Source organism: Labeo rohita, chromosome 25 (genome assembly GCF_022985175.1).
Source record: "Labeo rohita strain BAU-BD-2019 chromosome 25, IGBB_LRoh.1.0, whole genome shotgun sequence".
Lineage (NCBI taxonomy): Eukaryota > Metazoa > Chordata > Actinopteri > Cypriniformes > Cyprinidae > Labeo > Labeo rohita.
Genome location: NC_066893.1, coordinates 16,866,349 through 16,938,437, shown reverse-complemented (window position 1 = coordinate 16,938,437; position 72,089 = coordinate 16,866,349). Strand labels below are relative to the sequence as shown.

At 34.6% G+C, this 72,089-nt stretch overlaps 1 protein-coding gene across 1 annotated transcript; it reads left to right on the top strand.

Annotated features, from left to right (window-relative positions):
• Positions 1-34,208: 34,208 nt before the first annotated feature.
• mpped2 (metallophosphoesterase domain containing 2b) lies at positions 34,209-60,573 on the top strand. Its single transcript, XM_051100286.1, has 7 exons — positions 34,209-34,459; positions 36,893-37,105; positions 40,507-40,688; positions 41,742-41,967; positions 58,864-58,979; positions 59,120-59,233; positions 59,445-60,573. The coding sequence occupies exons 2-7, from the start codon at positions 36,978-36,980 to the stop codon at positions 59,561-59,563; spliced, it is 885 nt and encodes a 294-aa protein (XP_050956243.1). The 5' UTR covers positions 34,209-34,459; positions 36,893-36,977; the 3' UTR covers positions 59,564-60,573.
• The last annotated feature ends 11,516 nt before the right edge of the window (positions 60,574-72,089 follow it).

The following is a 72,089-nucleotide window of genomic DNA, read 5'->3' as shown; positions in this document are numbered from 1 at the left end:
AGCTACTGAGCAAGCTTGTTACGTCTGGAAAGCAAAACATGGAGCTGTAATCATAACTGTGTACAAAAACGATTACAAATATTCACTGTTTTACGGCCTCTAGTGTTTATTTCTGTTGGAAACAGGTGATATGTACTTATTGGTAAGTATTTTGTGTCTTGCAAAAAAGTTCCCACAGATACATTTTTGTCATGAGATCAGGTAGCAATAGAAGACGGAAGCGTTTTTGTCAACAAAACTTTGCTGGATTTTTGCAAATGTGACCAAAAGTGAAGTATTGTGAACAAAACCTTCTGGACAGCTATGATACCTCAAAAAAGCCTCTGTAAGCAGCTCACTAGGTTGCGAAACAGCAAATGATCATATTTTCTCTTTAAGACCAGAGAAAGTCAGTGCACACAGCAGGGGGTCATCTGATGCAGACTGTCCAGTTGATTAACAACTCTTTCACCAAAGTTAGCTTTAAACAGAGCCCAAGAGGATCAGCTTATTCCATATGGCCATATGGTTGTGAGTGGACATCTGCTCACTTCACTCTCAATATGTTGCGTTGGACAGAGCATGCCAGGTTACTTCTTCACAGTTACCTTAAACGGTAAGGACAGGTCAACATAACGCTGGTCTCTTGATGGAAAATTAACCTGCTGAATGTTGTTCCAAACCCGTAAGATCTGTGTTCACCTTCGGAACACAAATTAAGATATTTTTGAGGAAATCCGATAGCTTTCTTACCCTGCAAGAAAGGTAGTAAGGACATTGTTAAAATAATCCATGTGACATCAGTGGTTCAACCTTAATTTTATGAAGCTATGAGAATTTCTTTTATGCCCAAAGAATATAAAAATAATGACTTTATTTAACAATTCTTTCCATGTCAGAATTTGCAGTGCATTCATACCAGTACCGCAACGCATGTGTGAGCATTGCTGTCTTTGCAAACAAGCCACTGTGATTCCAGGTTTTACATGAGAACTACTGATGTCCTTACTACCTTCCTGGGTCTTGAACATGGTAGCTGCATTGCTGTCTATGCAGGGTCAGAAAGCACTTGGATTTCATCAAAAATATCTTAACTTGTGTTCCGAAGATGAACAAACATCTTACAGGTTTGGAATGACATGAGGGTGAGTAATTAATGACAGAATTTTCATTTTTGGGTCAACTATCCCTTTAGACAACAACTTCAAAGTAGTCAGTTATATCACCAAGTGAGCAGCTTGAACCAGAGGGCATCAATGGACCATATCAGACAAACGTGTGTGCAGGATGTGAAACAGACTCTCCACTTCAGCAAATATCTGCAGTGCTGGACAGTCACAGGGGATCGACACCTCGGACTATCAGCTGACTGAAACATAATCATGTCCAGATCTAAAACCAACTTTGAGGTACACGTTTATGCACACACTCTCATTCCTATTCCTGATAGTAATACAGACCAAAAAGTAGCTAATTCTGTTTTATTACATTTACTGCTGCCCACTACTTATAAACACAAAACAGCATATTCAGGCACATTCTGCAACACATTAAAGGAGAACTCCACTTCCAGAACAACAATTTACAAATAATTTACTCACCCCCTTGTCATCCAAGATGTTTTCATGTCTTTCTGTTTTCAGTCGTAAGAAATTATGGTTTTTGAGGAAAGCATTTCAGGATTTTTCTGCAAATAATGGAGTTCATTGGTGCCCTGATTTTGAACTTCCAAAATGCAGTTTAAATGCGGTTTCAAAGGTCTCTAAACGATCCCAGCCATCTTATCTAGCGAAACGATCTGTCATTTTTTTCAAAAAATAAAAATTTGTATACTTTTTAGGCACAAAAGCTCATGCAGCACAGGCTCTGGGATGCACGTCCACGATGCTACAAATTGGTAATAGGTCGTGAACGATTCTTTCATTTTGAACAAATCTTAAATGTGACTCGAGAAGAACGAGTCGTCTGAACGTGATTCGTTCAGTCACGCATGCGCAACATCCTATTAGGTTCTGTGCTGGAATTAGTTCACCTGTTTCGAGTCGTCAGGTTTTTCAAGTCGTTCGTTCATCTTATGGGGCTGTCATATGATGAACGAACGACTCAAACCCGAAAACTTGTCCGATAAGAAGTAAGCTAATCATAGACTAAAGACCCAGGTAAACAATTAATAAATCTTTTCTGTTTCTTATAGCATTATAGTTTTGTCTTGTTTGTAGTGTGATCAACGTTTGTGTAAGCAGTAGATGCGTTAGGGGAGTAACACGTAACAATTTAATTATATTTTGCTAAAATGAACGAAATGACTCGAAAAAAGATTCGATAATTTTGCTGAACGAGACTCAAAGGTCCGAGTCTGTAAAATGATCTGAACTTCCCATCACTACTATGAATCATGTCTAAGTTCATTGTCTGTGTACTGAGTATGGTGAAAAACTCCATCTTATTTTCCCCTAAAACTTGAGAGGAGGACATCGTTGTACCTTTTTGTTTTCATTTACAAACTTACTTGCACTTTCTTAGCATTTGTGCGTTCGCTTTGTAAACACTGGGTCTGTAGTTCCGCGTGACCTTTCGACTTGATTCAATAGTACGTAGCGTCGTGAACGCGCATCCCAGAGCCTGTGCTACATGAGCTTTTGTGCTTAAAAAGTAAGTATAAAAAATATTATTTTCCAAAAAAAAAATGACAGATTGTTTCGCTAGATAAGACCCTTCTTCCTCGGCTGGGATCATTTAGAGCCCTTAGAAGCTGCATTTAAACTACATTTTGGAAGTTCAAAATCGGGGCACCAATGAAGTCCATTATATGGAGAAAGATCTTGAAATGCTTTCCTCAAAAACCATAATTTCTTCATGACTGAAGACAGAAAGACACGAACATCTTGGATGACAAGTGGGTGAGTAAATTATTTGTGAATTGTTGTTCTGGAAGTGGACTTCTCCTTTAAACAGAGTGTACGGCCAAATCTGCACATGGACAGTGGCAAGCTTCTGCTGAACAGGATGCAGACCCACAGATAGCGATACACTATCAGCATGACACCTGATTGATGCCAAAAGAAAAGATCTGGACTGTTTTTTTTTAAAACCTACTAAGAGATGTGTGATCTGCTAGGGAAAAAACACTACAATGAAAATGGAAAATTTGTACCGAAACAAATGGTAGTAACAATTTAGCAACTGAACACAATTGTTATGAACTGACGAAACGACATACCGCAATAATGCCATGTTATTTCAGAAATCCATAAAAATAACATATTTCCATTCACAAGATTGAGGTCAGTAAAAACTTTTTAAAAGAAATTAATACTGTACCTTTAATTGGCAAAGGCGCATTAAAGGGATAGTTCACCCAAAAATGAAAATTCTGTCATTAATTACTCACCCTCATGTTGTTCCATACCCGTAAGATCTTTGTTCATCTTTATTCATTCCTCTGCTTATAATAAACAAGGTGCAGCATATGGGTGTTCCCTTCGTCATACGATAATGATGGAGGACATGACTTTTGGGTGACCTATCCCTTTATATTCATCAAATACGATAGTAAACACATTTACACCGTTATTTTTCAAATAAACTCTGCTCTTTTGAACTTTCTATAGGAGTATGCTGGAAAAACAATAAAAAAAAAAAACAAATAACAAAGATACAAGTCATTCAAAATTATGGTAATAAAGGTATTCACACCTTCCCCATTTGAAAGTATGTAAATTAACTGGACTTTAAAGATCTGCCCAATGTAGTGATCACCAACAAAATAGGATTAGATGGAGTTTGACCTAGTAAACTCTGGGTCATCACGGAGGTCTATTCCACTCCACGCATTTCCTTTCACAAGCTCAGTGAGAGGCAGCAGACGGAGTCTTGGCACTGCAATTTATGTCACTTTTCCAAGCCAATGAGTAGATTACGGTGTGCATGCCCAGTCAGCAAACAATCTTGTTACTGGCTTAGATGTTGGGCTCAGGGTCAGATCACACCTTCTGAGGGATCACAGCTAAACACGCTGCCATTCATGCCAAATGTCAACAGTGCTGATATGCTCTTCTAAAGTTCATATAATTAGCTTTTTAAGCAATACGTATCTTTTAAATGACCAAATGAGGGTGAGTAAAAGATAATATTGTTTTTTTTTTATGAACTTTCACTTTAAATTTGGGCTCTCATTAAGCAGGAGCCTCCCAAACCGATTTGACTATCCCTTTGCAAACATACATTTCAACAAAACAGTTCAAATGGAGACTGTGAAAAAGAACAGAGGAGGAGTCATAGCTGTAACAAGGTGTTTCGTGAGTAAAAGAAAGCGTCGTCTCGCTCAGAATCAAACACAGAAGGTCACACCAAACACCACCTGCTTCTGAATCCTCTTACCACACCACACATCTCCTGTCCTTAACCTGCAGTCAACAGTGGATTTCAGTGGTGAGCAACATTCACAAACTGCTGCTAGCATAAGGGCTTTAGTGACTTTTAACACAAGATTAGCATCTTAGCCTAATGCTTATCAGTCTGTTAGCATGTACACCCAAGCCACACTACCAGCTGGAGGCTGAATCTGTCAAAACACTGCTGGCTTTAAAACAAACACGAGAAAACAACTTTGAAAAACATAATATTCATTATGATTATTATTATTAAACAATTGCTATTCAACTGTATTAATTATAATAAAATGAATGTATTAATGCAATACATTATTATTAGTAGTAGTATTATTAGCATCATCATCATCATTATCATTATTATTAATAGTAATTTAGTAGATTTATAATATTGTAATTTGTAATCAAACAGAAAGGAATTCTTAATGTATATTATTATTACTACTACTGTTATTAAATATGTTATTTATAATTTAATATTTATTGCTATTGTAAACAATACATTATTATGATTATTATTATATAAAACAACTTAAAATAATTCTTATTGTTCCTTTTATTTAAAATATTTATAAATAATTTTATTATTGTTGTTACTATGATTATCAGACTGTCTACTTTGAAAAACTATAATATTAATTTTGAATATATTATTATTATTATTATTATTATTATAAACAATTGTTATTAAACTATATTAGTTATAATGAAACAACTATTTATTAGTGTAAATAAAATATTATTATTATTACTATTATTATTATCAATAAATTATTGAAAAAGCTTAATCTTAAATCGCAATTTGTAATAATAATAATCATTATTATTATTATTAAATGTTATTTATAATTATAACTATAAATTACTAGTGTAAACAATACATTATCATCATCATTATTATTATTATAAACAATTGCTATTAATATTATAATTACATTTTACAAAAAATATTATTATTAAAATAATTCTTATTATCATTTGAAACATTTATTATTATTATTATTATTAATATAATTTATTATTGTTGTTATTATTTTGTATTGTTGATGTTGTTGATGTTGTTATCGTTGTTACTACGATATTATATACTACTGCTATTCAACTATATTAGTCATAATGAAAACTATTACTTAATAATTTATTAATTAGTTATTAATAATTCTAAATTAGTCATAATAATAACAATTAATTTGTAATAAGTTATTATTAATAGTATTATTGAAATGGATTAATATTAAATACTATTGTAATTTGTAATTACAAACAAAACTATTTCTTATTAATGTGTATTATTATTATTTTTATTACTGTTACTATTATATAGCAACAGCTATTAATATTGTTAGAATTAGAAATAACTATTTATGATTAATTTAAAAAATCAAATTATTATTAGATAATATTATAAAATGTTATATAAAATAATTATTTTATTTTTAAATGCTTACTATTATTATTATTATTATTATTATTATTATTATTGAAGGTATTGTTGTTCTATAGTACATATACGATTATTAGTCTGTCTCTAATGAACAAACAACCAAGTAAAATAGCAAAATATCAGCAAAATAGCAAAATATCAGGATAATTTCTTTAATTAAATCTTTCTACACTTTTGTAATGTTGAATGTTTAAATACATTTTTTAAAAATCAAATTAATATCCAAATAAGTAATAAAATACATTTTAATTAATCAAATGAATTACATTAATTTACATACAAATAATAATGACGATAAATAATAATAATAATAATAATAATAATAAATAGAATTTAATAAAACAAATTTTGATGATAAATAATTTATAAAAATAGAAGAATAAAGTTAGTAGCCAATACATAATATATCTTATACAACTGCATATTCTATTTAATTTCAAACTAGAAGTCCTCATCTATACACTGCACCATTTAAAAAACATTGGACTAAACTGAAATCAGTCTTTACGGTTTACGGCACATCTACATTTGCTGAATGGCCTTCCCTCCAAGGCTAGGAGGTCAAAGCCATATCCAGGGCTTCTTGTATAGAGAGAACATAGAGAGGAGGTATAAATAGAAGGAGATAGAGAAGAGAATCGCAGTGGCACACGGGACACAGTTGGCCTGAAGGAAGCAAACGTGTGAAACGGGAACACACACGGAACAATGCCTCCGTCAAAGAGATAAGACAAGTGGCCAGTAAGGGACCAGAGATTGTGCTCCGCTCCTTCCCATCGGAGAGATACAACACGAGCGAACTGCAATGAGATGCTGAAAGCTTAAAGCTTCTCTGAAACTTCTAGAAAGGAATATGCCTCTTAAAAACTCTCCAAATTGTCTCAATTAGGGGGTTTGAAAAGGTTTGAATTAGCAGAAAGGAAGAACACATGTTAAATCAATTGCCGACCGCGCCAGATAGAAATAAAAACAAACCATCCGATTAATGTCATTTTTGGGGCTGTTCAATTGTAGACTCCTTCACTGCCAAATCCCCATGACTTTGATATTTGGTTAAACACACACCCGTTTCTAGACTCTGCACTCCAACTTAATGCTAATTGCAGGAAACACACAAAAACCCGAAAACACGTCAACCTACATGTGATGTCACTCATGCCCAGAAACTTCTGAGCTCATGGCAAAATAAACCAGAATATACCAGCCTACACGCAACCACTGGGACAAATCAAGTCAGGAACTACTTTAGAAAGTATGTTTACAACCTTTTTGTGAGGTAGCAGCGGGATTAGCGCATAAATGTGGTAATGATTCCAGAATATTCAGCAAGTAGTAAGTACTTACTACTAATAGTAAGGAAATAGTATTTCTGTTTTTACACTGCAAAACTAACAGTGCCTTTTCCAAATGAAATATATATATATATATATATTTTAAGTAATATTTAAATATCAAAGAAAGAAAGAAAGAAAGAAAGACCCTGGGCCACTACCACAAATTTCCACACTAAAAATGGCAAATCTTCAAAAATAAATAAGACAGTAAATAAATAAATAAATCATACAAAGTATGTAATATTTAAATATTAAATGGGATCTATCTATCTATCTATCTATATATATATATATATATATATCCTTTTAAAATCCAGGTGGAAATTGAAAGTTTGCACACTTAATATTTAAATTTCTTAATTTAATTTTTTTTTTTTTTTTGTAGCCTATTTTAAATATTTCAATTAATAAATGAATGAATGACATACATAGTTTTGTTCCCTTTTTCAACATCTATGGGGTATTTTTGGACTACTTTAAAATCCATGCAAAAACTGTAGGTTTACTTAGTTCAACATTAAATAAGCAAATATTTGAAAATATTAAAATGAATGACTGACTGACTGAATGAAGGATCATTTTAAAATCATTTTCTTTAATACATAATGTTTACTTATTTCAACATTAAATAAATATTTTAAAATATTAAAAAAAATAAACAAATAGCTATTTATTTATTTATTTGGAATCATTTTAAAATTATTTTCTTTATTTAACACATAATGTTTACTTATTTCAACATTAAGTAAATATTTGTAAATATTTGAAAATATTAAAATAAATAAATATTTGAAAATAAATAAATATTTGTTGACCATTTTAAAATTTAGGTGGAAACTGTAAGTTTGCACACTTAATACTTAAATTTTATACTTCATTTTTACCCAATTCAACAATAGATAAACAAATATTTCAAAATATTAAAATAAATCATTTTAAATAAATAAATAAATAAATAGCTATTTATTTATTTATTTTTGGACCATTTTAAAATCCATTATTTTATTTAATACTTAATGTTTATTTATTTCAACATTATATAAACAAACACTTAAAAATATTTGTAAAATATATCTATCTATCTATCTATTTTTATATATATATATATATATATATATATATATCTATACACATACACACACACACACACACACACACACACACATATATATATATATATATTTTTTTTTTTTAATTTTACACCATTTTACAATTCAAGTGAAAATTGTATGTTTGCACACCTATTTTTTTTTTTATTTCATACTTAATGCACACTAGTTTTTATTTCATACTTAATTTTTTAGATTAAAAAAAATACAAAATATTCAAACAAATAAATTCAAATAAATCTCAAATCTAAATAAATAGATAGCTATTTATTTTTGGACCATTTTAAAGTTATTTAATACTTATCGTTGTCTTATTTCAACATTAAATAAACAAACATTAAAAAGAGATATATATAAGATTTAACTATATGATCCAAACCCTAAGTGTAAATATTAAACAGTTTCTGCAGCCCATAAAATCAGAAAATATTCTTAAATGACACTTGAATCAAACAGTATTTGAAATCAGTCACAGAAAATCATCATTTGCTCAGCAGTGAGTGTTTCTGGCTTAAGCCTTGCAATTTGCAGCTGTGCTGCCACCTTCTGTTAGACTGACTGCATTACAGCAAAGTGAAGCAACATGCACAACATGCTGTTGTTAAAATATTTATAAAAACAGTGTTCAGATACTATATGAGACTGGAAGACTCACAATATGACATCAGTATGTCACTTCATCAAGGGAAAATACTTTGGATTTGTACCACAAGCACTTCACTTCACCGAAAATTCAAATGTGTAAATACAAAACTGAATAAAAACAAGTTCTTATATGTTTCTCATAAAAGTACACAGTGATTAAACAGGTTACACTAAACACACTGATGTACATCACCTATTCCCTCATTGTGAAACTATTCAACTGAATCCATCTGGGGGTCTTTGAGAGGCTTGTGTTCAGCAGCCCCTTACTCTGATTGTGAGGCATTTCTGAGACTTCATCTATTATTTAGAGAAGCAAAGCCATGGATGGGGGAAGGTTTGCCCTTTGAAAACGCACCAGTGCCGTGAGGTGGTCTTCACACCCAGTCCCAGTCACTTACTTATTGAAAAGCCACATTCTCGCTTCTCCACAAGGAAAAATGGAGGACGAATGGATGAAACAGGGTTCAAATTCAGCACCCAAACACTTCTCATGCCTACCACACAAACCACCATTTCAATAAAACCCTGTCAGACAGACAGACAGATAGATAGATACATAGACAGACAGACTGATAGATAGATAGATAGATAGATAGATAGATAGATAGATAGATAGATATCAAATAAAAACTGAACACTACTGTGTATTAGTTATGTAGTTTGAAAACTTATTCTCTGTTCATTTCTTTGCATTTACAGTGAATTCAGGTTAATCTGGCCACTTCTGATATGACAAAAAATGGCCAAATTCACCTGAATTTACATTATATTTATACACATACAGCTAACATGTTATCCAGTGAGCTTCTGTATAATTAAAAAAAAAAATCAGGCTAAAAAACAATAGTAAAGCCAAAGGCAGAGTTAAAAGGAAATGAAACTCAGAAGTCTATCAGTCATCTCCCATCACATCACTGGGGCCATTTACAGTGCACTGTGCCACTGAGCTTCCAGCTCAAAGGAAGGACAAGAAATAGAACGGAAAAAGACAAGGGAAGGATATCTGCTAAGAAAGACTTGGAATTTCCTTATCATAAAATGTTTACGACTCTTAAATTCCAATGGGTTCCACACAGACATAACATGTCTATCATAAAAATGATAAAGAGAAAAAAATGTTGTGCGAAGGTGCAACGATGCACTGATAAGTAAAGCATAGTATGTATCTCATTCTGCTTTTTAAAAATTCCAGACAACTTTTATGTATTCGATACATAACTGACTCTTTTTCAAATGAAGTACAGATAGATTTTTGCTAGTCAATGTTCCAGATAATACATCATGAAGAATACAATTAAAGAAAGTGCACCCAAAAAACAAAAATTGCCCTGAAATTTACTCACCAGTTTACTGTACAACACCATAATATTGCTTTCTCCAGTGGAAAAAGTCATCTTGTCTAAATCAGTAAAGAAATATGCACAGATCAAACACTGATTACAAGCAAAAACAAAACAAATATTGATTTTAATCCAAGAAGACAACAGGGAATGGACTTTTTTACTGGAGAAAGCTTAGTGTGGTTTTTGGATTAGTTTTTTTGGTCAGAAGTGATGGTTTAAGGTTAAAAATTGCGAGAAATAGTCAAGATATAAACTCACAATTGCGAGTTATAAGTCGAAATTGTGTGATATAAACTCAATTGCGAGAAATAGCAAACTCGCAATTCTGACTTTTTCTCAGAATTGCATGATATAAACTCACAACTGCGAGAAATAGTCAGGATTGCTAAATAAATTCACAATTACAAGAAATACTTTTTTTTTTTCCAGAATTGCAAAATATAAACTCGCAATTATGAGAAATATCCAGAATTGTGATATAAACTCACAATTCTGACTTGTTCTCAGAATTGCTTGATATAAACTCGCAACAGTGAGAAATAAGCAGAATTGTGATAAACTCACAATTTTGACTTTTTTCTCAGAATTGCGTCATACAAACTCGCAATTCTGACTTATTCTCAGAAATGCATGATATAAACTCGTAATTGCGCGAAATAGTCAAAATTGCAATATAAACTCACAATTCTGAGATTTTTTTTGTACAGAATTGCATCATATAAACTCCCAATTAAATTTTTTTTTCAGAATTGCATAATATAAACTCACAATTATGAGAAATGTGAGATATAATGAACGAAAAGTGTGAGATATAAACTCACAATTCAGACATTTTTTTGTACAGAATTGCATCATATAAACTCCCAATTAAATTTTTTTTCCAGAATTGCATAATATAAACTCACAATTATGAGAAATGTGAGATATACTGAACGAAAAGTGAGATATAAACTCACAATTCAGACTTTTTTTCTCAGAATTGCGTGATATAAATTCGCAATTGCGAGAAATAGTTAGAATTGTGAGATATAAACTCACAATTCTGACTTTTTCTTAGAATTGCATGATATAAACTCACAATTGTGAGAAATAGTCAGAATTGCAATAAACTCACAAATTGTCACAATTACAAGAAATATTCAGAATTGTGAGATATAAACTCGCAATTGCGAGAAATAGTCAGAACTGCGATATAAAACTCACAATTCAGACTTTTTCTCAGAATTACATCATACAAACTCGCAATTCTGATTTTTTTTTCCAGAATTGCATAATATAAACGCACAATTACAAGAAATGTAAGATATAATGAACGAAATGTGTGAGATATAAACTCACAATTCAGACTTTTTTCTTAGAATTGCATGATATAAACTCACAATTGCGAGAAAAAGTCAGAATTGTGAGATAAAAATTCTGAATTCTGACTTTTTTCGTCACAATTGCGAGTTTGCATCTCGCAATTCTGACTTTTTTTTTCGCAATGGCGAGAACATGTCAGAATTGTGAGATAGAAGTCGCAATTACCTTTGTTATGTTTTATTCAGTTGCGGAAACAACCTTCCATACAAACATGCCTCTTTTCATCTCACAAAACATTAATTGTTGTGCTGGAGTCGTGTGGATTACTTGTGGTTCACTGCCACATTTTTATCAGCTGTTTAGACATTCATTCTGATGGCACCCATTCACTACAGAGGATCCATTGTTGAGCAAGTGATGCGATAACACATTTCTCCAAATATGTTCCAATGACGAAACAAACTCCTCTATATCTTAGATGGCCTATGAGGGATTTTTGGGTGAACTATTTCTTTAACACAATTAAATTTGATAAAACTGTAAAACAATTCAAACACTCCTGAGACTTAAAAAAAAAAAAAGATCCCATATTTGTGTAAGTTTTGCTAGTCACTCACCTAATTTAACCCAAACCACAGCTGTTTATACTAGAGAAGAAAAAAGGGGAATTAGCATTACAAGAGGTAAATGGAGAGGTCACAAAAGTGTCCTACAGAGAGTGTTTTCCAATGGCACATCAAGAGAGAACAATATTCAACCATAAATATTTAAAACAAGCGGTTCAGCCAAAAATTCAAATAGTCACTTGTATAGTGTTTCTGTATTCATTTTTTAAGCATTTGAAGCTTCACTATCTCTATTAAACTGGACAGTAAATGCACGGAAAAGGCAACTACTTTTTTAGTTTCCACAAAACAAATGAAGTCATACAGTTTTGAAACAACGTGATGACAGCAGTTATATTTTTGGGTGAACTTTTCCATTAATTTCATTAACTTAAAACACCATCGTAAACTGTAACAAATAGAAACTCTATTAAACGTCTGTTATTTAGATTCAAACCTGACCAAAATTGTTCAGCAGCCATCTATTGTACTAAAGATCAGTGATGAATGTAGCATCGTATAATAAGGCAGCACATGACCCTGGAGACCAAGTCTCTGCTTTTAGCAAACACCAGCGCGCCTCAAGTCTTGACAGTGGGACAATACTGGGAGCTTCTTTTGAACAAAGACTGAGAAAAAGCAAAAAATTACACACCCTCAGCCTTTCTGAGGCGTCCAACATTTAAATTGAAAGGGCAAAGGATAGCCATCTCTTTGATTTGTTGAGATGTGGCGTGACACAGGAAGAGTTGGAACTTTACCATCAAATGGTGTCCTAGTGGCAGAGCCATTTTAGCTCTGCTACCAGTTCATGCTTTTAATGAATTATGCATTTAGGACAGTCATGATGTCTGTTTACAATCCAAAGACATTTTTCTTATTTAAAAAAATAAAATACACAAATAAATGAATAAATAAAATAAAACACATATTCTTAAAAGGCCATCTTATCTTGCAATAAAATTCTGCAAACATTTTTAAACCAATATAAATTCACCTGAAAAGGAATACTGTGACATGAAGGCTAATTTTTTGTTTGTTTTAAACAGAATTCAAATATCTGACAGTGTCACAAAGCAACAAAGTACACTTATATTCAAGAGACCCTTTTATTAAAATACACCTTTTTGGCTTATCAAATTAATTTTAAGGATATTTAAATTTCATATTTTCACTTAAAAACAAAAAAATGTGTGTATGTTCTTACTACAAAGTGTTGCTCTATCCCATGAGGCCATAGGAACCGAGGAGCTGTCAGATTTGGCTGCAGGTACCAAGAAAATTATTCTTTGTTGTTAAAATGTACATATTTAACACCACCTGAGTAAATTATTTTCATGGTTATTGTATGTCAAAGGTCAAAGAACATAGGGGTCAAAAAACAATTCCAACATGGAGAATGTAATGGAATGTACAACACAATTTCTTACTTAAAGGAGCTGTTCGCTTCCAGAGCAAAAATGTACAGATAATTTAACTCACCCCCTTGTCATCCAAAATGTTCATGTCTTTCTTTCTTCAGTCATAAAAAAATGTTTTTTGTTTTTTTTTGAGGAAAACTTTTCAGGAATTATCTTCATATAGTAGTGCCCATGAGTTTGAACTTCCAAAATGCAGTTTAAATGCAGGTTCAAAGGGCTCTAAATGATCACAGCTGAGGAAGAAGGGTCATATCTAGTGAAACAATCAGTTATTTTTTAAAAAGAATTTACAATTTATATACTTTTTAATCTCAAATGCTTATCTTCTCTAGCTCTGTGCATTCCGGTTCATGATAGTTAGGGTATGTCTCCTCCAACTTCAAAATTGTCCTACATCACTATTTTATCGCGTTTGATCTTCTTTGCACGTTCACTTTGTAAACACTAGGTCGGTACTTTTGCAGCAATGTAGGGCGATTTTAAATTTGGAGGAGAAAATGAGATGGGAGTTTTTGGACATACCCTAACTGTCTTGAACCGGAATGCACAGAGTTCACGCAGAGCTAGACAAGACCAGTATTTGAGGTTAAAACGTATATAAATTGTACTTTTTTTTTCCGAAAATAACGTTTCACTAGATAAGACCCTTCTTCCTCGGCTGGGATCGTTTAGAGCCCTTTGAAGCTGCATTTAAACTGCATTTTGGAAGTTCAAACTCACGGCCACCATAGAAGTCCACTATATGGAGATAATTCCTGAAATGTTTTCCTCAAAAAACATAATTTCTTTACAACTGAATAACGAAAGACATTAACATGGGGGTAAGTAAACTATCTGTAAATTTTCATTCTAGAACAAAATTGAGTAGATACTCTAAAACTACATTATAAGTAAATATGATTTTTTTGCAATGTATTCAACTGATTTCATACGCAACAGATTATAAATAAAAAGTACTGTACGTAAACTTTCCAATGTGCTATAAAAATCCAGCACAAAATGGGAACAAACCTGATTGTGCTACAAAACAAATCTCTATTGTGGAATATTACTGAAGGCTATTGATATTAGCTTAGCATCTCAATAGCTTGAATCAACTTGGGCTAACAAGCATATTTATCTCAATATCACAGATTTATCTGTCTGGTCTCATTTGGGAGTGATAATTAATGCTCTTTACTTACTCCAAGTTAGCAATATGATGAAAGACTATTCTAACATTAGGCAATTCTGATTATGTAATGCTGCTAATTTTCTTCCAATGCTACTTTCCTCAAGGAGTCTTTCACACACGAAATAGAATCATAAAACTTGACAAAGGAACCGTCTCAACAGAACAGTAAATTCATCTTTGCCTTGTAACGCTGTTGTTTACACAACACAACCTAACCCAATACATATTAACTCAACGGCAGTTAGTGTTGTTTAAACAACAATTTAGCAAACAAATAATGAATATTGAGTGACTTACATTTTTGCCACAATATATTTCCAGTTACTTTTCCTGAGTAGCTCCAAACAACACCACACCAGAACCGTCCGTTGCTGAATGAATAGTGATAAACGAATCGAGTAAATGATTCAATGACTCGCTCATAAAAACAGGCAATGCTGCATGATTCGTTCCTAAATGTTTCTGAGCGAATCAGTTGACTAAATGATTCAATGAATCACCCATTTGTTTTGTTCCTGAATCAATCAGTGTTTTTGAAGGGGTGAATGAATTATTCAAAGACAGACATTTATCGCCACCTACTGGCGAACTGTTGTATAAATGGATCATTCTATAATGAGGAGGTACATTTAGAATTTGAAAATGTTAAGAAAAAAAGTTTTCAATTTTCCCGAAAACCCAAAAATCGCTTTACCTAACTGCTTTGAAACAATCTATATTGTATAAAGTGCTACATAAATACAGGTGATCTGTAGGAATATACATAAAATACCATCAATGTTTGCTACTGTCCACCATGTTACCTTTACTGCACTGTAAAAAATAAAAAACACAATTTGTTGAGTCAGCTTAAAATAATTTGTTACCCTGCTGCCTTAAAATGTTAAGTTTAGTCAACTAAAATAAGTTTAGTCAACTTGAAATGTTAAATTGTACTAAGTAACAACTTAGATATTTGTGTTTGCTAAACTGAATAGATGGGTAAGTAACCCAGCTGCCTTAAAATTTTAAGTTGATTCAAATCAAATATCTAAGTTGTCACTTAGTATAATTTAATATTTCAAGTTGAATAACCTTTTTTTTTTTGAGTTGACTGAACTTAAAATTTTAAGGCACTCAGGTTACAAATTATTTTAAGTTGACTCAACAAATTGTTTTTTTACAGTGTGGGTAACACAGTTGACAGGTAACTTAGTTGACATTTTTAGTGTTTTGGGCCTATGCTCAACATGGAAGCCTAGAACTACTGAGCACATGGTATGTATAGAAATATATTTTCATAAACAAAACATAAGTTTTAGTTAAACTGTCTTGTTAAAATTGGCAGCAATAATACTTGTGTAACACTGTTGACAGTCAATTAATCCACTCTTGACACAGGTTTGCTAGTTTAACCAATATTAGGGGAAAGAGAGAGAACATACATTCTAGTGTTTCTTCCACGTGCTTCTAGAGGAAATATAATCACTGTGCAAATTATGAAAGAATGGGAAAAATCATTCCTTTTTGAGGGTTTTTTTTTTCTAGTGGGTAGTTGACAATGGTTTTTCGGACACAAATAAAACAAGTTATATCACAACAAACACTTATTATTTTTGAAGCGCACACCCAAATGTCTTGATAACCTAATCTAACTAAAAGCAAAACTATGAAATTAATTTACATTTGAGGTCATTTTCATGCTTAAATACAGAGTAGAATGAGCAACTTTACAAAATCGGACTGCTGAATACCAGGGTTGTATGTGATATGAACATCATTTTTGAACAAAAGATAAGGCTTTTTCAACAAACAGTAGTGTGACTGGGAAAAATATACTTCACGGACATGAGATGTACCCACAGTTATTGAATGACCCAAATAATACTTCACAGGTTGTGCTGCAATTACGTATTTTCTGTCAAACCCTTCAAAAATACAATAAAATAAATATTTGTAAAATTTGTAGCTATTCAGACAGTGGCTCACTGCATAGGGTCGACAAGGTCATTTGGAAACTTTTCAACTCTCACTTAGCTACTGGTTTGTTATTGCCAATGATTAATAGTGGGAATGTGTCAGAATTGAATATGAACACGTACACTGGACCATGCTTGCTGTTTCTAAACACAGGTGAACCAACAACTGAAAAACTGCATTGAAAAACTCAAAAGACTTGAAAGCAAACCACAAACTTCAAAACGTTGATCTTCAGCCCAGGTTGGGCAAGTGCCTGGAACATGAAGCTAAATCAGAACCACTCACGTGTGCGTCTGACACACTCACGGCAAAGTTTAGCGAGAAGAACTTTAGCTTTGCTAGTCAGTCAAACCGGTAGAGCCTAATGTCTACTGGCAAGCTCGTCTTCATTGAGAAGGAGGACTCTGGACAATTCCCCATTCCTCACGGCCCCTATAAAGTGATTAGGTTCCGTGTCAGTGGAACCAGTTAATGGTGATGACAGGGCTAACAGTGAATTAATACAGAAGTCCACAGGCCGAGCTCAACTCGGTCGTGAAAGAAAAGCATTCAGAGGGGGGTGATCGAGAGGGCTTCAACATTTTAATCTGGATTTATGTTGCAGACCTCAGTGGAAATTTTGCTGGGAAACCACACACACACAGACAAACGGTTGCTGGAGAAGACCTGCATAAATAAAATCAACATCTCGTCTTAATTCAGAGAAATGGGGTATGCCAAGGGTTGGTGAGAACAACCTGTTCTTTGTTGAACTGTCAAGCCGTGACACCCTTATAATCATAATGAATGTGCAGCTGCACTGCAGGTGAACTGAGCAAACACTCGTTCTTTATTGGCTACAGAAGGAGAGAAAAAAACTGATGTCGGATATTTCATAGAAACGTTTTACAAGGAACAAGAACAGTACGTAGAAGCTGTAAAAAGTGTTCATGTAGGCCAGGCTTAATAATATTAGTATTTCATTAGGTATTAAAATATTTATTAGATATACACTACCGTTCAAAAGTTTTTGAACAGTAAACTTTTTAATGTTTTTTAAAGAATTCTCTTCTGCTCACGAAGCCTGCATTTATTTATTTGATCCAAAATACAGCAAAAGGAATATTGTGAAATATTTTTTACTATTTAAAATAACTGTTTTCTATTTAAATATATTTTAAAATGTAATTTTCTGTTCAAGAAACATTTGTATTATTATTATTATCAATATTTAAAACAGTTGAATACATATGCTTTTACACTAAAAATAACTGTATTCAGCAAGGACACTTTAAATTGATCAAAAGTGATAATAAAGACATTTATAATGTTACAAATAATTTTTATTTCAGACTTTCTATACATCAAAGAAACCTGAAAAATTCTACAAATTCTACGGTTTTCATTATGATAATAATAATAATAATAATAATAATAATAAATGTTTTTTGAGCAGCAAATCAGAATATTAGAATGATTTCTGGAGGATCAAGTGACTGGAGTAATGATGCTAAAAATGCTTTAAAATCACAGGAATAAATTAAATTTTTAAATATATTCAAAAAGAAAACAGTCATTTTAAATCGTAAATACATTTCAGATTTTTACTGTTTTTGTTGTACTTTGGCTCAAATAAATGCAGGCTTGGTGAGCAAAAGAGACTTCTTTTAAAAAAAACATTAAAAATCGTAAAAAACTGGTAGTGTAAAATATCACTTTTGAGCAAGTTTTCATGACTTTAGAATAAATGGTCTTTTTTAATCAATGATGTGATGTTTATCTAATAATTTATTCATGAATAATACATTAAAATACATTAAAAATACATGACTACACCTCTGAGCATATTTTTAATTTATGAAATAAAATTAATTGTGATATTTCTGAAAAACTCAGACATAAGCAATTATAATTAAGAAGAGCACATTTAAAGCATCTAAAGCCAGACATTCATACACTTCACGTATGCAAACTTTTTGAGGCCACAATATGCATGTCACTTTCAAGAAAACCACAGAAACAACTCAATCTAAATATTTTTGGTACCATTTTTGAAGTAACACAAAAACTATGATCATGCTTTGGCTAATCATAAGTCTGCTTCATCCAAACAATTAGCCTGGCATACGTCAGGTGGGATTTGAGGCTGATTCTTTATGATGTTTAAGTTCCTACAAGGGCCTCTAGGCCTGTCTAACACCCAGCAAATCATTAGACATAATCACTTTCACTTATCATGACAAATTAACTAATGGATTTGACAGTTAACATGGAATGAGGATTCTTCAAAGCACTAGCATGGATGGCACCCCAGCTGTTGGAATATGGACATCTGGGGTACCAGCGTCAAACACTCCATGATCTTAAGATGAAGACCATATGGATGACGTGCAGCTCGAACATCAGCTTTAATTTATTCTAAGCACATGACTCTTGGAATATTCAATAAACGAATGCTTGGAAATTGCCATTAATGTGGAAAAACTGAATTCTAGTTCTGTGAATAATAGGTATTTTATGTAGTTCACCCAAAAAGGACAATTCTGTTATCATATTCACTCTCATGTTGTTCCAAACCTGCACTAGTTGAAGATGTTTTGAAAAATGTGTTTTGGACCCCATTTACTTCATCATACACTTTTAAAAATAAAGACTCCAAAGGGGTGTTTTTGCAGTGATGCCATAGAAGAACCATTTTTGGTTCCCCAAAGAACCTTTCGGTGAACAGTTCTTAAAAGAGCCATTTTAAAGAACATTTTAAAAATCTAAAGAACCCTTTTCCACTATAAAGAACATTTTTTGCATTTAAAAGGTTCCATGAATGTTCAAGGTTCTTCATGGAACCGTCGATGCCAATAAACAACCTTTATTTTTAAGAGTGTATAGGCAAAAACATTCTTCAGAATATCTTCTGAAAAAAGAGAAAAGGTCATATGGGTTTGGAACGAGAATAAGAGTAAATTACGACAGAATTTTAATTTTTTGGGTGAACAATTCTTTAAAAATTTTCAAGCATTCTTGAATGAGACAAAAGTGTGAATCAAAAAAGAGTGTGGTCTAAAATAAACAACCTGGCACAAATGCAGAAGAGACTGAACAAATATGTAAAAAAGCTGTAAATTTATCCATAAAGTGTAACAAATATGCCAAACTTACTTTTTTCTGGTCCTCGAGAGCATGGGTGACAGTCTTCCTCTTCTGTTGAAGCTGCTGTTGCTGGTGAAGCTGGTGATGAGGACAGAGATGCTGGCATGTCTCCGAACCTACCTCCATTATATTGGAAACCCCTGGGCTTCCAACCAAATCTACACTCCGAAATATATGGGACCCTTCCTCGATCAAGGTGTTCCTTCTGATCAGACGTTAAATTTGGTCATTAAAGCTACAATCGAACGATTGCTAACCTTCGTTTGGCTTCTCGACTGCTCAGTGGATCCGTCCACCACAACCATATCTGGAGGATCAGGAGACACAGATCTTTGGTTCATGATCCCAAGCTCAAAGTAATGTAAGTTGCTGAGGGTGGCTCAGTCCTAGAAGGTCCGTTTTTTTCCAGTGATGCACGAGTGAGCATCTAAAGTCACGTTTCATATTAGCCATAGAGCTGTCATGTTAGAGATCCTCTGCCACCTAGAGTCACGCATGGATTGAGAAATGTGTGATGGAGAGAGAGGAAAAAAGAGAAAGTTAAGGTGCAAGTGTCAAACTGGTTCACTGTACATCTTAACATCTCAGAGAACAACTTTTGAACCCTGTTTCACATTCAGGATAAGTTTTGAACTTCAGTTTCACTTATCTGAATTTCGAATTAAGTAATGCAAATGCACTAAATGCAGTCCATTTGCATTAAATTCGCTAATTGCACTAATTTAATTGCACTGGCTGACTTGACTTTAATCGTTTGCACTTAATTACACTTTCTTACATTGTCTAGACAGTTTTAGATTTTGCATTCCCTTGCAATATCGTAACTCAGCAGACTAAAACTAATTTTACAGCAGAAAGCCAGTAGAAGTAGAAAAGAAATTACCGTGGTGTCTTATATCCTTCTTCCATTCGGTTTACAAAATCAGTGCAACTCTTCTTTCGGGTATTGCACGCGGAGCCGGCTGGGAAAGTAGCGGTGTTGTTCATGACGTCATGAGCAGACCGACAGAACACCCCCCAACCCCCACCCCGACGGATTTTCCGCCGGAGCAAGTGAGGTCTTTCAGCAGCGTTTATCGTTACCATGGGAACTTTGTTCGTGAAGGATATGTCCGCCATCTAGAGGAGCAAATCCAGATCGACTAACTGAGGCTATACATTGACTAGAGAGAAGTGGTAGGCTTGTACTGACTACAAAAACATACTTAACTTTTACAGTTAAGATACTGTTAATTAACCACACGTTTTTACTTTTGTGACAGCATGTCCCAAAAGTGTTACACTATTCACCTTGGGTGCGACTTCCAGGCTTTTTATTGCTAAAGGACAGTGGAGAGATGGGAAGAGAGAGGGGATCAGCAAAGGATCTCGAAACGGGAATCGAACTCGGGCCGCCATGAGCGCAACTGCACTGTTTGTCGACGCACTATTGGCGCTAACATTATTAATATATAAAAGAATGTTTTTATATGAACTGACTAAACTGACAAACGCCTGCCCATGTCTTGATAACATGATTTCTAAACTTTTGGTTGGTTAAAATACACCTTCACTGTATAATTTAGACATTAGAATTTAAAAATACGATTATATATACTCAAATTAACATACACTTGATTCTTAACAGTGTTGTTACCTCAATGATCCAGAGCTGTTTTTTGTTTGTTTGTTTTTTGTGTGTATTGATAGTTGTTCATGAGTCCCTTGTTTGTCCTGAACAGTTAAACTGTCCACTGTTCTTCAGAAAAATCCTTCAGGTCTCACAAATTCTTTGGTTTTTCAGCATTTTTGTGTATTTGAACCCCTTCCAACAATGACGGTATGATTTTGAGATCCATCTTTTCACTATAATGCGTTAACAGCCAGGGGTGTAAACTTTTGAACAGAATGAAGATGTGTACATTTTTCTTATTTTACCTAAATATCATAATTTCATTTAGTACTGCCCTTCAGAAGCTACTTGCATGTTTCTCAGCAGGGTTGGGGTCAATTCAGGAATGAACTCAACAATTCCAATTCAAAGAAGAAAATGGAATTGGAATTGGAATTCAACAACAATTACAGGAAACAGAGTTGGAATTGAATTGGAATTACAGGAAGTGGAATTCAATTCAGGGAAATTTCACTGAATTCCGTTTATTGCTGTTTCTGAGCATTTATTTGTGATTGCATTTAGAGACATACATTTGAACTTTATTTATGATGCTTTACAAATACCAAGTAATGTATGAAATAGAGTTGATCAAATGCAAGTAAATAAAAATGAGAACTTTACATTATGGATTAATAATTGAATGACAGTGGTGATAAGTTTCTGGATGTACTATACATTCAATATATGATTACCACATAATATATGTCTCAACTCACAAAAAAAATGAGTCATGTTCATTCATGTATTTCATTCACTTTTTATTGCATCGAATTATCATCATTTCCTGAAATTTGGCATCGCTAAGACTGCATCTCTCAGGCCTAAATATCTCAAGTGGAATTTAGTGGAATTTATTTGATTTCAATTCTGTTTCCTGACATTCCAATTCAATTCCAATTCCATTCCATTTCCTGTCAGCTGCATGCAATTCCAATTCGATTCCAGGAAGTGAATTGGAATTTACCATTCATTCTCAATTCAATTCATGAATGGCCCCAACCCTGTTTCTCAGAAGATAAAATAAGTTCAATTTACCCTGATCTTCATATTCAAAAAAGTTTTCACCCCCGGCTCTTAATGCATCATGTTTCCTTCTGAAGCATCAGTGAGCGTTTGACCTTTCTGTAATAGTTGCATATGAGTCCCTCAGTGTGAAAGTGTGAAATGCTGAAAAACCACAGAATTTGTGGGACCTGAAGGATTTTTCTGAAGAACAGCGGGCATTTAGTTGTTCAGGACAAACAAGGGACTTATGAACAATCATCACTAAACAAAACAAACAGCTGTGGATCATTCATAACAACACAGTATTAAGAATGTAAGTGTATGTAAACTTTTGACGGGGTCAATTTTTATACATTCAATTTATAATTTATTACAATTTATATTATTTTCTCTTGTGGATTATATGTAAATGTCTCATGTTGTTGTTATATCTTATTCAGGTCAAAAAAAAAACGTGCATTTTGTATGATCCCTCTTATTAAAATTATTTTGCAGAAAACATTTTGCAGAATCTGCAAGGTGTATATAAACTTGACTTCTAATATATATATATATATATATATATATATATATATATATATATATATATATAACTTTTTTGTTGTTGTTTTGTAATGAATTGTGTTGTATTCATGATATAACAACAAGGGGCGCCAGAGAGCTATATAACAGACATCATAATAGAGTAAAACGCCTATAAGTCAGAGAACACACACACACACACACACACACAACAGTTGATCTGAGTCTTTACTGTCTTTAAATGTATAGAGCAAAACAATAACTTATAATTGCTTTATTACAAAAAAATAAATAAATAGAACAGAATTACTTAATGGATACAAATCTCTTTAATAAAGGTCCTTTAATATCACGTTTAGTTATCTCATTTAGAGGGCGTTAATTAGACGGTGAGATCTGAGTAAACTTTATTTTTAATTAAGCTCCGCAACAGCCGCTTTCAGGGCTGTTAATGGGATTTGGGTCATCGTCACTCTGATTAAGGGTTTAATTTGTGGATTACAGTTTGAAGACAAAGAGGAGGTGTCATGTTTACTTGTGGCTTTCTGAAGATCCGTCATCTGTGATCTTGAACATGACTCCTCTATTCAAATCTGCCTGAATTCTACAGAATTAGTCTGACTGTGTGATCAGATGGCCTGAAATCCCACATAATAAATATTCCCATCTTTCTCCTTACTTCTAGGCCTACGGGATTTCATGATTAATGGGGTTATGAATTTTGAAACCTTAAAGGAACAAATCAGCCAGTAATTAAAATTCTGTCCGCATTTGCTCATCGTCGTGTCATTCCAAACCAGTGTTATTTTCTTCTGTAGAATGCCAAAATGTTAGACAAGATGGTCTGGCTGTTCATAGTGTTCCATTCCATTCATAGTCTTCTTTAACATTTGCCTAAAATTAAAATTTAGCATGTCTTCATCGTAATGTATGTTTTCAGACCACAGACCATGTTTAACTGAATTAATAAGGATCAACAAGGATTTATTGCTATTTTTTGGCTCATTTTGTCTAATTTGTCTTCTCATCTTAAAGCCCTGAACAAAAACACCTAAAACACCCACCTATAGACTCATAAACTAATGAAACGCGTTATTGTTTCTATGTAACAGTTCAATAAACAATACACTGGTGCTGACTAACTTAGTATTGCAGTTACATTGTCTGTTTTTGCTGTACTAACGAAATAAGTTGTAAACAAAGCTACGCGTTTTTGAATGAATCGGTTTTGAACGGAGGGAATGATATTTGAGAAAATAGATAATCAGACAAAGGCTAATAAATGCTAATATGATAATTAAAATGATTTTAGGTAAACATTTGAGTGGATTTACTTACTCATAAAGTCATTTGATCCACTCCCAAATGAATCATTGTTCTGAAAGAATCGTTTGGGCGATTGACTCAATGACTCGCTCACAGACAGTCGCTTGTTTCATTGATTAAATGAATTAATTAATGACTTACTCATAAAGACTCCTATTGGTGTAACGATGTAAACTGCAGAACGATAAAGTTGGTCTTTATGAAACAAGCAATAGGGAAAGTACTGTTGGAATATATTTTTCCATAAAAATAGGCGCGGCCATTTGTAAATTTTATGGGTCAGGCTTCTGGTCTCATCCGCGTCCAGCTATTTTTAGCTGTACAAACAGCTAGTTTTGCTGCTTGATAATGCAAATTGACGTCTTACCACGTTATTTTAATGTATTATCTTAATTATGAACACAGTGGTTTGTAGTGCAAACGGTTCTATAATTTACTGCACATTGTTATTCTTCTCGTTATATCCCTATAACGGATAATGAAGTTTCACCCATATGTTTACTTCAGCGTTGAAGAAAAAGGTAGACATACAGGCTACTTTTAGAATGCTAATCAGACTGGAGAACCAGAATTGTTGTATAATAAGTAATAGAGGCTATAGATGCTTTGTTATTGCTTGAAGCACATCTGCTTATGACCGCCACCAAACTGTATTCCTATTTCGCAGGCGGAACACAAAAGCATCCTTTGCTTTGTCTCATTCCATCCAAATTCATGAGGCCATTTTGAGCGACGGCCGCAGAGGGGCACGGCCATAAAATCTGTCCCGTTATCGTTGTTTTTATGACACAGAAAGAGAGTTTGTCACTGATGTGAAATTGAATACCATAATTCCTCAAACAAAGCTTCCGTCTGCGCTGTCAGCGAGTCACGGCGAGGCAGTTCATTCGCTGCTTCGCCAATGCGAGCACATAATAACCCGACAGTTGTCAGCAGCGGCCGGAAATTTATGACACAAAAAGATGCATATCATTGCAGTAATCTCTACTGCTTCGCAAGCTCCCCACTTGAAACACATATTAGCAGTGAGGCATTAAAATTCATGAAGGTTCTCGGTGGTCCTAAACGCATGCGGTCTGGAGGAATTTACATGTGCGACACGTCATGGAAAGGACTGATAGTGTTTAATAGAATTCAGTTCTTTAATTTTAGCAAATAGTAAATACGTCTGTCCTTTGCGGGAGAACTGTAACCTTTGATAAACCTGCTTTGGCAACATCAGTGATTGATGACAGAAGAATTAATTGAATCGGAGATTGAGGGAGACAGAGGTCTTGAGATGACAGAAAGGGGGGGAACGAGGTTGAGGTCTAAATAAGCTCTTTACCGAGACACACTCTCGCTCTCTAGCCTATAGAAACAAGTCAGTGTATCACAGCATTGAGGACAAGGTGATAGCAAGGCCAGAGAGACACAAATCAATACTTCATTTGCTGGGCAAGATTTACTTTCCGCTGCCATATCAAACCCATCAGATGTGGGAAAAGGCGTGAAAATTTGGAATTGGTGAAAAACTTCTTTTAAGACCTTTCAAATTCCCAAGATGCGATAAATGTCAGAGAGGGCGCAGGCCTATTATAAGTCAGGACACATTTGCGAGGTCAGGCCCTGTATATGTTTAAACTCTGTTTCAACATCTCAGCAAACAATATCTCTTTGGAGAAGAACATTTACTGCAATTCACATAAAAGCTGTTTTTGCTAATTGCTTTCTTTAATCGAGGAAAGGAAGAGGAACCAAAAAAGCCTCTGAAGAGTGTCCTACTTAATTTTAATCCATTCGTTTTATGTGTTGTTTTCTAGTGAATAACTGACAACCAACTACAATGCTAAAATTTTGTAGGTTGTTGCCAGGGCGTTGCTATGCAGTTGCCAGGGTGTTTTATGTGGTTGATAGGGAAATGCTTTGCACTCTGGGATCTTATGTGTGGTTAATTCTGAAGTAACTGTAAATAGTGTTTGTTAGCATTAAAGCCAGCACTGTGCTAAGCTATAGTGAGTGGTTGCTAGGGTGTTGCTATGCAGTTGCTAGGGTGTTCTGGGTTGTTGCTAGGGCATTATTTGCAGTTGCTATGGTGTTGCTATGCAGTTGGTAGGGTCTTCTTTGTGGTTGCTTTACATTTTCTGAAGAAATTGTGAGCGGTGCTTGTCAGCGCCAAAGCAGTCACTATGTTAGGGAGTTAGCTGTTGCCAGGGTGTTGCTATGCAGTTTCTAGGGTGTTCTGAGTTGTTGCAAGATAGTTTGTGAAGCAATTGTGAGTGGTGCTTGCCAGTGAAGAAGCCAGCACCATGCTAGGGGTTTTGTAAAGGTTGCTAAGTTGCTCTATGTGGTTGTTAGGGCATTACTTTGCAGTTGTTTGGGTGTTGCTATGCAGTTGCTAGGGTGTTGCTATTCAGTTGCTAGGGTCTTCTTTGTGGTTGTTTTACATTTTCTAAAGAAACTGTGAGTGGTGCTTGTCAGCACCAAAGCCGGCACTGTGCTAGGCTATTGTGATAGTTGCCAGGGTGTTGCTATACAGTTGCTAGGGTGTTCTGGGTTGTTGCTAGGTAGTTTCTTTACACTTTGTGAAAAAAAGTGTGAGTGGTGCTGGCACTATGCTAGGGTGTTGTGTGTGGTTGCTAAGGTGTTGCTATTTAGTTGCTATGGCATACTGGGTAGTTGCTAGGCATTTCTTGGTGGTTCTTTGGGCGTTTTAGGTTGAAGCTGGGTGGGGGTGCTAAGTGGTTGCTTTACACTTTCTGAAGAAATTGTTAGCTGTGCTTGTCTGTGGAAAGCCAGCATTATGCTAGAGTGTTGTGAATTGTTGCTAGGGTGTTGCCATGCAGTTGCTATGGGGTTGCTAGTCAATGCTACGTTGTTTGCTTGTATGTTGAAGGCTGAAGCTAAGGCGTTGCTAATAGTTGCTTTACACTTTCTGAAGAAATTGTGAATGGTGCCTGTCTGTGGAAAGCTGGCACTATGCTAGGGTGTTGTGAGTGGTTGCTAGGGTGTTGCTATGCAGTTGCTAGGGAGTTCTGGGTGGTTGCTAGGTGATTTATTTACAGTTTCTGAAACAATCGTGAGCGATGCTTGTCAGTGCAAAAGCAGGCACCATGCTAGAGTGTTCTTATGTAGTTGCTAAGCTTTTTAGGTGGTTGCCAGGGCATTACTTTGCAGTTGCTGTGGTGTTTAGTGTGGTTGCTAATGTGTTTCTATGCAGTTGCTAGGGACTTCTATATGGTTGCTTACACTTTCTGAAGAAACTGTGAGAGGAACTTGGCTTTGTAGGCTGAAGCTAAGGCATTGCTAAGTACTTCCTTTACACTTTCTGAAGAAATTGCCTGTGGAGGTGCTTGTCTGTGGAAAGCTGCCACTATGCTAGGGTGTTGTGAGTAGTTGCTAGGGTGTTGCTATGGGGTTGCTAGCCATTTCTAGGTGGTGGCTTGGGGCTTTTAGGTTTCAGCTAGGGCATTGCTAGGTGGTTGCTTTACACTTTTTGAAGAAATTGTGAGTGGTGCTTAGCTGTGCATAGCTGCCATTATGCAAAGGTGTTATGAGTGGTTGCTTGGGTGTTGCTATGGGGTTGCTAGCCATTTCTAGATGGTTGCTTGTGTGTTTTAGATTGAAGCTACAGGTTGCTTTACACTCTCTGAAGAAATTGTGAGTGGTGCTTGTCTGTGGAAAACTGGCACAATGTTAGTGTTTTGCTATACAGTTGGTAGAGTGTTCTAGGTGGTTACTAGGGTATCACTAGGCAGTTATTAGGGTTTTTCTGATATCATTCACATTCAATAGTAAGACTAGAGACAGTATGAGCATAATAGTTTTCGAAATAGTTATCATTAGCAACCCAAGTGGCACAGTGGATGTGTCTGGTTTCAGAAAGCAGCATCAGTAATTTCAGAATAGCTTGAGGGAATCTTTTCTAATGATTAGCTAACTTCAAAATCAATTTGCAATCTACACAGCCAAAGTAAACAGAACCTACTGTACATTCTACTTCGATCGGTGATTGGTGTATGTTCTTGATCAATAACTGTACATCTCAGCTTGATCAGTGTAGTTGTTATAGCCCCCATTCATCCGGTACAGTCCCCTTGATAATACAGTACACATCCTGTTGTTTGACTTATATGCTGAAAATGCACATTTACTATTGACTACATGTCGTTTGCAATGACTGACAGCTGCGCTGGAGAAAAGCCCCCTCTATCCTTATTCATTGGTGTAGTCGAGTGCCCCATTATTATACTCCTCAGACCTCCAGTAATTATTGAAAAGGTCAAAGGGCACCAGGCCTTCCTCCTCCAAGGGGGTTAAACTGTGTACTGGAGTTTCAAAGGCCCAGGAAGTGACAGCGTCATGTCACCTTTGACATATTGACAAATATTCATGTTCATGAAAGACGCATAAACTGGGTTAGCTGGGTTGCCCAATCAATATCAAACTCTACAGCAGGCACTGACAGACAAACAATCTCAATTCATATTCAGCATTAGTTTATTGTGGTATAAAGCCAAATAAAACCAGACATGCAGCTTTCGGTGTGATTTACCCATAAATGTATTACTGTCTCATATTACAACATCTTTAGAAGGCCTTAACCCTCTAAATCTTGAATCAGCAGCTGTTTTATTGTGAAATGAATGTGTCAGAAAAGAGGGTCCAAGGAAGTGTGGACTTGCGCCGCTCTTTACTAATTACCCCAGCCTCCCTAGAGTCAATTCATTTGATAAGGGGGGACTCCTGGCAAGCTGCTGCAATTGTGAGGACTCTGCAGGGGACAGCAAATGCCCGATGACTACTGCTGAGGACCCAAACCCCACTGCATTATGTGGAATTAGTGTGTATTGATTCATCCTTTTTAGATTATGGATTTAGTCCCTTATTCATTACTTTGGAGGTCAGTTAGCGGTCATGTTTTAAATAGGGGTCAGTTTTAGTGTACTGTACTTTGTGTGTGGTTTTTAACATTATAATTAAATGATAAATAATTTAATAAGAAGGGTTATATTGACCTATTAAGATTTTGCTTACATCTTCCTTGTATATATAGTTTTGCTATTTTAAGTTTTGTTAAGTTTTCAAAAGTAAATCAATAACAATTACAATTTTAACAATATTTCAAGTGCGATTTGTGAGATTTGTTGTATTTTGAATTGTAAAATGCAAAAAGTTGATCAAACTGTCTTTAAAATTAAGGATTCATTAGTTTGGATTTACATTGAACCAAACGCTATCATACATCTTAGCTGATAATTCAGTATACTTCATTTTTGAAAAAACGTCCCATGTTTTGTTAGTGACTGCACATTTTTGGTAGCGACAACATCGCATTACAGACTTTTTTACCCTAAATACTAAATATTTGCATAACTGTACTAAAATTTTGTTTATTTTGTTTATTTCCCCCAAATAAAGGATTATGTCGGTAGTGACAATTTTATAGGATAACGCTTAAAAAAACATAGATGTCACTACCGAAAATTCACTGAATGTTTCGTGATGACTGTTTCTGTAGTGACAATTTTATGGGATAACACCCAGAAAAACAAAGATGTCACTACCGAAACTTCACCAAATGTTTCAGTCGCGACTGTTTCGGTAGTGACAATTTTAAGGGATAACACCCGAAAAACAAAAATGTCATTACCGAAACCTCACCAAATGTTTCGGTCGTGACTGTTTTGGTAGTGACAATTTTATGGGATAACGCTTTAAAAAAACCCAAAAATGTCACTACCGAAACTTCACCAAATGTTTCAGTCGTGACTGTTTCGGTAGTGACAATTTTAAGGGATAACACCCGAAAAACAAAGATGTCACTACCGAAACTTCACCAAATGTTTTGGTCGTGACTGTTTCTGTGGTGACAATTTTATGGGATAACGCTTAAAAAAAAGTGTTTTTTTTTTTTTAAGATGTCACTACTGAAACTTCACCAAATGTTTCAGTCGTGACTGTTTCGGTAGCAACAATTTAATGGGATAACGCTTTAAAAAAAAAAAGCGTTTTTTTTTTTTTAAGATGTCACTACTGAAACTTCACCAAATGTTTCAGTCGTGACTGTTTCGGTAGTGACAATTTTATGGGATAACACCCGAAAAAAACAAAGATGTCGCTAATCAAAACTTCACCAAATGTCTTGGTCGTGACTGTTTCAGTGGTGACAATTTTATGGGATAACAACCAAAAAACAAAGATGTCACTACCGAAACTTCACCAAATATTTCAGTCATGACTTTCTGTAGTGACAATTTTATGGCATAACACTTAAAAAAACAAAGATGTCACTACTGAAACTTCACCAAATGTTTTGGTTGTGACTGTTACGGTAGTGACAATTTCATGGCATAACGCTTAAAAAAACATAGACGTCACTACCAAAACCTCATCAAATGTTTCGGTTGTGACTGTTACGGTAGTGACAATTTTATGGGATAACACCCAAAAAACAAAGACGTCCCTACCGAAACTTCACCAAATGCTGGTAGTGACAACAACAAGGCGGCGGTTGTGTTTACAACTGTGACAATGAACGCTTATCAGGAACTAAACAGTGGATTTTCAAAAGTATGTGAAATATTTTAAGTTCGCGGCACAACATCTTTAAAATACATTCAAGTGTTTTAAACTCTAAATATGACGTGCCACAAAACGAAACATGATTGGTTGCTTTACCTGTCTGATATATAGTGTCTTGGGCAGGCCTTGGCCATTCAAAAGCAAACATGATTCCCATACCTTCTGCCATCAGTCTGAGGGTCTGGCTACATGAGACTAGTAGTGACATTCTTTAATGTTACACACAGATTTTTCAGACTTTTGAACACATTTACCTCAAAATGATGGGGCCTACCTATCCACCATGTAGCAGAGATAGAGGGACACATATTTACATATATTTCCTGATCATAAATGTAGAGGAATAGTTAAAATCAGGACTAAAACATACACTATTTCGGTATTGATATGAAAATGAGAGACACATAGAATCTGAGCAGCACAACAATGCAGGATGCTGTATATGGTACATCTCCTGAGGTAGAATCATTCTAATATGAGAGGATTTGATCTCAATCCATCCTTTGAGAACATTCATCACATATTTTATCCCCCCAAAAAGGCTCAGGGATGAATATACACAACAAAGGCACATAATATTGCTATAGAAGCAACCAAAACACCCACCCACCAGCACATCCACAATCCCACATACACCAATACAACTGGGCTCTGAATGGAAAACAGCAGTAATGATCTGACGCTCGCTCTCCTGTGCAGAACAGACAAGAGAGCAGTGCTGGTGATGCCAGGCTCTGTCAGTATAGAACTGGATGACAGAAGGCACGGAAGCCTGAACAGCCTGGTTGCCATGGAAGTGAAATTCTCTTTCAGCTTGCTTTCCCTGCCTCCCTCACCCTCTGTTCTTCAAAGAATGCCTCTTCTCTCTCACACACACACACGCATACACACAACCTCAGTCAGTAATGACAACGTGCCAACACAAGAACAAAATCAAGGGTTCGGTGTGCACGTGCAAGTGTGTAGGTTCAGTCTCTTTCACTGCATTATTTAATGTTTAATTTATATACAGTACATTTTATAGAGATAAAAGTCAAGTTGAGCATTTTTAAGAACATAAATGTGAGTACAAATTCAAATTTGTTAAAAAAAGAAAAAGGAAAAAGTATAAAGTGAAACAAAATAATGTAGTGCAATAATATATGAGCAGGATCCAGCTGTAGGTTGCATAAGAGGTGTGTTATGTTTATATTCCAAAAGCATAACCGCAGTGATTTATAAACAGGCAAACTTTAAAATCAATTTTAAATGTGACTGGAAGTCTAAGGCTGAGGTGATAAGCTCAGTTTATTTGGTTCTGTATGAATCATTCTGTATGAGCTGCAGCTGTCTAATGTTTGACTTACAGTAATTGACTTACAGTAGAGCATCTTACTTCGAATGAAAAATGAATTGAATGATTTGTAATGTTGACACAGCCGCTGTCCTTATCAACCAGATGCCACGTCTGCTTTTATGAACAAATAAAAAAATTATTTGATCCAAAATACAGCAAAAGCAGTAATATTGTGAAATATTACTTTTACTATTTAAAATAGCTGTTTTCTATTTAAATATATTTTAAATTGTAATTTATTTCTGTGATGCAATGCTGAATTTTCAGCATTATTACTCCAGTCTTCAGTGTCACATAATCCTTCAGAAATCATTTTGATATGCTGATTTGCTGTTCAAGAATCATTTATTATTATTATTATTATTATTATTATTATTACCAATATTTAAAACAGCTGAGTACATTTTTTTTTTACGATTCTTTGATGAATTAATACTTTTATTCAACAAGGATGCTTTAAATTGATCAAAAGTGATTATACAGACAGTTATTTCTATTCAGATAAATGCTGGTCTTCTGAATATTCTTTTCATCAAATAAACTTGAAAAAATTCTACCCAGCTGTTTTCAACATAATAAAAATAATAAATGTTTTTTGAGCAGCAAATCTGAATATTAGAATGATTTCTGAAGGGTCATGTGACTGGAGTAATGATACAAAAAATTCAAACAACTACTTTAGGTAAAAAAACTAAGAATGAACAATACTTCTGCAGCATTTATTAATCTTAGGTAATGTTAATTACAACATTTACTAATGCATTATTAAAATCAAAAGTTGTGCTATTTAACATTAGTTAATGCACTATGAATTAACATGAACTAACAGTGAACGACTGCATTTTCTTTAACTAACATTAACAACAATTAATAAGTATTGTAATGAATGTATTGCTCTTTGTTCATTCATGTTAATACATTAACTTACATTAACTAATGTAAACTTATTGTAAAGTATTACCAAACATGTGAAAATCATTATATGGATATATAATGATATGATATAATTATTATAGCTGCCTATATGTGACCCTGGACCACAAAACCAGTCTTAAGTAGCACAGGTATATTTGTAGCAATAGCCAACAAATTATCAATTTTTCTTTTATGCCAAAAATCATTAAGATATTAAGTAAAGGTCATGTTCCATTAAGATATTTTGCAAATATCCTACCATAAATATATCAAAATTTAATCTTTGACTAGTAATATGCATTGCGAAGAACTTAATTTGGTCAACTTTGGCGATTTTATTAATATTTAGATTTTTTTGCACCCTCAGATTCCAGATTTTCAAATAGTTGTATCTCGGCCAAATATTAAAAGCTTATTTATTCAGCTTTCAGATGATGTATAAATACCCATTTCCAAAAATTGACTGGTTTTGTGGTCCAGGATCACACATGGTAAATTGGGACACTGTTTGTCATTGAGATGATAAGGAAAATCTTCACACACACACATACACACATTCAGACATACATTGAGTTATAGGGACATTCCATAGGCGTAATGATTTTTATACTGTACAAACTGTATTTTCTATCCCCTAAACATAAACCTACTCCTCACAGGAAACTTTCTGCATTTTTAGGTTTCATTCTGTATGATTTATAAGCTTGTTTCCTCATGGGGACCAAAAAATGTCCCCACAAGGACAAGGAGGGTGTTTCATCATATGTGGATGTATTCAGCATTAAAAAGTATGAAACCCCCTGTTCTGGCCCATAAAGCCAAACTGACATATGGACCAGCTGTAGCTTATAAACACAGACAATATCCAACCCAAACACAAACCTACTCTAGTGACAGTCTATTTGCATTCTAAAATGTATGCAAAAAAAGCTGCCAAATTCATTGGCTGTCTGACCTATCGCGTGCGTTTCCGGTGAAAGGTGCCACCCAATGGCCGTCCGTCTTTTTACCCCTAGACTCGACTGCTGTGCTCTCTGACCCCAGTGGCAGCGCTCGCTCATTGCACTCGTCTCTCTCGGGCTCTCCCTCTTCCCACATCGAGGCTGTTCTCTCTCTCCTGTCTCCCTCCTTCCTCGTCTGTCGCATTTCAGTGAGAGTGCTAGTGGAGAGAGACCCCGGGGGTCGAAGGTTCTGCCCTGCCCGCCGCGACCTCAACCCCTCACGGCTTCCGAAATATCCGATGACCGTCGTCTTTGACACATCAGCGGACAACCCCCGAGCGGTTCTGGGCCAAAAGAGAAGGTACACACTCAAGTCGCTTTTGAAGAAGCTCGCTGGGGGAAAAAATAGCGAGGCACAAAGCGGTAATGGGTTAGAGGTGGCTGGTTGTCATGTTCGAGGGAAACCGTTTAGAACGTTGCCTCTGATACACTGGAACGTTTTTACCTCAGCGCAGCGGATACATTGTAACATTTTCGCAGCAATACGTTACATTTTCGTGCCGTCAAGTTTCTTTCACGTTCATAGCTCGGCGTCTGAATAAAAGAATTATGTGGAGAGCGCTAATATCTGTCGGGGTTTATGTGCTCCTACCTTGCTTTGTGCACAAATTCTGCGTTATTTGTGCTATTTGAATGAGCATTTTTGATTTAGCTGCCTCATAGTAAGCAGAACAGATTTTGCATTACCCGTACAATGAAATGTAGACTTTCCCCGTGCAGTCTGACGCCAGTTTGGAAGCTTGGCTTTTGTTGACAGATAATTATGGAGTCAGAGGCTGCCAGCTCATCGCGAGCTGTTGGTCATAAGTGTTATTAATGTGACCGGTCTGAAGTCGTCCAGGGAGGGTGCGAAAAGTTCAAGTTTATGGCAAAAGGTTAGCCCGCCAGAGACTGTGTGAGGCGGCGCAGCTGAACAAAATAAATGCATGCAGGTAACAATGAGGGACGTTTGTTTTTAAAACAATCTTGTGTATGTGTTTATTTAGCTGGAGAACGTATTAACACGACTTGAGATGGATAAAAAGACATTCATTTTTTAAACAATGAATTGAGCTTTCTTTGTTGTTACTGGGAGAAGGATGTGTTATGGGAAAGCTGCATTTGACAGTTGGAAATCCGTGTTGAAAGATCAAACAGGAAGCAGAGTATATTTTTTCGACCTTAGAAAGTATTATGAAGAATAAGTTATGTATGAAATAATGTACAATTTGATGGTCATTATCACAAAAATATATTCTGACAGAGAAGCACAACACAAAGAATCTAAAATGTTAATTATTCTATAACTGTTACTCTGAAGTCCATGTTACTTCTTTTATGGTCTAGTTAGCAGTTATATTTAGCTACAGTTTAAGATATTTTGTTTTATTTTAAGTTGTCTGCTATTCACCTCTTTTTTTCTCTCTCTCTCTTTTCGGTTCTTTGTTCTTCTGAGCTTTTTTTTTTGGCGACTTAAAACTTCTAGCCCTCTATAAAAAGGATTCATGCTCATAAAATGAATATTTGTGACCTGGAACCACAAAACCAGTCATAAGGGTCAATTTTCTTTAAATAAATAAGCTTTCCATTGATGTATGGTTTGTTAGGATAGGACAATATTTGGGTGAGATTCAACTATTTGAATCTGAACTATCTGAAATATGAGGGTGCAAAAAAAATCAAAGTATTGAAAATCGCATTTAAAGTTTAAAGCAATGCATACTACTAATCAAAAATTACATTTTGATATATTTATGGTAGGAAATGTACAAAAATATCTTTATGGAACATGATCTTTACTTAATATGCTAATAATTTTGACCCATACAGTGTATTTTTGCCTACTGCTACAAATATACCCGTGCTACTTGAGACTGGTTTTGTGGTCCAGGGTGACATCTGAGTAAAAATCATGCTTGCATTGGTATGAAAAGAACTTAATCCTACGTAATAAATTTAAAAATACCAAAAACTACTTAAATATTACCTTTCAAACCGACATGGTGATGGGGAAAAATTCTATGCAATAAAAAACTATATTTCAGTGTTTTTGCCCCTTCTTGCAAAACTTCTGTTTTCTCACAAAAGGTTTGCGTTTCCCTGAGAAATGTTACATTCAGTTGCAAAAGAAATGAAATATATTTTCTTCCCAAAGTTTCTCAAGGCAAAAAAAAGCAAAAATTTGTGAACAGGTAACATTTGTGAAGAAACGTAAAAGCATTAAAATAATTTTTTCCTCCCATTAGTGTATTTTTTTCAGTAACGCTTTACAATATAGGTTATTAGTTAACATTAACTAATTACATAACATGAAATAAGAATGAACAATACTTCTACAGCATTAGTGATAATTTTAACATTTACTAATGCGTTATTAAAATCAAAAGTTGTGCCTGTTAACTTTAGTCAGTTCACTGTGAATTAACATGAACTAACAATGAACGACTGTATTTTCAGATTAATAAAAAACAATATATTCTTCATTGTTCATTCATGTTAGTTAATATATAGTTTAAAATTAAATAATGGAATCTTATTGTAAAGTGTTATTATTTTTCATCACTTTGTTCCTCTAAAATGTAATGCTGAATTAGCATATATTGGACAATGTCTAACAGAAATGCATGGATGAGACTGTCTTGTGGTCAGATTATCAGAATGTATTGTTTATACTGTCTCGGTATCATCTTGTTTAACTCTATTTGGATTTGCATTAATGTTTTGCATCTTGGCGTCTCTGTATGTGGTGACTCAGATCCAAGCCTTGGGAATAAATGATGCTTGTTCACCGGATCTGCACTGTACCGTTGTGACCTGCTCATGCCCCATCCAGAGGTGCCATGGCTCGAAGAATATCCTCCCAGGGGAAGGTCACCATCTCCGTGGATGAGTACAGCTCCAACCCGACCCAGGCCTTCACCCACTACAACATTAACCAAAGCCGCTTCCAGCCCCCTCACGTCCACATGTGAGTGTCTGTGTACAGTGTTCCTGTAACTGAAACATTGATTTAATTGATTGATTGAGGACAGAGCAGAATGCTGACAGAGAGGACATCTGGCGGCTTTTGTCTCATCTCGCCCGACAGGTGATCCGGAGGCTCCTGCGGCTTCACTTCTGTTGTAATGAATTATATTGACCTTTTTAACTTGATATTGTTGCAGTGTTTGCATATTAAGCATTTTAATGAGATTTATTTGACAGCATAACAGGGTTTAATAATGCTCTCATGTCTGAGATAATGGCACTGTGTAAATCTAGTTCAGTTTCAAACTGGCTATTTATTAATTCTTTTCTTATGTTCAGTCTTTTAGACACAAGGTCATGTACATTTCCGGTTATAGATATTAGTAAATATTTTGAAATATTATCATTTTAAAGTACTATTTTCTATTGCAATATATTTTAAAATCTAATTTACTCCTGTGTTGACAAAGCTGAATTTTCAGAAGTCCTCAGTGTCACATGATTCTTCAATATCATTCCAGTATGCTTAATAATTTTAATTATTCCAAACTTTAAACCTGCAGTGTAATCAATTCAGCATTAAAGCATTTGTACCCACATTTCTTTGTTATTGTAATAGAGACGTTAGGACTAAAACTGTAAGACGTGCCTCATGTTCTTGTACTTATTAACTAGAGGGAGGTCAAAGGTTAGTTGAGTTGATTAGCTCTTTAACAATGGATCTTTGACCCCAGGGTCAGAGCTCACCTCTAAAGAAACCTGATTATTGACTGATGCTGATGATGGCATAATGAGGCCCAGTGCAAATACTAAAGAACGGACCAACCTGATTAGCCAAGCCTTTGCTGCTTTAATGGTACCATGCAATTAAGGCACATCAGCACAAGCACAAGGGATCGACCAGGATGCATGTGCCATCGAATTGCTTTTAGCTTAAGTGTGGAAGAAACAGCGATTTGTCATTACATTGTATTATGTAACCCAATGCAATGTGCTTCGGGCAACAAATGCACAGAGCAGAGCGATTTATCAGTTTTATCAGTGCAATATATAGCAATAATGCTGGAAAAATGGGTAGGACTATAACATGATTCAAATTGGAGGCTCGGAAAGGGGTTGTTTCTCCTTCCACTTTCAATTCACACAAATTTTGTTGTAAACCTGTATGATTTCTTTTGCAGAACACAAAAGACATTTTTGTCCAAACAATGAAAGTCAGTGGAGTGCAAAGTTGTTTTGTACCCCACTGACAAAAACAGTTCTTAAAAAAAATGTTTTTAAAGGTTGTTGACTTTTTGGGGGGTATCTTTAAAGGAACATTTTATCCAAAAATTGAGATTTGCTGAAAATGCACCCCTTTAGGCCATCCAAAATGTAGATGAGTTTGTTTCTTCATCAGAACAGATTTGGAGAAATTTAGCTTTACATCATTTGCTCTCCACTGGATCATCTGCAGTGAATGGGTGGTGTCAGAATGAGAGTCCAAACAGCTGATTAAAAACACCACAAGAATTCACAAGTAATCCACACAACTCCAGTCCATCAGTTAACGAGGGTTCATACAGATACTGTAAAATGAAATTCCAGGACTTTTCAAGCACTACTTTTTTGATTTTCAAGGAATTCAATCAGAGATCTCGCTTATCAAACAATGTTGTATCTTTAAAATTCTAAAAAAAAGATAAATAGCAGGGCTCAACACTAAGGATTTTTTCTACTGGCCTGGTCGGGCCAGGAGTTCGAATTTTTACTTGCCCTGTAAAAATTTTCACTGGCCCTACCACAAAAAAAATTAAACAGTTGCTGTAAATCAAATGATTTGTGATCTGTGCTCCGAGGTTCCGATCTGAAGCAAAAGAATCCCAAATCCACTCCAAAGTTCTGATCTCGAATGATTCGCACTCCAAAGGTCCGATTTGAAGCAAAAGATTCCCGAATCCACTCTGAAGTTCAGATCTAAATCAAATGATTTGCGATCCGCACTCCGATGTTCCGATCTGAAGCAAAAGATTCACGAACCCGCTCCAAAATCCTGATCTAAATCAAATGATTCATGTTCTGTGCTCCGAAGTTCCGATCTGAAGAAAAAAATTTTCACAAACCTGCTCCGAAGTTTCAATCTAAATCAAATGATTCACGCTCCGTGCTTCGAAGTTTTGATCTGAAGCAAAAGATTCAAGAACCCACTCCAATATCCAGATTTAAATCAAATGATATGTGATCCGCACTCCGAGGTTCCGATCTGAAGCAAAAGATTTACTAATTCGCTCTGAAGTTCCAGTCTAAATCAAATGATTTGCGATCCGTGCTCTGAAGTTACGATCTGAAGCAAAAGATTCACAAACCCGCTCCAAAATCCTGATCTAAATAAAATGACACTCCAAAGTACGGAGCTGAATAATGACTCGCGAACCATCATTTCAGATCAGGACTCGGAGCACGGATCGCAAATCATTTATTTGCGGAATGATTTATGAACCCCCGATGAAGTCCTGATCTGAATCAAATGATTCACGATATGTGGTCCGATTGGAGCGCTTCGAAACAGTGAATCATTTTGTGACGCAATGGTTTAACTTATTCAGAGTTTCAGAAAGCTCAGTTTCTCCCATAACTGTAAGTGCTTTTTTAAAAGCATTAAAAAGTGATGTTGTAAAATCGAAAATGAATGGCTCTTTTAATTTGATCTGGTTTTGGTTAGTGAATCACTTGAAATGAATGATCAAAGTCAAAGCGGTTCCAGCGTAAATGACTCACTTAAATGATTCTGTTCATCTGTTTGTCTTTTCGCATCTTCAGCAATGTGTACACGACACTGTCAGTACTACTACTGGCTTAGCTTGCTAGTTTAATAACATTAACTGAAATAAGTGGAAAAAAGTATGATGTTGTGTGAATTTTGCATGAAAGTATATGTGCTTATTGAAAAAATTAAGCACATCATAGATACATTGCGTTTCAACAATTAAAGGACTTCTCAAGTACCTCTTCAGGAATATTGCTATTTTCAAGGGCTTTCCAGGCCTTAAATTTCAAAGTCAAATTCCAGTACTTCAAGCATTTTAAGCACCTTGTACAAAGCCTGGTTCATAACTTCTGAAGTGAAAAGCATTAAGATATTTTTAATTTCAAATGAGGCCTCTATCTGTATTTTGGCTCCACTGGTGAGCAAGCAATGTAATGCTAAATTTCTCCAAATCTGTTCTAAATCTGTTTTGTTCTGAAGAAACAACCTCATCTACATCTTGAATGGCTTGAGGGTAAACACATTTTCAGCATATTTTCATTTTTTGGTGAACTGTTGCTTTAACCTTTCCCTAATTCACTAATATAATTACATATAAAAATATAATAAAATAATAATATTCCCTCAAAAAAATAACACGCTCCTAATTTCCACAGGGTAGAGCCACTTCCCTACGATGCGCCGAAGCCCGTGGGCCATACACGTTTCGTCTGCGTTTCAGACACGCACTCGAGGACAGATGGAATCCAGATGCCTTTCGGCGATGTGTTGCTTCACACGGGTGACTTCACTGAACTCGGCCTACCGTCTGAAGTCAAGAAGTTTAATGACTGGTTAGGTAAGTGTGCAAAACCAGTCCTGTTACCTTTGCTGACAACTGCTTCCCCTGTTGTCACAACATAAACTTCTTTCCCTTTTCTTTTTTTCACTCAAAAATGAAAATTCTGTCATTAATTACTCACCCTCATGTCGTTCAAAACCCGTAAGACCTTCGTTCATCCTCGGAACACAAATTAAGTTATTTTTGATAAAACCTCAGAGCTTTCTGATCCTGCATAGACAGCAATGCAACTGACACGTTCAAGACCCCAAAAAGCTAGTAAGGACATTGTTAAAATAATCCATGTGACATCTGGGGTTCAACCTTAATTATATGAAGCTACGAGAATACTTTTTGTGCGCAATTATGTCACATTGACTATTTTAATGATAACCTCACTACCTTTCTGGGTCTTGAAAGTCTTAGGGATTTGGAACAACATGAGAGTGAGTAATTAATGACAGAATTTTCATTTTTGAGTAAGCTATCCCTTTATGGCTGTGTTCTTTTAGGTTTCGTGTCGAATCTAGTGACCTACTTTAAGAATGTTGCAGATCAATGTTTATTGTAATTTCAAAGCAAAAACCGACGTTATTGTTACATAATTTTACTGAATTTAATAAGCTGCAATGTGCACAGCATTTCTAGCAAGTAGGAAGGCCTTTGTTATTGCTGGAGGTGAAAGAGGTCAGATTGGAAATTGAAAAATGCCCAGCTGTTGGCGTTAATAGGTGCCCCTCAGTCTGGTCTCATTGGCCTCGGCAGCAATTCACTTTGATGAAATCAAGGTTCTTTAAGGTTACAGAGGTCAAAACGATTGTTTATCTGGTGGAATCAAAGTCAGGCTTCCGCCTACAATTGGCAGCCACAGTGAGCTGTAAATTGTCTCTGGTCTGTCAAAACTGTTGAAATTTCTCTATTTCATTTTATTTCAGATGCAGGTCACTAAAGAATGTGGTCTTAAATGTCACTTTTTCAACATCTGAATAGTCATTTGGCTGTAGAGTGCATGATACTGTGAAATATTGTTTCCCAAAATCTGCCATTCTCATTATCTGTCTCCTCTTACAGGCAGTCTTCCCTACGAGTACAAAGTTGTCATCGCTGGAAATCACGAACTTACCTTCGATAAAGATTTTATGTCAGAACTCATAAAGCAGGATTACTACCGTTTCCCCTCAGTGTCCAAACTGAGGACTGAGGACTTTGACGACGTTCAGTCCCTCCTTACAAACTGTGTGTACTTACAGGACTCTGAGGTCACCATTAAAGGATTCAGGATATACGGGACACCATGGTAAGCTTTTCTAAATGTTTGTTACTTCTTGTTTGCTACATCTGTCATGCAGAATAATAAGTGGGTTATTGAACAATTGAAGCAGATATCCTCAAGCAAAGACATAACTAGGCTTAGTTATGAAGTGAAGTGAAGTGAATTATGAAAAGCATGCTCTTGATTACCCACTTTTCACAATCCAGTCAATTCCAGATGGATAATAACGAGTCCTACATGTTTTTTCTTGTTGAATATTCTGTTTCACTCTTAAAGACAGAAGTAAAATGGGTTTCAAATGTCATTTTATGTTGACTTTGGATCTTGAGATCATTGGACTGGGAATTTTTATATTTTACACTACCAGTAAGATTTTTAATGTTGTTGTTGTTGTTGTTGTTGTTGTTGTTGTTTTTTAAGAATTCTCTTTTGCTCACCAAGCCTGCATTTAATTGATCCAAAATACATCAAAAGCAGTAGTGAAATATTTTTACTATTTCAAATAACTGATTTTTTATTAATATATATTTTAAAATGTAATTTATTCCTACAAATTTAAAGCTAAATTTTTTGCATCTTGATTCCAGACTTCAGTGTCACATGATCCTTCAGAAATCATTCTAATATGTTGTTCAAAAGAACATTTATTATTATTATTATTATTATTATTATTATTATTATTATTAATTATTATTATTATAACATTTATACACTATACCATTCAAAAGCTTGGAGTCAATATATTTTGTATTTTGGGGAAAAAAAATTATTTTGGGAAAAATATTATAGAAATTAATACTTTTACTTAGCAAGGATGCTTTAAAATGATCAAAAGTGATGATAAAGACATTTATAATATTAATGTTATAATATTATAATATTATAATATAATATTAATATTGAATGCTGTTCTTTTGAACTTTCTATTCATCAAAGGAACCTAAAAAATCTACTCAGCTGTTTTCAACATATTAATATTATTAATAATAATAATAATAAATGTTTTTAAACAAATCAGAATATTAGAATAATTTCTCAGGGATCATGTGACTGGAGTAATGATGCTAAAATTCAGCTTTGAAATCACAGGAATAAATTACATTTTTAAAATAATCAAATAGAAAACAGTTATTTTAAATAGTAAAAATATTTTAAAATTTTACTGTTCTTTACATTAAATAATTGCAGGCTTGGTGAGCAGAAGAGACTTCTTTAAAAACATTAAAAATCTTACTGTTCAAAAACTTTTGACTGGTAGTGTGTATAATAAAAATAAATAAATTAATTAATTAATTAAAAAATGTCATATTTAATATTTTAATATTTAAATATGTCATATTTAAATTATTTTAGAAATAGAAAAGTAACTTATTAAACTTTTTACGTTTATTTGACTTCTTACATTAGTAGTTAGGGGCACAAATAGGCTACAAATGTTACTAAGTGGTCTCTGAATAATCTGATTTGATTAGACATGGTGTTCTGAAAAGATTATGAACCACTTCTCTAAAATATTAAAAAAAATAATTTGGGGGGGTGATTAATATTGAATCAGTAGCTGCTGTGTGTTTAGATAAAGCTCCATAAATCACAATCAGTGCTATGTATACACAAACCATATGCAACATATGTCAAGTTCATTAGTTAAGTAACAGATGGTTGAATGACCTACATAAAGTTTGCATTTGATTTATTAGAACTGAACAAGGTTTATGTCTCTTGTATTTCTCATGGCTGTCTTATACCTTCAACTGATTCTTTTTAGCCGTGGACAGAAAGACCTTTGTAGACCTAGGTTATGTTAGACGCTGTTGTATTCTCTGCTCCGCAGGACATGAGACGTGTTCTCACTCGCTACAGATAGTGTTACATACACACACACACACACACACACACACACACATACGAACATTCACTCACTCTCTCTCTTTCATTCCATCTCTGTTTCTCTGTTGCTCTTTATGCACACACAGCCGTCATCACACATTGGCATGTTTCATGGGAAGACCTCATCATCTGATAAGCAGAGCATTATCTCAGTTAACCCCTCACCCACTAGGCTGCCCCCTCTCTCCCACGGGACGCCAACAGAGCTGTGTTAGATTTCAGGTGTGAATAGATGCCTAGCAGTGTTTGGCACTGAGAGCATTCTGGCAGTGTGACACAATGGTCGACAGCTACTAGAAGCAGTTTATCACCTGGAGACGCCACTGAAGAGTCAGTTGAATGATGATGATAGCTGCTTATTTTATTTTGTAGTTAATTTTATCATCTTTTCGCCATTTCCAGTTAGTGACGTTAATTAAATTTAACGTCATCTATTTCAAATATGATTCACATATAAACATAATTGTTTTCCAACCCTCATTCTAATGCTAATGAATCCAGATGATTCAAAATTAATATTTTAAATATTCTGAATCTCATTTCCATATAACATGCATAAACAGGCTACATTTTGTAATTTATTTATTGTTAGTTATTTTTAATATTTCATATAAAATCAAGGTAGTACTATGGCATTGACTATATTAAAATGTCTAAATCTGTTTCTACTACTACTACTACTACTACTACTACTACTACTAATAAAATTATTAAAATTAATTGGTAATGGTAATAATTTTTTTTGCGTAAATGTTAAACATTTTGTAATTTGTATTTTATTATATAAATATATTAGTGCTGTCAAATTGATTAATCACGTCCAAAATAAAAGTTAGTTTACATAATGTGTGTGTACTGTTTATAAATACAAACACATATATGTATATTTACATGTATATATTCATATTTATAAATGATGTATATATAAATATATATTACATATATTTCTTAAACATATACATGTGTATACACATTACACACAGTACACACATTATGTAAACAACATTATTTTGGATGCGATTAATTGATTTGACAGCGCTATCTATCTATCTATCTATCTATATATATATATATATATATATATGATTTTGTTATATACAATTTATTTAGTACTTTTGTAGAGTAATTTAGGTATTCCATTTGTAGGAATAATAAATAAAATATATTTATTTATTTATTAGCATTTTAACCTTTTATATATTGTTTTTATTTACTTATTTTGGTATCGGTAATTATAATAAAGTAAATATTATTTGCATATACGTCAAACAGACTGCATTTTGCAATTTGTATTTTATTAGTATATAATAGTATATAAGTGCTGTCAAAGAATAAGAATAAGAATAATAAATTATATATTAATATATTTATTACCATTTTAAATTTTGTATATATATATATATATATATATATATATATTTTTTTTTTATGGCATCTGTAATAGTAATAAAAAAGTAAATATCATAAATGTCAAACAGGCTGCATTTTTTTTTTTTTTATATTTTATTATATAAATATATTAGTCCGGTCAAAACTATTAATCAAGATTAATCACATCCGAAATAAAAGTTTGTGTTTACAAAATGTGTGTGTACTGTTTTTAAATACACTGATACATGTATATATTAAAGCAAAAAAAAAAAAAAAATATATATATATAATCTGTTTGTAAGAATAATAATGTATAATAATACATTTATTACCATTTTAAATTTTGTATATTGTTTTTATTTATTTTGGTAGGTAGATCTCATTTGCATAAACGTCAAACAGGCTGCATTTTGTAATTTGTATTTTATTAAATAAATATATTAGTGCTATTAAAATGATTAATCATGATCAGTATAAATGTTTGTATTTACATAATATGTGTGTGTACTGTCTGTAAATACCTCAAACATACATGTATATATTTAAGAAAAATGTACATGTGTATAATCATATTTATATATGATGTGTACATAAATACAGTACATATTACATATTTCCTAAATACATGTGTATATACGTATACACACACATGCACAACACGCATATTATGTAAACAAACTTATTTTGGATGCGATTAATCGCGGCAGCACTAAAATATATGTAATATATTTTGTTATATACAATATAGTTAGTACTTTTGTAGAGTAATACATAATGTAAGAATAATACATATTTATTAATAGATTTATTAGCAATTTAAATCTTGTGTATTTTTTTTTATTTTTTAATTTGATTAATTAGTGCTAATTTATTGATGATTTAGATTTCTGTGACAAACGTTAGGCTTGTAGAGGACAACGTCCAAACACAAAACTATCTAGTCTATCTGAAATATCCTAAGGTTTTCAAGCCCGCCAGAATTAGAATGCTAATTTTGGTAAGAAGTGGGAAAACCAGACATCTGCGATGGGTGGTCTTGGTGGGGGTGCTCTTTGGTCATAGTTTTCCCAGCCTCTCCTGCAGGAAGTGCTTTTTGTCCCAACACATCCTGGTGCTTTGTTGAGAGCCAGGATCAAAACGCGAGGCTGACCCCGGTGCGCCCCTCCAAGTGCACGCTCGCAGTGGGCCTTCCTGACCTTCCTGACCCTAGGCCTCAACTATCAAGAAGGTCATTTACACGGCTCCATTCTTCTTCCCTACAAAGTGCTCAGTCAGGCTTGACTCCCGTCTGGCCCAAGGTAGAACACGGGCCTGTTTTATGTCCATATATTCACCGTTAGTTCCTTTCATGGCGGCACTCCCGTCAACACATTGACCTTGACTCGATTACTCCCTATCAATATCCAATATGCCTTTGTATGCCTAACCAGAACATCTATTGGAAGCAAGGCTATCTTGCATAGCTTGGCAACCACTATCCTGATAACGCCACATTTGGTAATCCTGTTTACGATACGCCAGATATGCTTACCGATATGTGTTGCGTATATATTCCAGCTTGGTTTGATTAACATGTAAGCTGGTTGTGCTAGATGTTGCTTTGGCTTTTGAAAATCAAAGGCTTTTTAATCCTCTTAGGCAAGGCAGACGCAAGTCATGTGACCCGAGTTCATCTTGGGTGAGTGTTTGCAAGGCCAGGCTACAATAGATAGTGGGGGTGTGTCTTTCTTGCTGCCATAGAAACCGTATCACTGCTTCATCCATATCATGTCTTATAATTATGATGTGTTTGTGAATGAATGATTAGGGATATGACATTCGCTTGGGTTTTTTTAGGACACACAACAAAGCTGTTTATCTGCTTTAGTATGGATACTAGATATGAAGCGTGAGGTTTTCTCTCAGTGTGCGGTCAGATCAATGTGAAGCTGATAGCGCTAATTACTTTGATAGTATTGGTAGCGTTATTTAAGGTGAGGACAGTTTGTCCGCTTTACTTTATGCTTATTGCCCCCACCATTTTATAAGCTTACATTACACTTATGTCCTGTGTCTTACGGCCTACCGCTGGAACGCCACTCTCTCGTGAAAACGTGCAATAGTAAGTGGAAGCTAGAGATCATGGTTAATAAGTTTTAAATATGGATGTTTTTCTTAGACAAATACATCAGTTTGCTTTAGAAAGCCTTTATTAATGCCCTGGAGCCATGTGGAGTACTTTTTATAATGGGTGGATGCACTTTTTTGGGCTTCAAAATTCAAAAGACCACAATTCCAAGAAATAAAGTCTAGACTTTTTTTCTCAGAATTGCAAGTTTGTCTCACAATTGTGACTTTTCTTTTTTTGTCAAAATTGTGAGTCAAAATCTCGCAAATCTCACTTCATAACACACAATAGCAAGTTGTTGAGTCTGAATTCTGAGAACATATCAGTCGCTTTTCCTCTTAAAGTTTGACGTATAACTCGTAAGACCAAAAAAAAAGTCAGAATTGCGAGATACAAACTTGCATTTGCAAGAAAAAAGTTCGAATCAGTAAGAAAAGGTAAGAATAGAAAAGGTAAGAAAAAATGGGAATTACGAGTTTTTATCTTATAATTCTATCTTTTTTTCTCACGGGTGCGTGTTTTTTTTTTTTTTTTTTTTAACTTGCTATTGCGAGTCATAAAGTCAAAATTACGAGATATAAACTTGCTATTCTGAGTTCTTTTTATCAGAATTGCATGATATAAACTTGGAATTGTGGTTTCGCAATTCTGAGAAATTAGGTCTTGACTTTTTTTTTCTCAGAATTGTGAGATATAAACTTTATAACACACAATAGCAAGTTGTTGAGTAAGAATTCTGAGAAGCCTCTTTTCCCCTGAGAACATACCAGTCTCTTTTGAAGTTTTACTACGTAACTCATGAAAAAAGTCAGAATCGCAAGATACACAGTCACATTTGCCAGAAAAGTCAGAATTGCGAGATACAAACTTGCCTTTGCCAGAAAAAAGTAGGAATTGCGAGTTTAAATCTTTTTTTCCCTCACGATTGTTTTTTTTTTTTTTCTTTGAATTGTATTATGCAATTCTGAGGAAAAAAAGCCTGAATTATGAGATTAAATAGTTGCAATAACTTTTTTTTTTTTTTTTTTATTCAGTGGCGGAACAGGCTTCCATAAGAAACAAACATTACTTTTAGAAAAGTTTGGGGTTAGTAACTTATTTAAATTTATTTGTTTTTAAACAGATGAACACTCCTGTTCAGCAAGGATGCACAGTGACTGTATTTTATAACAGACATTTTGTTATAAGAGTTCTATTTTAAATAAGTGCTGTTCTTTTTAACTTTTTGAATACAGGTATGACAGTTACCGGAAGCTAGAGATTACGGTTTATTAAGTTTTAAACATGGATATTTTCTTACACAAATGCATCGATTTGCTTCAGAAGGCCTTTATTAACCCCTGGAGCTGTGTGGAGTACTTTTTATGATGGATGGATGCACTTTTTTAGGCTTCAAAATCACAACACCCATTCACTGGCATTATAAAGCTCGAATGAGCCAAGACATTTTTTTTTTATGTAACTCCGATTGCATTCATCTGAAAGAAGAAAGTCTTATAAACCTACAGTAGGATAGTTTGGGGGTGAGTAAATCGTGGGGTAATTTTAATTTTTGGGTGAACTGTCACTTTAAAAGTACAGAAACCAGGGCCAGGGACATTTTACAAATAGCTGTTGATTTCATTGGGTTTCCTCTGTAAATTGAGGATTTCATTCTCATTGGGGAAGGTTGAGAGAAATCCTAAACATTTTGTGACGTGGTAAATCATGCAATGCACTGATTTTAGTACACATGTAGACACACTCTGGCTTGTTAAAACATCTTGACAGCTTAATGTGCGTTAACGTGCTGTACCTCGGTAGCGTTGGCTCTTGAAGGCCTGCTGATGAATATTAATAGTCTCATCTGAATGAAAGTGTTGACAAGTATCTATAACAGTCTGATGCTTTTCATCTCTCTTCTGATTTCACATTCATCTATCCAAATGTGATGGCTTTCACATGTTCCCCGGGCATCGATCTCATGGCCTTGTTGTTGTTAGCGTCACACTTTTCCAGTTGAGTCATATGCTTGTTGTTCCTTAGCCCGCCCTTGTTTTCATTCCTTTTTTCTCATTCATCATTGACCTTCATGGAAAAAACGCATAACTCTCGTACTGTGCGTAAATGTAATTACCCCGTCCATCCGGGCTTCTCAGCTATCAACAGAAGCCTCTATAGAACAACAGTTTTCTCCGGCTCCTGCCGACATGCTACCTGCTCACGTCACTGATTGTAAGCTGACCCCTGGCCCGAAGGTGGCGTCATTTGTCAGTGGTAATTAACAGCTGACATCTCCTCCGCTGGGCCTGATGATGGCTGGCGGCGGTTGCAGTACCAGGCAGGGAGGATTGAGAAATCAAGGGGGGGGTTGAGGGCATAGTGAGGGCACAGTGAAAGAGAGAGCGAGCGATGGACCGAATAGAAAAGGGGTCAGATGCTGTTAGTAAGCAGGCTGTACAGAAAAATGTCGGCCATGTGGAAGTTTCTCTCAGAACAGATCTATTCACAAGCTTCAGTAGTTGAGTGGCCCACATGTTGTTGTTGTTTTGTTTTTTTTTTCATTTCCAGAGGGGACTGTGTTTTTTTTTTTTTGTTTGTTTAGTTTGTTTTGGTTTAACTGCAGCTTGGTTAGATTTTGGGCAACATGACAAGGATTTTGTTTGGAGAGGAACAACTTTTTGTTGTATTTCAGTCATCAACACTGTTGTGAACATGATGGTCCTGTTGTGATAAACTGGCACTATCAAAGAGGGAACAGATTGAAGTTGTTTTTATCTTTATTTTAATTAAGTCTTGTTTTCCCTTCTTCCTTTGATCTGTTTCAATTCAGGTGTTCAAACTTTTTTCTCAGCCAGTGAATTAATGGCTTAAAGTTAACATGAAATAGTCTTCCTAACCTGTTTTACTTCCATAATGTGAAATATATTTGAGTGCAACAGTACAATACATATAGAAACTATGGAGCCAGTTTCCACCACTGAATAAAAAATAAAAAAAAGTAGTTGCCTCTTTTAATCTCACAATTCTGACTTTTCTCTCCCAATTTGTTGCAATTCTGACTTTTTTTCTCAGAATTAATATAAACTCGCATTTCTGAGAAATTAAGTCGGAATTGTGTGATATAAGCTTGCCATTGCAAGTTAAAAAGTCAAAATTGTGAGATATAAACTTGCAGTTCGGAGAGCATATCAGTCTTTTTCCCTTCAGAATTTTATTTTATATATAAAATATATTCTGAGAAAGAATTGCGAGTTTATATATATATATAGTGAATTTATATTACGAAATTCAAAAAAAAAAGTCAGAAATTGAGTTGTCAAGCAATTCTGACTATAACCCGCAATTGCAAGTTTGTAACGCAAATCTGAGAAAAATAAAATCAGAATTGCAAGTTTATGTCTTGCGATTCTGACTTTATTTCTCACAATTGTGAGTTTATATCTTGCAGTTCTGAGAAAAAAGTCAGAATTGTGAGTTTTTGTCAAGCAATTCTGACTTTATTTCTCACAATTGTGAGTTTATATCACAAAATTCTAAGAAAAGTCAGAACTGTGAGTTTTTGTCAAGCAATTCTGACTTTAACTCACAATTGTGAGATTATATCTTGTGATTCTGACTTTATTTCTTACAATTGAGAGTTTATATTACGCAATTCTAAAAAAAGTCGGAATTGAGTTTTTGTCAAGCAATTCTGATTGTAACTCGCAATTGCAAGTTTGTCATGTAAATCTGAGAAAATCAGAATTGCAAGTTTATATCTTGCGATTCTGACTTATTCTCACAATTGCGAGTTTATATCATGCAATTTTGAGAAAAAGATGAAAATAGCAAGCTTATATCTAACAATTCTGATTTAATTTCTCAGAATTGTTTATATCTCGCAGTTCTGAGAAAAAGTCAGAATTGTGAGTTTTTGTCAAGCAATTCTGACTATAATTCGCAATTGCAAGTTTATATCTTGCAATTCTGACTTTATTTCTCACAATTGTTTATATTACACAATTCTGAGGAAAAAAATAAAATTAAGTTTTTGTCAAGCAATTCTGGCTTTATAACTCAAGTTTATATCACACTTTTTTTTTTCTCAATTCTGAGAAAAAAGTCAGAATTGCAAGTATGTATCGCGCAATTCTGAGAAAAGAAAAGTCACAATACTTTTTTCTTTTTCTTTAATTCAGTAGCAGAAACAGGCTTCCATAAGAAACAAACACTACTGTTAAAAAAGTTTGGGGTCAATTACTTTTTGTTTTGGAAAGATATTAATACTCCTGTTCAGCAAGGATGCAATAAATTGATTAAAAGTGACAGTAATTTATAACATTTTGTTACAAGATTTTTATTTTAAATAAATGCTGTTCTTTTGAACTTTCTATTCATCAAAGAATCATGAACAAATTATCACAAAAATGTTAATCAGCACAACTGCTGTCAACATTGATAAAAGTAAGAATGAGCAACAAATCAGCATATTACTCTGATTTCTAAAGAATCATGTGACACTGAAGACTGGAGTAATTTATTTCACAGAAATAAATTACATTTTAAAATATATTAAAATGGAAAAACATTTTTTAATTTGTAATAATATTTCTGTTTATACTGTATTTTTAATCAAATAAATGCAGAGCGAAAATACTTACTTCAAAAACCCCAAACTTTTGAATGGCAAACTATTTTCTGACCACTGGGCAAAAAAAGTTGTTCTTTGATGCATTTTTATCAAAAAATGTTTGATATTTGCACCATATCAGAAGGAATATGTAACAGGCTTCCTGTGGGATGTGCGCCACGTGGTACCTTCACAAAATCACACTAGACAGGAAATCCCGAAAACGTCTCATTTCCTCTCTACTCTCATGTCTCTTTTTTGTCCCACATCCAGCTCTGCAGTTTCTCTCCTGACCGTTGATAACCTTCTCCAACATCACTTTCACAATCGCACATCTTACTCTGATCCCCCTCTCTTTCACCATCCTGCTGTCAGGGGCAGATAAATATTTCAGTAATCCTTTTTGCATGTGAGGTGTTTGAAGGACTAGCAGGCCTGTGCATTAGTGGCACACTGATTCCAAAGTAAGCACTGCGAGTGTGTGTTTGTGTGTTACTAAGGCTCAGCCGGCTGCTCCTGTGTGCCACTGTGTGTGTGTATGTGTGTGTGTCCAGGTCACTAAGAGTTCATCAAAACAAAGTGCTGACACAGCCAAAACAAACACACACGCAGACACAAATATACACTTGGGTCTCTGTTCTGAACAGAGTTTCTGACAGTGAAAGCTTTCTTTTCTCTTTTCTGTCTCTCGCTCATTTTTCCCCTTTCTCTCTTTTTAAAATTACATGGTTTTCTTGGTATTTATTTTCTAAAGTAATGTAAAATAATTATTTGTATAAGTTGTATTTCATTATAGTTATAATAATGTTTAATTATGCTAATAATATTTAAGTCACAAAATGTTTTTGGTTAATTTTACATTAAAATGTAGTAAAATAATTGTTTATTTAATTCTGATTTAAAACCAGAAGTGGTTTATTTTGCAATTATTATCAGCTGTACTATAGCTTACTTACTTAAATAATAAATAGACATGAAAAATCAATATTAATATATTGAAATATTTATAAGGAGAATAAAGAGACCACAAAGTGAAATGAGAGATATAAAACTAACTGGATTGACCAATCAGAATCGAGTATTCCAGTATGCCGTGTAATAATAAATTTCCTTTTGTTTTCTGTTTGTGATCCCCGTTTTATTTGCATGCTGAGAAGTAATGACTTCTCATTGTTGACTACCTTGATGTACTAATGAAAGCAAGAGTTGGGCGCTGACGTTTATGTGTGAGTTAAAGCAGATGAGCCTGAGTATGTTTGCAGGAAAGCTAACAGGTTTTGAGAAATTGTCCCCAAGAGTACCGGCCTGGTGCACAATGTTCGAAAGCAACCACTCGCCTTTATTTGCCTTCCTATCAATCATCCTCAGACAAGCCTGGCTACCCAACACACACTTATACACTGAGACCTCAGCAGCCATTTCCTGTGTTCAGGCTCTATTTCATCCACTATCAACTCCGTTCTGTCAAACTATGAAGAAGCGCTAATGGATAGACAAACAAAGATAGTGCTGAGTCTATGAGACCAGCCTGTGATGATGGATGTTCAAGTCCATAAAGGTTGGTTAATGAAGAAGGGTGGCAGTAAAGTGATGGCTTGTATTTGAATATTCGCTTGCATCTGTCTTAAAGAGATAGTTCACCCAAAAATGAAAATTCTGTCATTACTCGCCCTCATGTTGTTTCAAGCCCGTAAGACCTTTGTTCATCTTCACATGGTTCGTACAAGGTGCTTAAAGTGCTTAAAAAACTTGAAAATTTATGGCCTGGAAAAGTCTTGAAAGTAGCAATATTCCTGAAGAGAAAGACAAAATACATGCAATTCAAAAAACATCATCACTTACTTCAATTAATGCCAGAAAACTAGCGAGCTAAGCCAGTAGTAGTACTGACAATGTTGTGTAAACATGGCTGAAGACATGAAAAGAGGAATAGATGAACCGAATCAATTGAGTGAGTCTTTTATGCTGGAACCGCTCTGATTGATTCAAACTCGCGACTTTTTGAATTTCAGCATCACTTGTAATGATTTTAAAAATCACGTACTGTAGTAATAGGTGAAATGGAGCTTTTCAAAACTCTGAATCAGTTAAACCATTGCGTTGCAAAATGATTCACTGTTTAGAAGCGCTCAAATCAAATTGCGAATCATTTGTTTCATATCGTGACTTCAAATCGTGTATTACGAATCATTTGATTTAGTTTGGAACTTCACGTATCACAAATCATTTGATTTAGATCGGGACTTCAAATCATGAATCATTTGATTTTGTTTGGAACTTTGCATATCACAAATCATTTGATTTAGATCGGGACTTCAAATCACGACTCATTTGATTTAGTTCGGATCTTTACATATCACAAATTTGATTTGATTCATTTGATTCAGATCAGGACTTCAGAACGTGTATCACAAGTAATTTAACTTGGATTAGGACTTCAAATCACGAATCATTTGATTACGATCGGAACTTTGCGTATTACAAATCATCTGATTCAGATCAGGACTTCAAATCACGAATCATTTGATTTAGATCGGGACTTCAAATCACAAATCATTTGAATTAGACCGGGACTTCAAATCACGAATCATTTGATTAAGTGATCTGAATCAGTTCCGATAACTTTGCGTATTACAAATCATCTGATTCAGATAGGGACTTAGGAGCGTGTGTCACAAATAATTTGATTTTGATTGGGACTGCAAATCGCGAATCATTTGATTTAGATCGGAACTTTGGAGCGCATATCGCAAATTATTCGATTTAGATTGGAACAGGTTTGTGGATGATTTTGCGAATTGAATGATTCAAATCAAAGATTTGTGATATGCAAAGTTCCGATCTAAGTCAAATGATTCACTCCGAGTCCGAATCTGAATTGATGGTTCACAAATCAGTTAAACAACTGCCTTGATTCACTGTTTCTAAGCACTCCAATCTGAACGCATAACGCAAATCATCTGTGTCATATCAGGACTTCAAATAGCGTATTGTGAATCATTTTATTTAGATCGGGAAATAGAAGCGGGTTTGCAAATCATTAGACTTGGCTTGGGACTTTGGAGTGCATATCACAAATCATTTGATTTAAATTGAAACAGGTTCAGAAATCATTTTGTGAATTTAACGATTCAAAAAAAAAAGATTCGCAATACGCAAAGCTCCGCATAGTCAAATGATTTGCGATACGCACTCTGATTCCTGATCTGAAATGATGGTTCGCAAATCTTTATTCAGATCGGAACTTCAGAGCGTGGATTGCGAATCATTTAATTAAGATCGGAACTTCAGAGTGTGGATAGTGAATCATTTGATTCAGATCGGGACTTTGAAGGATGCATAGCGATTCATTTGTTTCAGATTGAAGGATTTCGGAGCGATTTCGCAAATCTTTTTTTCTTGAACAGTGGAAAACATAAAAACAAAGCGAAGAAAAAGAAAGTATACACAAATACAAATCCCTTAAGAGAATTAACCAAGATAAGAGAAGAAATTGTTGAATAAAGTTCACGCATGTCTTTTGTCTGTCTTATTTGATAGACCCCGTTCTTTTGCGAGGTTTAACTGGGTCTCTGAATTTAATTGGCAGTTATTTTAAAGCGACAGTCTCTATGCTTTTCCATTTTTCCCTCTAAAACCTTTTTCATTCTCTCTGTAATTGGTTTTCAATACTCCGCTCCAGGGCTCTCTTTCTATTGTTATTCTGAGGTGGTACAAACCACTGGGCCCTAGTCCCTCGTCTATTTCAACATAATTCAGTGAATGAAAAAGAAGATCCAGGCCTCAGGTCTCAGAGAACATGTTATGAAAACCCTTTCCCCTGCTAGTCTTAACCTTTTGCTTCTCAGAGGCTCTGACTTTGTCAAGTGCTCGTTGTAAAATGACCTCCAGACAGCTGCACATGTGAGCTCATACATATATGTATGCCCATGAGTACGGGTAGAATCAAGCTCTTAAAGACTCGTTAATGCGATTAGCTGAACAACTAAGCTATTTAGTGGTTGTAATCTCATCCTTTCTAATGCTTCTTTTATTTTCAACGGTTTTATGCTCATCAGATTCAGCAATCAGGTCATATCATTGCAGGATTCACGAAAATCTTATGAAAAAAAGTAAAGACATTTCTGAAAGGGGACATTGGATGCAAAATTCACTTTTAGATGGTGTTTGCATGTAAATGAGTCTTAGCAGCATGTGGACACAACCATTACGAGGTGATATTTGACTCCTTAAAGTGATTTACAGGGGAATCAAATTCATAAATTCATGTTGAGGTTAATGTTTTAAATACAAAATTTTGAATACAGAAATATTAAATGATTTGAATAATTGAAAAGATACTTTAAAAATTAAACAAAATCTGCCAGTAGGTGGCAGGAAGCCCCTAAGAGTTAGGACCCTATGAAATCAGTTTTATTTTTTGTCCCATATTCGTTTTTCCATTTTAATTTTTCTGGATTCCATTTTTTTTTTGTCCGTTTTAATTTTTCTGAACTCCTTTTTAATGGTTAAATTAATTGTATTAATCAAAAAGCATGTCTAATTAATTAAAATCATGAAACATAAACAATTTAACATCAGTTTATGAAAAGTTTAACAAAAATTACGTTTAAGGTCCTATGAAATGTTTTCTTTTTGTTTTATGTATTATCATTACCAATTTCTGTGTTCTAGCATGTCTAATTATTTGACAGCATAAAAACTATAATTCTTCAGTCAAATCATTTATTCTTACAATAGCCTCGTGAAATGTTTATTTTTCTCAGAAATTCTGTGTTGTGTTGTGCATTTCATTTCTCTTTTAATTAATGAAAATTAAACAAATTTTATGTTTTGGCAAACATATATATGATTATTCCTTAAAAATAAGGTTTTAACAATTTTAGTAGTAGTAGTAGTAAGACCTGCCACAATGTCTTCATGTTACGCTCAACTTTTATTTTGACCGTTTCTGTGAATACCGTTAAATTTCTGTGTGTATTTGATATGATGATAGTTTTACTCAAATGAAACAATAAAATGCTCACAAAGTGACTCTCAGAGCAGTTCTGGAAATGTTGCTAATATCACGCACTTCAGTACGAGTAGTAAACAAAACCGTGCATCTGCACCATTCATTAACACAAAGACATGCAGACATGCAGAAATCATAACTAAATAGTTGTTTTGCAGCTTAATATTTATGAATATTAGTCCATATTGCAATTTGATTGAAGTGTAATGACCTACATTTGATTAACTCATCCAAACTTTGACAAATTCCGTGACATTCCACATTAAACTGTAAATTCCGATTTTATGACTGGATTCCGCAATTCCGCATCACGGAAATCATAGGGCCCTATAGAGAGTATGCACTTCTATAGTAAACATGTCCTATGTAAGAATGCTCTCATATGTGCTGAATGTTGTTTAAAATGGTCAGAATTATAAAAGTGGCAAATCTTACCTTTTATATAAGTGGTTATATGCATGCTTGAAATCTGTGCATGAATATCTTAGGGACCATACTTTTATTTTATTTTTTCATGACTTTTCATGCTTTTGAACAGAAAGGACAGTAGAGAATGACAGAAAAGAATGGGGTGGAGAGTTGGGAATGGGATTGGCAAAGGAACACAAGTTGGGACTCGAACTCGGGTCGCCAGAGGTGCAGTTAGGCTATCAGCACCGACTTACGGACCTTAATTCACTGGAAAATTTCGTACTAACTGAAATTGCATGTATGCAATAAAAGCACACTTTGGGTGGCTCTATAAGCATTAACACAGAAGAGGAGAAATTGTTTAATAAAGTATTTTTTGTTCAGAGTACCACGAGTACCACGAGAGTACCACGACACATGCGTGGTAATATTGTGAATGCATGCCAGAGACTTACAGGTAAGTATTTTTGTAGCTTCATAAAATTACAGTTGAACCATTGATGTGACATGGACTATTTTAACGATGTCCTTACTACTTTTCTAGGCTTTGAACGTGGTAGTTATGTTGCTGTCTATACAGGTTCAGAAAGATTTTATCTCGAATTTCATGAAAAATATCTTAATTTGTGTTCTGAAGATAAATGAAGGTTTTACGGGTTTGGAATGACATGATTATGAATAATTAATGACAGAATTTTTAATTTTTGGGTGAACTATTCCTTTAAGAAAAAATTCATTTGCACACGTGTTGCAAATTAGACAAATGAGACATTCTCCTGTGTGTACAAAATATAAAAATCCAAGGTTTTCCTTACATCCAGACCATATGCTGAAAAAATGTGTTGTTCAGAAACAGCTGTGATGTCACAACCATAAGCACATTAACATATAGGCACTTCTAATTTAGCTTTTGTCTCAAGCTGTGTTGAAATCCTGCACTCTAGTGCAGCTTGTGAAGTGCCGTTGAGCAGTTGCAGACGTTGCTCTCTGCAGTGCTTCCAACTCTCATTTGTCTGCACTGCCTCCATCCATCACCCAGCTCTGCTTATCAGCATGGGGTCAGTTCCTGCCCTCTCTACCAAGGCCTACATTTAGCCCTGGCCTTGCACAGCCTTGTCTAGCTGGGGCCAGACACTTGGCCCTTATCAGACGGGGTCTGAGAGTGGTAAATAAAGGTCTGGCCCGGGTTACCGCAGGCTGTCAGCAGGCCCGTCCCAGAGGGGAAATAAAACTCTTATTAACATGCTTCTGCTCATTGGTGCTGACAGCTTGATCAATCTGCCTCCTCTGCAGATGACCTCTGCTCTGCTGCGAACCACCGGACGCCCTGATGGAGGCTGAAATGAATAGCTTGAGTTGTGCTATAGCCTCAAATCAGATACTGCAATACTCCAAGGATTTTTTAGACTTTTTGTCATGCACCTTACCAGCTAGTCTACTGTCAACTTTTGCGTACGTGTGTGAGAATGGCACGCAGGCTTGTGTATGATGATTTCGACATTTATGAAGTGTGTAAAATGCATCTGTCTGCTCCCACAGGACCCCGTGGTTTAACGGATGGGGCTTTAACTTACCTCGTGGCCAGTCTCTCCTCGATAAGTGGAACCAGATCCCCGAAGACGTAGATATTCTTATGACACATGGGCCTCCTCTGGGTAAGCACTGAAATGTGAATGTAACTTTAGATGTGGAGCATGTATACATCAGTTTGTGTCTGCAGATGGACTGTTGTATTTTAGAGACATCATAAATGCGATGATACACCACTAAGAATGTGATACTGGACTTTGTCCAGGGTTCAGAGATTGGGTTCCCAAAGAACTTCAGAGAGTTGGCTGCGTGGAGCTACTCAACACAGTACAAAAGAGGGTCCGACCCAAACTCCACGCATATGGGGGAATCCATGAAGGTAAGAGCTTGACACTCCCCATATATATATATATATATATATATATATATAAACAAATATAAAATGTTATAAATACTAAGGTAATAAAAATGTTAAAAATATTTTTTAAATATATTAGAAATTTGTAGATATTTAAAATAATATTTAAATTGATAAAGTAGAAATATTTAGGCATTTTTTGCATAGAAAATAAATGTTTTCTCATTTTCAGGGTATGGCATAATGACAGATGGCTATACAACATTTATCAACTCCTCCACATGTACAGTCAGCTTCCAGCCTACCAATCCACCAATCATATTTGATCTCCCCAACCCAGGAAACTCCTGAGACTCGTTAAGCCCCGCCCTCTTTTCCCATTTTTTCTAACTTTTCCTTACTTAAAAGTAATAGTCTTTTTGTACTGCTTGTATTTAAAAATGCATGGAAATGAACTATTTTTTAACGTCGGATTGAAGCCGACACCATTTGAATGACTATTGTAGGCAAAGAATAAGTCGTGAAATCATATTTGTAATTTGTTTGCATCGATTGCCTTCTGTTTGTTCTTTTTTATGGGTCAGGATCTTAAAAAGTGCATTATAAGGTACTCCTAAAAGCGTCAGCAATACTTGACCATGTCTGATTTAATATTAATTGTGCTTTGTAAATTTAATATAAAGTTATTTAAAGTCATGAACTCTTTATGTGGTGTATTCAATTTTGAATTTAAATGGGTCCAGTGGGTCTGATATTTATTGCTCCAATCAGACTTCGCTCTTTTTTCATCGAGAAGAAACATTTTTATCTACCAGGCCATTAAACACCATAAGACAAGCATTTTTCACCGTTTGTCAAAAGATGGAAGCGATTATGTGTTGTAAATTGAATTTCACATTATCGCTGTGCTGCTTTTGTCTTAATAATTATAGTTTAGAAGAGGCTGAATGTGCAAATTCTTCAGATCATCAAGATACCTGCATTTAGCATGTATTAAAAGTGGATGAGAGCTTTCAATTTGATTGGTTCTGCCTCAGGAGATCTACAGCGATAAATTGGCTATCTCTCTTTAAAGATTTAAACACAATTGTTTATCCTAGATTTGCAATACCTTCATATTCTATTGGTTTCAAAACTGGAAATTACAACACTAAGCCATTTAATTTCTCCTCGTCTCCATTTTTAGTTGTTGTAATAATGTGTGTTGTATATTTCACTGTGGATCTGCAATCTTGTGAGCACAAAAAAGTTTTTTCTGTAATTTCTGCTATTGTAAATGCTTTCTTTATATGTTTGTGACTTTTTTTATCCATTGTGACATTTAGCCAAGTTTATATGCAAATAAAACTGCAAGATTTTTATCTGATGTCTGTCATTTATCTTTTTGTCATTTAAGCCAGTGAAAAGAAATATAAATACAGCTGCAAGCTGGTATAGCTTCAAGCATTTCAAGCCATTTAAGCACATATGTAAAAACCTATTACATATTATTTATCAAGCCTGTAATGACCTAAATCAATGAATTTGTTTTTTTTTTTTAAAAAAAAAAAAAGCATTACCAAAAAATATGATGTTTTTTTAACCACTGTTATAGCGCCAGCTGTGGTCCGATCTCCCTAAAACTTTGCATGCCTGTTTAGAATCACCTGTCACATGTGCTCATCATGTTTTGTCAGGTTTTGAGTTTTCGTTTAGGCTTTATAGGCTTTTAGGTATATTTGGAAAGGCTCCTTTTCTAAACAACCCCATTATAGATTCCCAAAGGGTAAATTTCAACCTTTTTTGAGCATTATTGACCTAGAGAGTCCAGAGAAATGCACTGCAGTGTTTTTTTCCAGATTGAGCAAAAAACTTAAGACTAGTTCGCAAAAGTATTTTTATTTTAATTTTTTTACATTTTCTCACTTATCTAACAAATGGTTTGACTGACAGCAGTGGTTCTAGAGGCAAAGTTGTTCGGAATTAAGAGACCTATGATATGATATGAATATTGTGTGAATGTGTGAAAAACCACACAATATACAATCGTTTATGCCAGGGGTCATGAGACCCGTCCTGGAGGGCCGGTGTCCCTGCAGAGTTTAGTTCCAACCCTGATCAAACACACCTGAACCAGCTAATCAAGGTCTTACTAAGTATACTTGAAACTTCCAGGCAGGTGTGTTGAGGAACGTTGGAGGTAAAATCTGCAGGACACCGGCCCTCCAGGAATAAGTTTGGTGACCCCTGGTTTATGCCATCGTCTAAACTCCAGTCCTCAGGGCCCACTTCTTTGCACATTTTGTATGTTTCTGAATCTGACACACTCAAACTCGACCATAGTTTATGGATCTTTCCCCTAACGAGCTGATGATCTGAAACAGGTGCGTTAAATGAGGAGGACATACAAAATGTGCAGAGCAGTGGGCCCCGAGGACTGGAGTTGAGAACCACTGGTTTATGCTTATCTAATAGGTGCTCTAAGTTCATTGGCCTACGGCAGCCATGTTTTTTGAGATATGTCCTTATAGTTTGGACCAAGACCGTGCGTACCGATTTTCATGTCGATAGGACAAGCGGTTTTAGTTTTTTTCCCCCTCTTATAGCGCCACCAAATGTCTAAACTCAGTTTTTTTTTTGTTTACATGACCTCAAATTAAGCTCTTACATACGCAATGACAGTTTGCCGAAGATATGCCGGAGAGTTGAAAGTTCAACCATTTTTTGATAATTATTGATATTCACTCTCCAGAGAATCTTCCTGCACTGGTTTGGTTGTGATCGGGTAAAAAAAACTAGGACTAGTTCACCAAAAGTAGGTTTTTCAAAAAATGCTAAATACCCAAACATTTCACCAAGGTGACGGATGAATCTGAGGTGTGCGTTTTGTCTGGCGTGAGCCAAGCATTCCAACAACATAAGACTCTGGAGCCTGTTATGAATGGTTGAGCGATTTCATACTTTTGAGCACTGTTGCGCCCCCCCGTCAGGCCGATTGGGGCAAGCCTTGGTGATGTTGTAGACGGTATGAGTACTACTATCCCTCCAAGTTTCAAGTTTCTACAACTTATAATTTGGTCTGCACAATCAGTTTTACATGGAGATTGCTGGTCTTTGGCCATTACAACAGAGTTTCAGCACTATGCGCTTGAACTACTAATCATCAATTATACACCCTTATGTCATCCAAGATGTTCATGTCTCTTTTTTCAATTGCAAAGGAATTAAGGTTTTTGAGGAAAACATTCCAGGATTTTTCTCTATATAGTAGACTTCAATGGGGATCAATGGGTTGAAGTTCCAAAATGCAGTTTCAATGCAACTTCAAAGGGCTCAACTCAATCCCAGCCTTATTCTCCCAGGAATAAGGCTCTTATCTAGCGAAACAATCGCTCATTTCCTACAAAAAAAAAAATTACATTTATATACTTTTTAACTACAAATACTTGTCTAAGGCTTAACGCATTGTGACCTTTTCAACATGATTACGTAATGCGTGGAGTCGTAGATGCAGAGCTAGTGCAAGATGAGCATTTGTGGCTGAAAAGTCTATAAACTTTTATTTACTTTAGAAAATGACTGTTTGTTTTGCTAGATAAGATCTTTATCCCTTGGCCAGATCATGTGGAGCCCTTTGAAGCGGCATTGAAACTACAATTTGGACCTTCAACTCACTGATCCCCATTGAAGTCCACTATATGGAGAAAAATCCTGGAATGTTTTCTTCAAAAACCTTAATTTCTTTTCAACTGAAAAAAAAAAAGACATGAACATCTTGGATGACATAGGGGTAAGAAAATTACAAATATTTCATTTTTGGGTGAACTATCCCTTTAAAAGCTTTCTTTCTTTCCCACACAGTAAATAACGATGCATTTTATCTGTAGTTTAGCAACGGCTTTGCCTTTGATTGATTAATGAAGTCCATTAATTACCCCACATCTGTCAGACTTGAAAAAGAATAGATAGCGTTGACAGGGACGGCCATAACCTCGTGTTGTCCTGTCAGATGCTATTGATCGTGGAAATTTGTCAGCGCAGCCTTGGCGTGCTCGTCTGATGGATGTCACAGGCTGATGCTAACTCTGACCCCGTGTGCTCCCGCTGATAGCAGCGGCAAAGATGTTCAATCAGCCGACGCTTCACAGTGTCAACCGACACTAAACGTAGAAAACGTAAAAAGAAAACGTAGTACGGGTCGCTTTTTCAACATCAGACTCTCAAGGTCAAGCTTAATACATTAAATCAAAAGCGATGCTTGGTTTCACATACCCTTCCCCCAAGCAAAAACGTTTATATCTTGAAAGTGTCCTGGAATTTTTGGAAGAGCGCTGTTTCGTGTTCCTTCTATTATACACTCATGACCTGCTCCCTTTTGTGGAAACGATACTGTAAAATTGTAGAACATTCCCATTAGGGAGAGATTTTTCTATAAATAGACAGAAAGAGAAACACATTCTAATATATACATAATGGATTCATTTCAGGAGGTATATCATTTCCATTTAACACAGCGCTCTAAAATACTCAAATCTGATTGGTAAATAGCCAATTTATAAAATTATGGTTGAACCACTGATGTCACATGGACTATTTTATCAATGTCCTTACTACCTTTCTGCACCTTGAATGTGTCAGTTGCATTGTTGTCTATGCAGGGTCAGAAAGCTCTTAAAGGAGAAGTCCACTTCCAGAACAACAATTTACAAATCATTTACTCACCCATTTGTCATCCAAGATGTTCATGTTTCTGTCTTAAGTCGTAAAGAAATTATGGTTTTTGAGGAAAGCATTTCAGGATTTTTCTGCATATAATGGACTTCATTGGTGCCCCGAATTTGAACTTCCGAAATGTAGTTTAAATGCAGCTTCGAAGGGCTCTAAATGATCCCAGCCGAGGAACAAGGGTCTTATCTAGTGAAACGATCAGTCATTGTTTTCGAAAAATAAAAATTTGCATACTTTTTAAACACAAAAGCTAGTGTAGCACAGGCTCTGGGATGCGCGTCCACGGATCGTTCTTGAATGATTCATTCATTTTGAACGAATCTTTAGCGTGACTCGGGAAGAACGAGTCGTCTCGGGGAGTGATTCGTTCAGTCGCGCAAGCACAACATTCTATTAGGTTCTGTACTGGAATTAGTTAACCTGTTTCGAGTCTTCAGGTTTTTCGAGTTGTTCGTTCATCTTATGGGGCTGTCACGTAATGCTGATTTTGCTAAAATGAACGAAGCGACTCGAAAAAAGATTCGTTTATTTTGCTGATTGAGACTCAAAGGTCCAAGTCGGTAAAATGATCCGAACTTCCCATCACTACTATGAATCATGTCTTCGAATCACCACAAGTTCATCATCTGTGTACTCCGGCTCAAAAAGGTAGAGTATATCGAAAAACTCCATGTTATTTTCCCCTACATCTTCAGAATCGTCTGACATCGTTGTACCTTTTTGTTTGTAAACAGCGTTTGACTTACTTGCACTTTCTTAGGCTGTGCACGAAAGCTTCGGAGGCAGCATTCCAAGGCAGGAAGGCATCAAGGCACGTCCGAATACAAATTCGATTTCACTTCCTGTCTCCGGAGGTACCTTGTTCTGATCGAATTTTGAAGGCAGCATAGATATCCCACAATTCTATATGTTACATTCTGTGACGGTTGAGCTAAAGAAATAAAGATGGTGTCTGAAAGTTAAACTGAAATCACTGATAAGGTAGCGAGGCAGCAAGTCAGCTGTCTATGCTTTCGGATGCAGCCTTAGTCTTTGTGCATTCACTTTGTAAACACAGGGTCTGTGGTTCCGACTACATTCCGCATGACCTTTCGACGTGATTCAATAGTACGTGGACGCGCATCCCAGAGCCTGTGCTACACAAGCTTTTTTTGCTTAAAAAGTATACAAATTTTTATTTTCCAAAAAAAATTACCCTTCTTCCTTGGCTGGGAGTGTTTAGAGCCCTTTGAAGCTGCATTTAAACTACATTTTGGAAGTTCAAAATCGGGGCACCAATGAAGTCCATTATATGGAGAAAAATCCTGAAATGCTTTCCTCAAAAAACATAATTTCTTTACGTCTGAAGACAGAAAGACATGAACATCTTGGATGACAAGGGGGTGAGTAAATTATCTGTGAAATGTTGTTCTGGAAGAAGAGTTCTTCTTTAATTTGTGTTCTGAAGATGAACTAAAGTCTTACGGTTTTGGAACAACATTGAAGGTGAGTAATTAATGACAGAATTTTCATATTTGAGTGAACTATCCCTTTACCTTCTATCTTGTACCATGTTTCACACAAGTTGGTTGTGTCACCTTGTGTTACAGGACATCCCTTATTCTTTCTAGTCCTTTCTTAATCCTAATAACAGTCTTAATCCTGTGTTTATCCTGATCTTGATCCTGAAACAAATCCTTATCCTATCCATCCCTAATCTGAGAAACCAATTATAGTTGCTCAATTCATTATAATATGCTTTATATATGTATATACCTAATTAGATACATAGAAAACAACCTTTGGATGGTTTATAATAGATACATCTTTGATATGTCTAAATTATGCCAAATTTTAAGTGTCATGATTCTACTTCAATCATTCCAATCATTAAACATAATCACTAAGACTCACTACCTGCTTTTGCTTAGTTTAAATATATAAAATTATTAATGATAGTTACATTTCTATTGATAATAAACAGCCTTATCCAGCTCTTAAAACATGATGCATAAAAGCTTTTATGCAACAAATAATTTAATAGACAAACCTCAGTCTTGAGGGTTTTGGCTCCATCTTGTGGCCGAAGAAAACTTTGTCTGATATAAATATGTAATACAAAGTGTAAAGTAATTTTTCTATAATTTATCATTCAGTGTCATTTATAATTTTCATAGTTTTGGCTCATAGTTGCTTAATCACATTTAGCTTCAGATATACGTTTTCTCTGCAGGTTTAATTATAACTTAATTTTTATTGATTGTACGTTTAATTAATTGTTTATGATTTCCTTTATGTTTATTATGTTGTGGTTTCCACTTGAGTGAAGTAATGTTATCATTCCGCTTGTATTCACAGTACATATTCAACGTACCTGGAGACAGGATGAATATAACTCTTTCTAGACATTCCCTTTCTGCCTGTGTTGACAGAAAAGCCTTTGAGCTTGTCTCTTTTTTCTAGTAGTTTAGAAGTCGGCACTCATTAATCAAGCACTGGTGGGTGCAGAATGTATTCCATCTTGAGCATGAACACCCTTGGGTTTCATCATGTAGGCTATACATTTTCATGTACACAAGATCAAAAAAACACAAACATTTTATGCATTTATGCATCCTCTGGGAAAGTGCTAATCCAATACATGAAAAAAAAATGTATATAAAAAATATTAAAGGGTTAGCTCACCCAAAGATGCAAATTTTGTCATTAATTACTCACCCTCATGTCGTTCCAAACCCGCAAATTAAGATATTTTTTTAAAGAAATTTGAGAGCTTTCTGACCCTGCAACACAACTGACATATTTAAGGCCCAGAAGTACTGAAGACAAAATACAGTTGAGGTCAAAAGTTTACATACACCTTGCAGAATCTGCAAAATACGACGGATCATACAAAACGCATGTTATTTTTTATTTAGTACTGACCTGAATAAGATACTTCACATAAAAGATGTTAACATACTGTATAGTCCACAAAAGTATTTGAACCCTTTCTAACAATGACTGTATGATTTTGAGATGCATCTTTTCAAACTGAGGACAACTGAGGGACTCATATGCAACTATTACAGAAGATTGAAACGCTCGATGCTACAGAAGGAAAAAACGATTCATGAGCCAGGGGTGTAAACTTTTGAACAGTATGAAGATGTGTACGTTTTTCTTGTTTTGCCTAAATATCATATTTTTTTCCATATAGTACTGCCCTTCAGAAGCTACAGAAGATACTTACATGTTTCCCAGAAGACAAAATAAGTTAAATTTACCCTAATCTTTAAATTAAAAAAAGTTTCACCCCCCCGGCTCTTAATGCATTGTTTTTCCTTCTGAAGCATCAGTGAGCGTTTAAACCTTCTGTAATAGTTGCATTTAAATGCATTATTTTATCTTGTGGACCATATGTAAACATCTTTTATGTGAAATCTTATTCAGGTCAATACAAAATAAAAAAAATAACATGCGTTTTATATGATACCTCTCGTTTTGCAGATTCTGCAAGGTGTACGTAAACTTCTGACCTCAACTGTAGTCCATGTGACATCAGTGGTTCAACCGTAATGTTATGAAGCTACGAGAACACTTTTTGTGTGCAGAGAAAACAAAAATAATGACTTTATTCAACTATTTCTTCTCTTCTGTGTCAGTCTTCGCCACACATTCACCAGCACCATGCAATGCGTTGTGATACTCTCCTGAATGTGCACCGGAAGAGATGAAATTGTTGAATAAAGTTATTGTTTTTGTTTTCTTTGCACACAAAAAGTATTCTCGTAGCTTCATAACATTACGGTTGAACCACTGATGTCACATGGACTATTTTAACGATGACCTTACTACCTTTCTGTGCCTTGAAAGTGTTAGTTGCATTGCTGTCTAATAATAGATTAATTATAGATTACTAGTAGCTGAGACAAAACAGATGAGTTTTGTGCTTACATGGCTGATATGATGATATGAAGAATTCACTCTTGGTATACCGCAGGGGTTGCGAACTCCGTTCCTGGAGAGCCACAGCCCTGCAGAGTTCATTTCCAACCCTAAGAAAAACTCACCGGCCTGTAGCTTCTTAGTAACCCTTCAGACCTTGATGCAGGGCTGCGGCTCTCCAGGACTGATGTTCGCCACCCCTGGTATAGCGTGACTGGTGATTTGAAGGATTCTGACACCCCCTGTTGACCATAGAGGACATAGCAGCCAAATCCTGCAGACCACAAAGGTAGAGCCTTAAAAATGGTAAGTATAGAAGACACATACATACACATGTTGGGTTTGCAAGTTTTATGGGAACATTCAATAGATGTAATGGTTTTTCTACTGTACAAACTATATTTTTTATCCCCTTGTCCTAACCCTACACCTAAACCTACCCTTCACAGGAAACTTTCTGCATTTTTAGATTTTCAAATAACTTAATTCTTTATGATTTATCAACTTGTTTCTTCTTAGAGACCAAAAAAATGTCCACAGAAGAACTAGGATTTTGGATATTGCCATCTTTGTGTGGACATTTTGTCCCCACACACACACACACGTTTGTTTTTGTGAATTGTGGGGACTTTCCATAGACTTCTGTAGTTTTTATACTGACTAAACGATATTGTCTATCCCCTAACCCAACCCTAACCCTAAACCTAACCCTTACAGGAAACATGTTTACATCGTTACACTTTCAGATAAACACTGTTTACTATTTTTAATAATTTTTTTAACATTGTGGGGACCACAGGCTGGTCCCCACAAAGTCAAAAATTTCAGGTTTTACTATCCTTGTGGGGACATTTGGTCCCCACAACGTAGCAAAAACAAGTACACACACACACACACACACAATACCACACAATTTCCATACCAACAACACTAATAAGAAATATAGGAAAGCCATTTTTATCAAATAGCCACATATTTCTTTAAAATTATGACATATTACATAATGTGTTTCAGCTGTCTACTGTACAATGCATGTGATAAATGTACAGAACCCTGATTTAAAATAAAGTTTTATTTGTTCTGACCACTAGGGGGAAACAGATCTCCATGATTACACAAAATGACATTTAATTTAAGGCCATCAAACACGTTTTTCTTTCATTTATTCAGCTTATATTTAAATATGATTTTGTTATATATATATTTACACCTACAATAATTATAATATATATTTAAAATATATTCTATTATTTTTATTTTTATATTTAAAAACATCCTGACAATTTTTACGGAATTTAGTTACACAAACACACAATCCGAACATTAAATATAAATGTCACTTGCGTCTTTTGGCAAATATAAATGTTAGTGTGTAAGTGTGTCTTGAGGGTAAAGTTACAGTGAATCTGAAAATGCTTTTACATTCCAGCGCCATAGAAACACACATAAACTGGTTTCTTACACTTTGTTTATATCAATGTTCTTCTGTTTATGTTTCAAAACAAAAAAGAAGAAAGTGGGTAGATGACAGTAAGGCAGACACAGATGGGCTATGTTAATATTTCATTCAAAAGAAAATCAATAATTCAGAAAGCTGACTGTAAAGTGGACACCCAAAAAAGCCAACATGAGATGACAAGCATAGCTGAGGTCAAAGGTCTCTGTAGCCTCTGTAACCATTAAAAAGTCTGATTCAAACTAGTAACCAGTCGCGAGCGCTAACACGCAGTTAAAACACATCACGTAAACACTCAATGAGTGTTTGAAGACTGAATCGTCGCTGTAATTTTCAACCCTCCTTTTCTGTACCTCTGCGACTCTCTCTCTCTCATACTGCCTGGGCTTTCATCCTGAAAATAGCTTTGGAAATTACAGGCCTCACATTTGTTGTAAGACCAAAACAATTATGAAAGTCTAAAGAATCGACTAATTAAAAGGTAATTTCGTCTCATCAGATCACAACCGCACCCCCCTTTCCCAAACATCCCGTCTCCCACCCCTCCCCTGTCTGCAGTTGGGGTGGCCCATCAAGGCCTGACATTTAAATGGGCCGATGTTGAACACATGCGGAATGATGGGACTGAATCAGATGGAGCTCCCCGCTGGGATGATTAGTGTGCGGCTACTCAGCCACACTGCTTTCTCTCAATCAGAGCGAAGCGTCTTCATTTACATGCGCTGGCTGCTGTCATTAGTGCTTATGCAAAGGAGGCGACTGATTCGGAGGCCGCCTCACCTGCAGCATCAAAGGCTCGGGCGGTCTGGATGTGAACACACACACTTACACGTGTTTGAACAATTGCGCCCATAAGTTTACACCCTTTGAAATACGTGCATTTTTAATAAAAAAACAAAACTTTATTATCATTTTTATATTATTTAAAATTTAATTAAAATAAAAAAATGCAACATAAATATATATATATATATATATATATATATATATACATATGTGTGTGTGTGTGTAGTTTTAGTTAAATATTTTTAATTACATTATTACTAAATTTGATTTTTACTAAGATTATGACATGATTTTTAACTGTTTCGAAAAACAAGACATATAATCTTAAAAAGTAGTCATAAAAAATCCTGAAGATGCACAACAGATATTTGCATAACAACAAAATATGACAAAATACTTATTTTTTAAATTAATGTTAATTTTTTATTCATTATTTTATTTTTTTCAATTTTTCATATGAAAGATTTAATAAAATATTCAATTGAACACTTTATTGAATTATTTGAATTCTTTTATTATTGTTTTTTATTTAATTATTATTTAATTCTAAATTTTATAATAAAAATATTAGATAATGTCATGAAAAGCCCTTACACTGAACAACAGATATTTGCATTATAACAACAAACTATGACGAAACACTTTAAAAAAAACATTTTTTTATATTAAATATTTCTTAAAACCTTTAGTTTAACAATTTACTAAATTATTTTAATTCTATTATTGTTTTTTTTATTATTAATGAATTAAAAATTGTATTTTGTCAAGATTTAAAACAAGATTTTTTATGTTTAAAACAAGAGATAAAATCTTAGAAAATAATGTCATGAAAAGCCCAGATATTTGCATAATAACAACAAAATATGACAAAATGTTTTATTAATTTTCATATAAAAGATTTAATAAAACATTCAGTTTAACACTTTATTGAATTATTTTGATTATTTCATTATTGTTTTTATTAAATTATTATTGAATTATTTTTAAGACTGAATAAAATCTGTAGTTTAAAACTTTATTGAATTAATTTTTATTCTTTTATTATTGTTTTTTATTGAATCATTATTAAATTCTAAATTCTATTTTTTTTCAAGATTTTTAATATTTATCAAAAATAAGATATAAAATCATAGAAAATAATGTTGTAAAAAACACCACATTTGCACAACAGATATTTGCATAACAAAATGTCAAAATACTTAAAAGCGTTATTAATTTTTTTATATTAAAGTTTTAATAAAACATTTAGTTCAACACTATTAAATGATGTTAATTATTTCATTATTGTTTTTATTAAATTCTAACTTTTATTTTTTCAAGATTTTCAACAAGACTTTTGCATAATAAAATATGACAATATTTAACAAAAACATTTTTATTCATTTTTATATGAAGATTTTATAAAACATTTAGTTTAACGCTTTATTGAATTATTTAAATAGTTTTATTATTGTTTTTATTAAATTATTATTAAATTCTAAATTCTATTTGTTCAATATTTTTAACTAGATTTTAATATTTTTCAAAAATAACATCTCGACATGGCACAACAAGTATTTGCAACATCAAAATATGACAAAATACTTAACAAAAAAAAGGTTTATGATTTTTTATACAAATGATTTAATTAAAAGTATAGTTTAACACTTTATTGAATGATTTGAATTCTTTTATTATTGTTTTTATTAAATTATTATTAAATTCTATTTTTTTTTTTAGAATTTTTAACCACATTTTTAATATTGTTCAAATATAAGTGATAAAATAATAGAAAATAATGTCACGAAAAGCCCTGGCATTGCACAACAGATATTTGCACAATAACAACAAAATATTACAAAATATTTTACACAAATTATCCTATGAACATTTAAAAACGTTTTCGAATAAAAAATAGTTTATTATTTTATATTAACATAAAAAAGAGAGAGAGAAATGGCCCTGAAGAAGCAATGCATAAAAAATATTTGCATAATACCAACAAAAAATATAACAAAATAATATTTTACTAAAATTACCCAT

Excerpts from the sequence above, each read along its gene's own strand:
- mpped2 (XM_051100286.1), top strand. The coding sequence starts at position 36,978 with ATGGCTCGAAGAATATCCTCCCAGGGGAAGGTCACCATCTCCGTGGAT. Across the intron at positions 37,106-40,506 it reads CAGCCCCCTCACGTCCACAT|GGTAGAGCCACTTCCCTACG; the intron begins GTGAGTGTCTGT and ends TAATTTCCACAG. Across the intron at positions 58,980-59,119 it reads GACACATGGGCCTCCTCTGG|GGTTCAGAGATTGGGTTCCC; the intron begins GTAAGCACTGAA and ends GACTTTGTCCAG.